Source organism: Halichoerus grypus, chromosome X (genome assembly GCF_964656455.1).
Source record: "Halichoerus grypus chromosome X, mHalGry1.hap1.1, whole genome shotgun sequence".
Classification (NCBI taxonomy): domain Eukaryota; kingdom Metazoa; phylum Chordata; class Mammalia; order Carnivora; family Phocidae; genus Halichoerus; species Halichoerus grypus.
Window position 1 is genome coordinate 45,472,184 of NC_135727.1, and position 72,089 is coordinate 45,544,272.

General features: G+C 39.0%; 2 protein-coding genes and 1 pseudogene across 3 annotated transcripts; 1 reads left to right on the forward strand and 2 right to left on the reverse strand.

The window, feature by feature from the left end:
• Window positions 1–20,239: 20,239 nt before the first annotated feature.
• BEX4 (brain expressed X-linked 4) lies at window positions 20,240–21,854 on the reverse strand. 2 transcript variants are annotated; one of them, XM_036079268.2, is made up of 3 exons: window positions 21,699–21,854; window positions 21,196–21,274; window positions 20,240–20,834 (listed from the first exon to the last, which is right to left on the reverse strand). In XM_036079268.2, the coding sequence occupies exon 3, from the start codon at window positions 20,827–20,829 to the stop codon at window positions 20,467–20,469; it is 363 nt and encodes a 120-aa protein (XP_035935161.1). In that variant the 5' UTR covers window positions 20,830–20,834; window positions 21,196–21,274; window positions 21,699–21,854; the 3' UTR covers window positions 20,240–20,466. The 2 variants fall into 2 exon arrangements, with proteins under 2 accessions (XP_035935161.1, XP_035935162.1); XM_036079269.2 differs by lacking the exon at window positions 21,196–21,274 and having other exon boundaries at window positions 21,699–21,849.
• Window positions 21,855–41,310: 19,456 nt separating this feature from the next.
• On the forward strand, window positions 41,311–41,664 carry LOC118527458 (cytochrome c oxidase subunit NDUFA4 pseudogene; annotated as a pseudogene).
• A 4,679-nt stretch (window positions 41,665–46,343) lies between these two features.
• LOC118527459 (large ribosomal subunit protein eL39-like) lies at window positions 46,344–46,499 on the reverse strand. Its single transcript, XM_036079267.2, has one exon. The coding sequence runs from the start codon at window positions 46,497–46,499 to the stop codon at window positions 46,344–46,346; it is 156 nt and encodes a 51-aa protein (XP_035935160.2).
• Window positions 46,500–72,089: the final 25,590 nt, after the last annotated feature.

The window sequence follows — 72,089 nt, forward strand, 5'->3', positions numbered from 1 at the left end:
AGAAACAAATATACCAACTAAAGTACAATTCATTTTGACTTTAGCTTTGCAGTAGCCAGCCCCAACATTTTCCAGAATTACTTAGGTCAAACCACCAAATTTATATGTTGAAATCCTAATGCCCAATATGATATTAGGAGGTAGGGCATTTAAGAGGTGCTTAGATCATGAGGGTGGAATCCTCATGAATGGGATTAGTGTTCTTATAAAAGAGACTCCAGAGAGCTCCCTAGTCCCTTCCACCATGAGAAGACACAGTGAGAAATCAGCAGTCTGCAAACCAGGAAAGGGCCTTCATCAGAACCTGACCATGCTAGCACCCTGACTATGGACTTCAAACCTCCAGAACTGGGAGAAATAAATTTCTGTCATTTATAAGCTACCCAGTCTGTAGTATTTCATAGAAGCTCAAATGGATTAAGTCACAATTTTAATAGTTAGATGTATTTGTTACAGTCTATTCCATCCTGGATTCTCCTGACATTCTGGTTGATTTTTAAAAATTTTCCGTGTATCAGGATTTCTCAGCCTTGGCATTATTGACATTTTGGGCTGGATCATTCTTTCTCGGGATGGCTGTCCTGTGCATTGTTGGGTGTTTATCAGTATTCCTGGTCTCTAGCCACCAGATGCCAGTAGCACCCACCTCCATAGAGTGAGAACAAAAAATGTCTGCAGACATTGCTAAATATCCCATAGTGGGAAAAAAAATTGAGAACCACTGGCATAGGGAAAGAGTCACCCTTGGTGGTGGTGTATAGTTCTATGGGTTTTAACATGTACATAGCCACCACAGTAACATATAGAAGAGTTCCACCACCTTAAAAATTTCCTTGTGCAGACCCTTTGTTGTCAGTCACATTCATCATCCCCAATCCCTGGGAGCCACTGATCTGATTCTGATTCTATAGTTTTGCCTTTTCCAGATCATCATGTATCTGTAATCATACTATATGTAGCCTTTAAGATCTGATTTTATTCGCTAAGCATAATGCTTCAAATTTATTCATAAAAAAAGAGTTTGTTTCTTTTTATTGTTGAGTAGCATTCCATTTTATGGATGTGCCAAGGTTTATTAATATATTCACCTGTTGAAGGACATCTGGATTGTTTCCAGATTTTGGTGACTATGAATAATGCTACTATGAACATTTGTGTACAGGTTTTTGTGCGAATATACAATTGAAATTCACTTGGACAAATACATACAAGTGGGATTCTTGGGTCATATGGTAAGTGTACATATGATTAACTTTATATTAAACTGTGAGTATGTTTTCCAAAGTAGCTGTATCATTTGCATTTCCACAAGCAATGCATGGGAATTCCTGTTGTTCCACATCCTCACCAGCATTTGCAATTGTGGAGGTTTTTTTTTTTTTATCCATTCAGATAGGTGTACACTGGTATCTTGTGTTTTTTTTAAAAATATGTATTTATTTATTTATTTGAGAGAGAGAGAACGCATGAGCAAGAGGGGCAGAGGGAGAGGGAGAGAGAATCTCAATCAGACTCCTCACTGAGCGCTGAGCCCCACACTGGGCTCAATCACATGACCCTGAGATCACGACCTCAGTAGAAACCAAGAGTCGGATTCTCAACTGACAGTGCACTCAGGTGCTCCATCATTGTGGTTTTAATACACATTTCTCTAATGACTAACAATATCAAACATATTTTCCTATGTGTTTATGTACCATCTGGATATCTTCTTTGGTTAAGTGACTGTTCAGATATTTTGACAATTTCTTAATTGAGGTTTTTTCTTTTAGTGAGTTTTAATGGTTCTTTAAATATTCAAGATATGTCTTTTATAAGATATGTGATCTGCAAATATTTTCTCCCAGTGTGGCTTGTCTTTTCACTCTCTTAACAGTGTCTTTTATAGAACAAAGATTGTCATTTTGTTAAAGTTCAGTTTATCATTTTTTTCTTATATGGACGTCATACCTAAAAACTTTTCTTTTGTTGTCATACCTGAAACCTCATTGCCGAAGTCAAGATCACACAAATATTCTGTTATATTTTCTTCTAGAATTTATATATTTTTGTTTTACATTTACATTTAATACATTAACATATATTTAAATGTAAGTTTACATTTTGAGTTAATTTTTCTGTAAGTTGTGAAGTAGGTATTGAAGTTCATATTTTTCGTTATGCATTTCTAGTTGTTTTGGTTTTATTTCTTCCTTTCCAGTATATGTTTCTTGGGATTTTCTTTTTTTTAAAAGATTTATTTTATTTGAGAGAGAGAGAGAGCACATGCGGGCGGGCACACGTCTGCGCGAGTGAGCAAGTGGGGGGAAGGGCAGAGAGAGAGAATCTTCAAGCAGACTCCCCACTGAGCAGGGAGCCAGATGTGGGAGCCTGATGCAGGGAGCCGGACCCATGAGATCATGACCTGAGGTGAAACCAAGAGTCAGACGCTCAACCGATTGAGCCACCCAGGTGCCCTGGGATTTTCTACATAGACAATAATGTCATCCACAAATAGGGAACATTTTATTTAATTATTTATTTACTATTGAAGTATAGTTGACACACAATGTTTCATGGGAAAATTTTATTTTTACTTTCTAATCTGTATGCTTTTTATTTCTTTTTTTGCCTTGTTGCACTGGATAAGACTTCCATTATGATGTTAAAGGAGACTGCTGAGAGTGGATATACTTGCCTTGTTCCCAGTCTTGAGAGAAAATATTCAGTCCCTCACCATTAAACGTGTTGTCTGAGTGTTTTTGTAGAAGCCCTTTATCAGGTTGTGGAAGTTGACTTTTATTCATAGTTAATTGAGAGTTTTTATCATTAATAGATGTATTTTGTCAAAAGACTTCCTGCGTCTTTGGCGATGCTCATGTAGTTTTTTTTTTTCTTTAGCTACTTTGTAAATTTTTTAAAAAGATTTTATTTATTATTTATTTGAGAGAGAGAGTGTGAGAGAGCATGAAAGCAGGGTGAGGGGCAGAGGGAGAAGCAGATTCCCCCATGAGCTGGGAGCCCGATGTGGGACTCCATCCCTGAACTCCGGTATCATGACCTGAGCTGAAGGCAGACACTTAACCCACTGAACCACCCAGGCACACTTTTCTTTAGATTCTTAATGTGGTGGATTGCATTGATTGATTTTCAAATATTGAATTAGCCTTTCATTCTTGGAATAAACCCCACTTGGTTGTGTGAGAGAGAGAGAGAAAATTAATCTTGTAATATGAGGGATACTGGTCTTAGTTTTCTTTATTTGTACTGTATTTCTCTGGTTTGGTTATTGTAAAATGAGTTGGGACATATTTCCTCCTCTTCTGTATTAGTTTTCTATTGCTGCCATAAAATATCACCACAAACTTAGTATATTATTTTAAATATAAAACTTTTTTATTATCTCACAATTATCTAGGTCAGTCTGACATAGATCTCATTTGCCAAGAATCAAGATGTTGGCAGAGCTGTATTCCTTTCTGGAGGCTCTAGGGGAACATCTCTTTCTTTGCTCATAAAGAATTAAATTCTTTTTTATATCTTCTATTTCTTTGCTCATAATTTCAGTTTTAATTAGGTTTTTAAGAGTGATGACTCTTTTGAGCATTTTTTATAACAGCCATTTTAAAGTCTATCAAATATTTACAGCATCTGTCATCTCATCATTGGTGTCTGTTGATTGCCTTTTTCTATGCTTTTGAGAATTTCATGATTTCCTACATGCTGAGTAATTTTGGTTTGTATACTAGACATTAAATATTATTTTTATTATGTTATGGAAACCTCAAATAGCTGTACCATACATTCTGTGTGTTTTTCACATCTGTGTTTAGTACTAGAGAGAGTTAGAATGTATATATTCCATCTTACTTGGAACCAGAACTACACTGTATAAATTTTTATGTTTACTTTTAATTTTTCATTTTTAAAGAAAAAACACAAAATTATGGAAAAATTGTGAAGACAGTGTAAAGAATTTTTTCCCTGAATTATTTGAGAGTAAGTTACTAGTTTAATGGCCCATCTACCCTATGGTAGGCAGAATTTTAAGATGGCCCCTACAACGTTCACCTCCTGGTGTTAGTCCTACCATTATGTTACATTATATGGCAAAAAGGAGATCACCCAGGTGGACCTAATCTAATCACACAAGCCCTAAAAGGAGAAAGCTTTATATGGCTGTTGACAGAAGTTAAAGTTAGAGAAATTCAAAGCATGATAATGCTTGGACGCATTACCATTGTTGGCTTTGAAGATGGTAAGGCCAAGTGCAAGGAGCTGAGAGCAATGTCCTGTCAAAAGTCAGCAAAGAAATGGGTATATCAACCCTACCACTGCAAGGAATTGAGGTCTGCCAACAACCTGAGTGAAGTTGGAAGGGGATTCTTCCCGGTCCTCCAGATAAGAGCCCAGGACAGTCAACACCTTCATTTCAGCATCATCAGACCCTAAACAGGAAACTAGCCAAGACTACTGATCTACAGAACTGTGAGCTAATAAAGGGGTGTTGCTTTAAGCTGCTGAATCTGTTAATCTGTTACACAGAAGTAGAAAATGAATATAACCCCAAACATCTTTTGTGCACATTTCCCACAAACACAGACATTTTCCTACATAACCACAATTATCAAAATCAGAAAATTAACATTAATATATTACTACCATCTAAACTCAGCCCCCAATAAATTTTTACCAGTTATTCAACGTCTTTATAGAAAAAGGAGATTCCAGTTCAGGATCACATACTGCATTTTGCTGTCAGGTCTCTTTATTATCCCTCAGTATAGAATATGCCCTCAGTTTTTCCTTGACTTTAATGAAGTTATAGTCCAGTTATTTTTTACAGTGTCCTTCAATTTGGTTTTGCCTGATATTTCTTCTTGAATAGATTCAGGTTATGCATCTTTGGCAGGAATATCACAGAAGTATTGCTTTGATCTTCTCTTTTTATCCTATCAGGTGATACAATCTCAATTTGTCCCATTACTTACAATGTTCTCTTTGTCTTTTTTTTTTAAAGATTTTATTTATTTATTTATTTGAGAGAGAATGAGATAGAGACCATGAGAGGGGGGAGGGTCAGAGAGAGAAGCAGACTCCCCTCTGAGCAGGGAGCCCGATGCGGGACTCGATTCCGGGACTCCAGGATCATGACCTGAGCCGAAGGCAGTCGCTTAACCAACTGAGCCACCCAGGCGCCCCTACAATGTTCTCTTTGACCATTTGTTTAAGGTGGTGCCTTCTAGGACATTCCAGTGTCTTTTTCCTTTGTACCTATTAAGTATTTTATGGGTAGGTATTTTGAAACTATGTAAATGTTTATTTGTGTATTTATTTATTTAGATAATGAATCATATTTTCTTTCTTTAATTCAATGCATTACACTATGTTCTATCATTTATTTTGATACTCATATTGTCCTCTATGTAATTTGTAGGAGCCTCTTCAGATTGGCTTCTGTGTCCTTTTGGTGTGCCATCATTTTTTGAGCACTGTGCTTTCTGGCACATCAAGATGTTCCAGGCCCATTTTGTTCTTTGCCTGCCACATCCATGTAATCAACCATTTCTCAAAGGAGTTCTTGTTCTTTTCATTCAACAATAGTATTTAGAAGACAGGCTGTAGACACTAGGTATGTTTCTTGCTATTGGGATACTAAGTTCCCAGGCTCTCTCAGTGGAAAGAATTAGGTAATATTTGTGTATATACATTTGTGTATATATGTGTATACACACACACATACATAGGAACTCACATGTATATACATTTACACACTTACAAGTATATTTCTATATATATCAATTGAAAGCCATATAGGTGCCCTCTTCAGATTGTTGGCAACCTTCTGCATAGACATGTTTCTCACCCTGTTCAGATTCTAAAATTCTGTTCCAGTCTGCCACACACTGCCTCACAAAGACACTCCCTTCAACCAAATAGAAAGAACCCAATACTCCTCACCTGGCTAGTCTCCTACCCAGGAATCCCACTTTACAATTCTTAGACAATAACTCTCTACAATGAGCCACTCTCCCAAGATGGATACCTTCTTCACCCTGCTCAGGCCAACAAAACTCTGTTCTCTCCTACCATGCTTTTCCCCATCTAATGGTGTTATGACTGAATTGTCCAGGAACAGAAGGGCTGAGGAAAACGAAAACAAATAGCTTAAAAAAAAGTCATCAAAAATTTTTTTTTGTCATGACAAGTGTACTCTTTAAACCCCATTACCTACCTACCTTAATTGTAGGTCATCCCTCCATCCACCTCCCCTCTGGTAATCATCAGTTCTCTATATTTAAGAGTCTGTTTCTTGGTTTGCCTCTCTCTCTCTTTTTCCCTTTGATTGTTTTTTTTTAAATTCCACATATCAGTGAGATCATATGGTATGTGTCTTTCTTTGACTGATTTATTTCGCTTAGCATTATACTCTCTAGCTCCATCCATGTCATTGCAAATGTTAAGATTTTTTTATGACTGAATAATATTCAATGATATATATATATCATAGTGTATATATATATGAATAATTTTCAATGATATATATCTCATTGTGTATATTCTTTATTCATTTCTTCTTTATTCATTCATCAGTCAATGCACACTTGGGCTGCTTCCATAATTTGGCTATTATAAATAATGCAGCTATAAACATAGGAGTGCACGTATCCCTTTGAATTAGTGTTTTTGTATTTTTTGGGTAAATACCCAGTAGTGTGATTACTGGATCATAGGGTAGTTCTACTTTTAACTTTTTGAGGAACCTCCATACTGTTTTCCAGAGTGGCTGCACCAGTTTGCATTCCCACCAACAGTGTAAGAGGTTTCCCCTTTCTCCGCATCCTCCCCAACATCCTCTAGGATTTTGATAGTTTCTTGTTTCACATTTAGGTCTTTCATCCATTTTAAATTTATTCTTGTGTATGGTGTAAGAAAGTGGTCCAGTTTCATTCTTCTGCATGCTGCTGTCCAGTTTTCCCAACACTATTGTCTGTCTTTTTACTATTGGATGATTTTTTCCTGCTTTGTCAGATTAGTTGACCATATAGTTGTGGGTCCATTTCTGGGTTTTCTTTTCTGTTCCATTGATCTATGTATTTTTGTGCCAGTACCATACAGTCTTGATCACTAAAGCTTTGTAATATAACTTGAAGTCCAGAATTGTAATGCCTCCAGCTTTGCTTTTCTTTTTCAAGGTTGCTTTTGCTATTTGGGGTCTTTTGTTCCATACAAATTTTAGGATTGTTTGTTCTAGTTCTGTGAAAAATACTGTTGGTATTTTGATAAGGATTGCATTAAATGTGTAGATTGATTTGGGCAGTATGGACATTTTAACAATATTTTTTCTTCCAATTCATGAGCATGGAATGTCTTTCCATTTCTTTGTGTCATCTTGAATTTCATTCATCAGCATTTTATAGTTTTCAGAATAGAACACTTTCACCTCTTTGGTTAAGTTTATTCCTAGATATTTTGTTTTTGGTGTAATTATAAATGGGATTGTTTTCTTAATTTCACTTTCTGCTCCATTATTAGTGTATAGGAATGTAACACATTTCATACATTGATTTTATATGCTGCAACTTTACTGAATTCATTTATTAGTTCTAGTAGTTTTTTGGTGGAATCTTTAGGGTTTTCTATATAGAGTATCATGTCATCTGCGAATAGTGAAAGTTTTACTTCTTCTTCACCAATTTGGATACCTTTTATTTCTTTATGTTGTCTCATTGCTGTGGTTAGAACTTCCAGTACTATGTTGAATAAAAGTGGTGAGAGTGGACATCCTTGTCTTGTTCCTGACCTTAGAGGAAAAGCTCTCAGTTTTTCCCCATTCAGTATGATGTTCACTTTGTCTTACTGATGTGACATATCATGTTGATTGTTTCACAAATACTGAACCACCCTTTTAATTCTTTTTTATGACTGAATTGTGTGAATATATTACCAAGCTAAAAAATATAAAATACGTTGTGTTTAAGTTAAATTCAAATGTAAATAGAACTTATGTGTTGTGAAGTTGCTCAGGAAACAGCACCTGATCACAAACTGATCACCATCTTCATAACCAGGTAAGGATATCCTCTGTCAAAAACTCCATTATAATAAGGTTAAGGTTACTTCTGACTATATGTAAGCAGAATAAGCAGGAGTCAACTAAATTTCTGCTCCTGGGGCGCCTGGGTGGCTCAGTCGGTTAAGCGTCTGCCTTCAGCTCAGGTCCTGATCCTGGGGTCCTGGGATCCAGCCTCCGTGTCTGGCTCCCTGCTCAGTGGGGAGTCTGCTTCTTCCTCTCCCTCTGCCCCTCCCCCTGCTTGTGCACACGTGTACTCTCTCTCTCTCAAATAAATACATAAAATCTTTAAGAAAATTTCTGCTCCCAACTTTGGGCAGAAAGAAGGTATTTTTTTTTTTTTAAGATTTTATTTATTTATTTGACAGACAGAGAGAGAGAGAACACAAGTGGGGGGAATGAGCAGGGAGTCTGATGTGGGGCTTGATCCCAGGACCCTGGGATCATGACCTGAGCCGAAGGCAGACGCTTAACAGACTGAGCCACCCAGGTGCCTCCAGAAGGTGTATTTGTAAGCCAATAAACAAATGGTTTCTTTTGAGCTTCCAAGATTTCTGGAGATGCACAATTAAACATTAACAGAAGTCACTGCGGCAGAATGAGGGTGGGCACCTGCTTGCTACCCTAGCACCTAACTTTCTGAGAAAGTAGCCTTTCCCTTCCACACACACATTAGAAAGAGGAAAGGGACAAACCATCCTTTGTTAAGGAACATAAGAGTGGTCGAAGCCCCATGTGCCTCAATGACCATCAGAGACAGAGATGGGAGAGTTCACTTCCAGCTCACATGGTCTCAGATGCTGTGTGGTCAGAGCTGGGCCTCAAGGAATGAGCAGTACAAGGATCTAGGAGGAAGAGGAGGCCAAAAGAAGGCCACTTTCATCCCCTACTAGGTCTTCCTTACCAAATTAGTTCCTCTTCTCCTTTATGGGTGAGGATGTTCCTGCCTTATTTGAAAACCTGTAACAACCTGCCTAAAGACACCTTGCAAGGGAGATCAATTGTCTTCATTCTCTCCCCCATTGTGCTGCAGACACACTCATTATCTCTAAATCTATAACTAGAATCAAATCCCAGTATGCCAGGTGGGAGGAAGGACACTGAAATTATAAAATCAAATAGACAGTTCATACACCAGATGAATTGCAGGCTTTTAAATATATATATATATATATATATATATATATATATATATATATATACATATATATATATAGTTATAACAGGAAATTAAAAATTACCTATTTCAGTCTCCTTTTTGGTTGAGGTCCCAAGACAATAGGTTTCAATCACTGCCGAATTCTGAATTGTAATGCAAGGTGATGAAAGCAGGTCATACTTGGATGAGTACTGAGTTGGTTACCCTTAGATAATTACACATTTTCAGCCTACAAAAGGCATTTGAGAGGCCAAAAAGATTGTTGGAGATTAGAAGAGGATTTCTAATGAGAAATGCTGGCATTTCATGAGTGCTTCCATTATAGAGAAAGAGTAGGTGTTTTCTGTCACCTCATACCAAAGGCAAAAACCTTCAATGGGTCTATTCAAAGTCCCTGGAACTTGTTAACGCTGCAAGTATCTAAATATAAAAGGTAAGACCAGCTAGCTACTTTGACATAAAACTGAAGAACATTTGGGGAGAGACTGGACTCCTTGAATTTGGGAGTTAAATTGTACAAATGATGTGTGAGTGGTTCCCATAGACATTACATGGGCCATACAGGAGACAGAACTAGTTTGTGGTTATTGATCTAGGTCATGATAGTCTTCTGGGGGATCAAGGAAACTTTAGCAGAAACAACCTGGATATACTGCTAGAAGTTTAAAGGCTAATGAAGGAGGGACGCCTGGGTGGCTCAGTTGGTGAAGCGTCTGCCTTTGACTCAGGTCATGCTCCCAGGGTCCTGGGATCGAGTCCCACATCAGGCTCCTTGCTCAGTGGGGAGCCTGCTTCTCCCTCTGCCTGGTGCTCCCCCTGCTTGTGCTTGAGGTCTCTCTCTCTCTGACAAATAAATAAAATCTTAAAAAAATAAAGGCTAATGAAGGAGTCAAAAGTGACTAGCTCAAGGATATGTATTTGCCCATTTCAAGAGAAGAGCAGGTAAGAGATTCTCAACAATGGGGGACTCCCTATAGAACCCATAAAGGAACCACACAAAGGAAGGAATTAACTTTAAATACCTTCACAGCCTAGAAAGTGCCAGTACTAGATGGCCATAACAGTACCAGTTATATAAGATTTTAATTTCTTATTTTCTTTCTGCCTTCATCAAATGGAAACTTTTGTTTGTTTGTTTTTAAAGGTTGTTATTTATTTATTTATTTATTTATTTTAAAGGAGATAGAAGTTTATTGAATACACTGCAAGGGAGTGGTGGACAGGACAGCAAAGGAGAGGCTGTCTGTCTAAAGTTTATTTATTTCTCAACACTCAACATGGGGCTCGAGCTCACGTCCCCGAGATCAAGAGCTGCATACTCCAACTTAGCCAGCCAGGCACCTCGAATGGAAACTCTTTTGTGACTTGAACTGACAGGAGGATATTTTTTTACCTATAGGGCAAGCAGGAAAGTCATGGGACATACCCTAGGTTTCACTCAAGGGACAAACCAAAGGGCAGGTTTGCATGGGTAGCAGGTAGAAAAAAATGTTTTATTATTGTCTCCTACAAATCCTACTTGTTCAATGTATTTGCTACACTGGCAAAAATCTTGAGAATATGTGTGAGAATAGGTCCTAAGAATATTAGATAAAGGTGGGAAGGGACATAATTTTAGCTACTTTTGTCAGGCATACTTTCAAATCAGCTCCATTGCATTTGCTATTCCCTCTGCTTGGAAAACTTCACCCTCAAATATCTGCCTAGATCACTCCCTTATCTCCTTCAGATGTTTCCTCCTGACCTTTCTCTTGTTTTTCTAACAAGAATGCAAGTTCCATGAAGACATATATATATATATTTTTTTGCTGTTGTATGTAGTGCTGTGATTCCTTGACTCTTAGAACAGCACCAGGTATATAGTACATGCCAAATAATTTGTAATAAATTCAGCTGAATTTATCAATATTTGTGCACATAGTAGACACTTTAAATTCAACGTGCTATCTCATTCAGCTGGACTCTAATTGTTTGCTCAGTTGGTTGAACTATGGCCTCCTGCTGGATCACACTAAAAAAAGTTGGTATATCAGAAATTGCTTATGGGGTGCCTGGGTGGCTCAGTCTGTTAAGCATCTGCCTTCAGCTCAGGTCATGATCTCAGGGTCCTGGGATCCAGCCCCATGTCATGCTTCCTGCTCAGCGGGGGGTCTGCTTCTCTCTCTCCCTCTGCTCCTATCCACCCCCCACCCCCACCCCCACCCCCGGCCGTGCTCTCTTTCTCTCTCCAATAAAAAATAAAGTCTTTTTAAAAAAGGAAATTGCTTAGTATGATGTAAATAATCTAGAGAGTTATGGAAAAGGAAATGTTGGAATGTGCTTATCATGTATTACATACTCATGTACTCCCTAACCATGTCTAAAGAGAGGGCTAGAAGATGTTATCTTTAACAGGAAATTGAGCAATAAATAAGCAAGCATATTTTGAAAATCTTATAATGGTTATTATCATTAGGCTGAGGATGCTGGGAGTGGTTCTTAAACTTGATACAGCCTCTTGGTTTCAGTAGTGATGCCAGGATCTCAGGGTAGGATAAACTACGAAGCTGCATTTAACCACCAAAGACAAGGAAGGCTTAGTTATCTTTACATGAATCAAGAATGTCATGGTAGACAGATTAGTTTGAATTAGGAATTTTTGTCAGTAGCTAACTGATCTTATGAAACTATGGCAGAGAGAGTATACATGTTTAACAAATTCTGTTGCATTTCGTCCTAGGTTCATACTTACGGATTGCCTTTCTCAGACAGCCAAACAGTTGACTGATTTGTGGCCATTGGAATGTGAGCAAAAAACTCCAGCATAATCTGCCATGAGCCTTCTCTCTCCTTCCATCTTCCAGCTGGATGTGAGCACCCAAGGCAATTTTGAAAGTCACACGTTGAAGATGGTGGAGGTCCCTGCCAGGTTCCTGCCACCTTGCTCCCTGAATGACTGCATGGAACAGATCCCACTCCCTCCCATCTGTATTGCACTGCTAGCTGAGTGAGAAATTTTCAGTTTGCTAAGCCTCTGAGATTTGGGAAATGTTTTTAGAAGTACTTAGCCTATAATAAAAAAATAAAAATAACAATAAAAGTACTTAGCCTATGTGATGAGGATTGAGTAATGTATAGTATTGTTGGATCACTATATTCTAAACCTGAAACTAATAAAACACTGTACATTAGTTATACTGGAATTAAAAAGATTAAAAAAAAAAACTAAGAAGGAGGGAAGAAAGAAAGAAAGAAAGAACCTCCAGAACAATAAACTCTAGCTACTTATGTAAAAAAAAGTACTTAGCCTATCTTGACGTATAAGTATTACTAGGAGAACATGGATAGGTGACCCACTAAATTCCTACTTGATTTGATTTACCTTAAAACCCTAAGTATGGCAAACAGAGAACTGATATGAGCCACTAGATAGTCTGGATTCTCTCTTCATTACCAGACCTGAAAGTTGAAATATTATTCCCAGAACCCCTTGAGTCAGGCAGGACCTTGCAATAACATCACAAGTAGGTATATGAATATAGGTACTATGAACATTCTTCTTCCCCAAAGGTCTTGCAGCCACAGTTGAATGTCATTGATCCTAACTGATAGATGAGAAAGCTGAGACTCAGAAAAGTTTTCCAAATCACATACCTAGTAAATAGCAGACCTGGGATTCTAGCTTGTATTCCTTATTCTTAGTCACAAGACTGGTTGTTACAAACTTTTGTCATATGATACCCATACCTTGTCATGCATAGGTGGAAATTCATTCAGCAACACCTCTTAATAGGGAGGGATGTTGGAGATAAAATGCTTCCCCTTGGGGCTGAGAGGCCTAGTTCTGGAAGTCACATTAATTTGCTGATTTCCAAGTTAGCATAACATAAATAAATGAGAAAAAATATTGAATGACACAGTTCTTCTTTTCAGATTTGACATATCAACTTTATCATATATTAAAAGACTTTTTATATCTAAATATGTCCATGTTACTGTTTATATATTTTTCTATTATTGGGAGATGACCAAACTATTTTATTTATTTATAGTAAATTGTTCCATCTGGCTATTGATGTTTTCCTTTTTAATACCCCAGAAAGAAACTCTATACCCCTTAGTAGTCACTCGTCATTCCCATCTCCTCCCAGCTACTAGCCCTATTCTACTTTTTGTCTCAAGTGATTTGTCTATTCTGAATATTTCATATAAATGGAATCATACAATATGTGGCCTTTTGTGTTTGGCTTTCATTTAGAATAATGTTTTCAAGGTTTATCCATGTTGTAGCATTTACCAGGACTTCATTCTTTTTTATGTGTATTGAATATTCTATTGTATGAATATACCACATTTTGTTTATTGGTTTGTCAGTTGATGGACATTTGGGTTGTTGGCACTTTTTCACTATTATGAACATTTGTGTACAAGTTTTGTGAACATAGGTTTTCAATTATCTTGAGTATATTCCTACAAGGGAATTGCTAGATCACATGGTAACTCTATGTATAACTTTTGGAAGAAGTGCCAAATTGTTTTCCATGGCAACTGCATGGTTATATATTCCCACCAGCAATGCATGAACATTACAATTCTCCACATCTTCATCAACACTTGTTATATATATATATATATATATATATATATATATATATATATAATAGCCTTGCTAGTGGATGCAAAGTGCCTAAGGGACACATCCCCAGTGGTTCTGCTCTTGTCTAACCTTTCTGCAGAAATTGGTCCTCTTCACTGGTTTACTACTGGCCCAGATTCTGCCATTCACTTGGAAATATTTAGCCTAATGGTCAGAAGCCACTTACATTTTACATTGTTCTCTACACACATCCTGCTGCTTTCCAAAAGCAATTCCTGGGCCCTGGCGTCCTTCTCAGATATCCTTATCAGAAAGGATCTGAATAGGTCATTTACATGAAGCTATACTTGACTAATTGTGATGAGTGTGAGAAACTTCCAAAAATGAGAAAAAGAGAGAAGACACCCTATGTGAAAGACTCACAGAGTTTCTAGCTTCTTTCAGTTTATGGAGACCCCAGGGGCTTTGTCCTTGAGTACTGTAACAAGACAGCTGTTTTTGTATTTTTCCTTACAATAAACACTGTCCCTATTTGCAACTATTAATATAGCTATTCTCACCAAATTGATCTACAGATTCAAGCCAATACCAATAAGAATTCTTGCAGGCTTAAAAAAAATAATCAGCTGATTCTAAAGTTTATATGAAAATTCAAGGGACCTAGAATATTCAAAGCAATTTTAATAGAGAACAAAGTTGCAGGAATTTCCCTACCTAGTTTCAAGACTTACTATAAGGCTACAGCAATCAAGATAGTTTGATATTGATGAAAAGACAGACATATAGATCAATAGGGCAGAATAGAAAGTACAAAAATATACCCACATATGAGTACTTGATTTTTGACAAAGGTGCAAATGTTATAGGAAGAAGAAAGGAAAGTCTTCTCAACAAATGGTGCTGTATTAGTTGAATATCAGTATGGAACGAAATGAACACCAGAGTTTACTTCATACCTTACACAAAAATTAACATGAGATGGTTCATAAAACAAAATGAAAAGCCTAAAACTATAAAACTATTAGAGTAAAATATAAGAGAAAGTCTTCACAACCTTGGATTAGGCAGCACATTATTTAAATAGAACACAATTATAAAAGGAAAAGTGGATTAAATGGGTTTCATGTAAATTTAAAACTTCTGGCCTTTGAAAGAAACCATTAAGTAAATGAAAAGGCAAACCAAGACTGAGAGAAAAATTTACAACATACATATCAAAGAAAATTGAATATAGAATTTATAAAGAAATCTTGCAACTCAGTAGTAAGAAGATGAACAATGAAATTTTCAAAAATTAGCAAAATATTGGGCACCTGGGTGGCTCAGTTGGTTAAGTATCTGCCTTCAGCTCAGGTCATGATCCCAGGGACCTGGGATTGAGCCCCAAGTTGGGCTCCCTGCTCAGTGGGGAGTCTGTTTCTCCCCCTCCCTTTGCACCCCCCACTCATGCTCATGCTCTCTCTCTCAAATAAATAGAAATCTTTAAAAATATTAGCAAAATATTTGAACAAATTATTTCACAAAAGAAGATATATGAATGACTAATGAGTACATGAAAAGATGCTGAACATCATTAGTCGCCAGAGAAATAAAAATTAAAGCTACAAGATAGTACACACCTTTTAGGATGGTTAAAATTTCCAAAAGACACATGAAAAGATGCTCAACATCACTTGTCATCAGGGAAATACAAATCAAAACTACAATGAGATATCACCTCACACTTGTCAGAGTGGCTATAATCAACAACACAAGAAACAACAGGTGTTGGTGAGGATGCGGAGAAAGGGGAACACTCTTACGTTGTTGGTGGGAATTCAAACTGGAGCAGGCACTGTGGAAAACAGTATGGAGGTTCCTCAAAAAGTTGAAAATAGAACTACCTTATAATCCAGCAATTGCACTGCTAGGTATTTACCCAAAGAATACAAAAACACTATTCAAGGGATACATGCACCCCAATGTTTATAGCAGCATTATCTACAATAGCCAAACTATGGGAAGAGCCCAAGTGTGCATTGATTGATGAATATTTGTCAATGCACAAATATTATGAAACACACTTTATGGCTTTATTTGTAATAGTCAAAAATTGGAAAGTATCTAAGTGTCCATCAAGAGATGAATGGATAAACATTCACCATATCATGGACTACCACTCACCAGTAGAAAGGAATATGCTATTATTACATGCAAAATCATTATGTTGAATGAATGAAGCCAGACAAAAATAAAGGAGAGTACGTGCTCTGTGGTTCACTCTATATAAAAAATATTGCATAAAGCAAAATATAGTGACAGAAAGCAGACCAGAGGTTGCTTGAGGATGGGGATGGAAGGAGGGATGGATTACAAATGGGAAGAAAGAGACTTTTGGAGATAATGGAAGTGTTTGCTATTTTCATTGTGGTCATGATTTCATAGGCTTAAATCTATGTAAAACAGATATATGTAAAATGAATTGCATGGTTTATGTACTTTTTAAATTTTAATTTATACCTTAATGAAGCTAAATAATTACTCACGTGTAGACACAGACTGAAAGGACTGGAAGTGATAATGTGTTTTGGTATTTTCTTCTCATGATATTTGGTTTGTTTTACTTTCTTCATTATAAGTTCATTTTTTTTCCCTTGGTGGCCTCTTTAAAGACTCCCTCAGTGATATCTTCATTTTTTGTTACTTGAGGGTGAAAACATATGCTTCTGAAAGGCTCTTCTCAGAGATCTCCTCTTTCTCTTTTTAATTACTAGGCTTCTATCCCAAGCCTTGCTTCAAAAATCTATGAAAACATACACATTTTCCTTGAGAAACTAAACAAACATGAACACATAAATGACTGATAGGGATGAATGCATTAGTCCTTTTTGTTGTTCCTGGTTGATTCACTTTTCTTTTGTTTTCATATTTCTCTAGTTTTCTTGCCAGTCTCTTTAGAGACTTCCAAATAATAGATCTCCATCGTCACCTTAAAAAGTCAGAATGTACTGCCCACCTAGACTAACCCTCACATGGGATGTGTAAGTTAATGGAAGTGTTCACTAAAGTAACTCAGTTCTTCGGATGCCTGGGTGGATCAGTTGGTTAAGTATTTGCCTTTGGCTCAGGTCATGATCTCACAGTCCTAGGATAGAGTCCCGCATCGGGCTCCTTGCTCAGCGGGGATCCTGCTTCTTCCTCTGCCTGCCACTCCTCCCTGCTTGCTCTCTCTTTCTCTGATAAATAAAGTCTAAAAAAAAAAGTAACTCAGTTCTCCTTCAATCACCTTCTGACTCGGTGACTTTTACTTTTTCCCCTGGCTATTACTTTTTCCAGAAAGTTCTGTTCTCACTCCTCCACCCCTGCTGAAACATCCAGGTAAGGGTGCTTTCTTGTCTTCAATCATGTTCTGATCATGGTCCCTGAAATTTACTGCTTCTAGAAAGTTCTGTACTCATACCCCACCATCAGAGAAACTTCCAGGAGAGGGGTCTTAATTTGGTTCTCCTTCAACCAATCACACTGTGACCTTGTTCCCTGAATTTTACCACTTCCAGAAAGTTCTGACTTCATCATCCCACTCCCTCAGAAACACCAAGGAGAGAGAATTTATTTCAGTTCTTCAAAAAATCTTATTCTGAACCCCAACGTTGGCCTTTACTTCTTTTGGAAAGTCTGTCCTCATCTACCACCACTCCCAAAGAACGCTGATAAGGAGGCTTCCTTCAGTTCTCCTTCCACCAGTCAAGTTCTGATCTCACCTCCCACCCACAGATTTTTTAAAATTGAGGCTATCTTGAGAAATCTGGGATTGGTGTATGGAAAGGTATAGCATTGATTTTCAGAAGGACCAAAAGGCCTTTCATGAACATCACTCAATCAGCTAGCCTTTATGAAGTGCCTATGAGTTCACCACCTTGCATTTCCAGATCAGACTCTCCAACATTCCCTTCCTCTAGACAGAAGCTGAAAGATCATTCCAGCTCCAAAATGTTATAAGGGGCACAGAGCTCTCCTTAAATGTTTGCCAATTAAACATGCAGGGATTCTGATGACTGAGGTGTGAACAACAAATAAACAGTGATTTTGTATAAGTTGTACATGTTTGTAAATGTACACCACTGGTAACCAGCACACACATATTTCCAAATCATGCCTTGTGGAGGCACTGTGGTAAGGAGAGAAGCACCCTGAACTGGGAACTGTGGTCCCAGCTCTACCACTAACTGGCTATGTGACCTTGGGGAAACCATTTCCCTACCTAGTTTCCTCATCTGTGAAATGAAGTTTGAAGAAGTGACTTTTTAAATTTGTTCTTAGTTTTTAAAAATTTATTTAAATTCAATTTAATTAACATATACTGTATTGTTAGTTTCAGAGGTAAAATTCAGTGATTCATCACTTGCATACAACACCCAGTGCTCATTACATCAAGTGCCCTCCTTAATGCCCATCACCCAGTTACCCCATCCCCCCACCCACCTCCCCTCCAGCAACCCTGTTTGTTCTCTAGAGTTAGTCTCTTATGGTTTGCCTCCCTCTCTGTTTTCGTCTTATTTTATTTTTCCTTCCCTTCCCCTATGTTCACATTTTGTTTCTTAAATTTCACATGAGTGAAATCATATGGTATTTGTCTTTTTCTGACTTATTTTACTTAGCATAATACCCTGTAGTTCCATCCACGTCATTGCAAATGGCAAGATTTCATTCTTTTCTTTTTTAAAAACATTTTATTAGAGAGAGCACAAGCAGGGGAAAGGGAGAAGCAGGCTCTCTGCTGAGTGGGGAGCCCAATGTGGGGTTTGATCCCAGGAGCCTGGGATCATGACCTGAGCTGAAGGCAGACGCCCAACCAACTGAGCCACCCAGGTGCTCATTTCATTTTTTTTGATGGCTGAGTAATATTCCATTATACACACACATGGGGTGCATATATACAAACACATATATGTACATATAGATGCACCCCACATTTTCTTTATCCATTCATCTGTCAATGGACATCTGGGCTCTTTCCCTATTTATTTATTTATTTTTTACTTAATCATTTCTTTTTTATTTTTATTTTTTATTATTATGTTAATCACCATACATTACTTAATTAGTTTTTGGCTCTTTCCCTATTTTGGCTATTGTGGACATTGCTGCTATAAACATTGGGGTGCATGTGCCCCTTTGAATCACTATGTTTGTATCTTTGGATAAATACCTAGTAGTACTATTGTTGGGTCATAGGGTAGGTCTGTTTTGAGCTTTCTGAGGAACCTCCATATTGTTTTCCATGGTGGCTGCACCAGTTCCAATTCTTTTACCCTGCAACCTAAATTTAGAAATACATTTTGTAAGGCTACAGTATCTCCTACATGTCTCCTACTAAAACAAGTTCCTCAAAATAATTTATTAAAAAGATTTTATTTATTTAGAGTGAGCTGGGGGCGGGTAAAGGGGCGGAGGAAGAGAATCTTGAGCAGGCTCCCCACTGAGCAGAGACTGCTCTTGTGACCCATGAGATCATGACCTGAGCCAAAACAAAGCGTCAGACGCTCAACCAACTGAGCCACCCAAGCACCCCTCAAAATAATCCTTAATGCTACTCATGGGCAATGGACTATGATGTTGTTTAAAATTGCTTGTTGTGACCCGCAAAACTAATTTCAAGAGCCATAATGGGTGGCTATTGTCACTTTGAAGAATACTGGATTATCAGGTTAAGATTTCTTTCTGCTCTTTCCTAAAAAGTTGAAGTGTCTGCATTGAAAATATACAAAAAAAATTTAAAAACAGCCTCAATCTTTATCTTAGACCTTCCTCAACCTGTTACCAGTTACAAAAGTCAAATATTCTGTTATCTCCAGATGACAGAGTCTTAGAGAAAATGGCCCAGGCCAGATATATAGTAGGGGGTAGCTTGGTACTTATCATCTCTGAACTCCAGTACCCTCATCTACCACTATCCTTACCACTCTTCCAATCAGTCTATTTTAAGGCCTTGTACTTTTCCTTTTTAATGTTTTTGTCCATCAAACTCAGGTAAGCATTCATCCGGTTATTTTACTTTATCATTCACATTTAATATGACAACACACACGTATGTACATATAGATACATACATACATATAACAGTGGCCTCAGATTACAGGTGTACCTTAGATTTACCTGGAAAGCTTGTTAAAAATGGCAATTCTGGAGTGCCCATTTGTGGGTCTGGAGGATAGAAGCCAGATGTTTTATATTCTCAAAAAGCTCCCCTCCCAAGATGTTCTTATGTAGGTGGTGGACTCACACTCCTTGAAAAACAGGACATACATTCTTAAAATTATATCAGATGTTGAGTTATGAGTATGATCCTTCCTTGCTCATTGGATGGGAACAACAACAATAAAAAACAGTCAAAGACTAGAGATCTTGAGTCCAGGTAGCTAGGAGAGGAAAGGTAGTATTAAAAAATAAAGACTAGGGTGAAAATGGAAGATTGCTTTTTAAACTGCTTTATTAATTTCATATTATGAAAGGAATAGTTTTTCCTAAAATTGAGTGAAATTGTCCTACTGGACAGAAAATTTTACACTGAGACAAAACAATATTTAATTACAAACTGTTAAGTGGAAACACCAAAAGGTTTACAGAAAAAGTAAATCACAAAACTACAAGCTTGTAGAGCAGAGGTCACATTATTGACCTCGGAGAAAACCTTAGGATTCAAGGTATAAGGCAAAAGTCATAATGATTATCAGGTTCAGGAGTTTGGAAGCGCTTATGATGCCTCATTTGCTGCTCTTTAGTCTTTCTCCTGACTTCCATCATCTGCCCTACAAACTTTTCCTCATCATCTCCCACTTCATTGTGATCAATATGCCTGCTGGGTATGGCCCACCGAAAATTAGGGACAAGTCGTCTCATTCGCCCCAGCCTGACATTTCTTCCATGCTTCTGGCCTTCACCCGCTCTCGAATTGCGTGACTCCTCTTCATTCTGCACGGGGCCCTGTTCTTCTCCTTCCTTTTCCTGCTGGGCATTTTCCATGTTGACATTTTTCACCGCTTGCTTCTGTTTGGACGCCATTGCTCCTAGAGGTAAGAGACCAGAACAAGGGCTATTTTCTTGGTGGGACGATCAGCACCGAGGACAGAGGCCCTACTACGCACCTTTCAAAATTCAGAGCCCTGGATTTCAAATGCTTTTTAAAATTTCACTCTCCCACTGGAGAGGCTCCCTACGCTTTTCAGGGGGCTCCCCGTCCGAGCCCTCTCCACCCCCCCCCCGCCCCGCCCAAAGCCCACCATTTTCCCTGCCTATCCCTGCCCAGGCCTCTGCAGGCACCAAGATGGAGGACGGGCTGGCGGGTGGGGGCGGGGGTGGCGGGAGGGAATTTGGGGTCTCAGGGCTTTCTATACGTTCCCTTCGGCCCCCACTGTCCCCCGCACCGACCTGGGCCTATCCTTGCAGTCTCCTCCTCCTCTCGATTCTCGCCGAAGAGTGCGCCGCCGCGACACTTAGACCTGCACACCTGCAGAGGGCCGGGGTGGGGGCAGCGGGGGCTGCTGCAGCCGAGCGCTCCCCGCCGACCCGACGCTACCCAGCCCCTCCCGGACCCCCCACGGCCGCCTCGCCCCCACACCCAGCCGCCCCATCCCCCGTGCTGACCACCATTTTCTACACCAAGAAGGACGGGGGCGGGGCGGGGCGGGGCGGGGCGGGGCGGGGCGGGGGGCGCAAGAGGCAGGTGTTTCCGAAGGGTCATCGCCTCGCCGCGGTCCAGCCCTCCGCCTAGCATTTTCTGCGGCCAAACGCGGGCTGCGGTGGGGCGTGAGGGCTGCGGTCCTTGCGCCGCTTCGCCGCGGGACAGCCGGTCCCCCAGCAGGGCTCCGCGGGCCGCGTGGGCTCTCCCACACCGAGCCCAGGGAACGCTCCCCCTCCTCTCGGTCCCCTACCTGCTTCCCCTCCGCCTCCGACTCTTTGGGGCCGCCTCTGGCCCGCACGCCCTCAAGTCCACCGGGAGCAGGCACCGAGAAGCAAGTGAGTGAAGGCCGGCTCTGACGCTGGAGCGAGGGCGCGAGTCCGCGTTGGCGGGTCACGTGAGGCCTTCGTCACGGCGAGCGGCACCGCCCCCATCCCGTGCCGGCTTCAGCCCGCGCGAGGGCGCACAGCAGGCTGGCCAGCACAGGTCCTCTCTGCTGCCGTGTCTTTAACAGCACCAGCCTGGGCTCCGTGGCTCTCCCTTCTTTGTATATTCCTGGGCCTTTCTCTGCGGCTGGGGAAGGGCAGTATCTTCTCAGGGACCTGTTGGCCGTTCCGTTCTTCTCTGGGGCCTTGCCTCTTCCTCTCCTTTGCTCCCGGGATACATCCCTACCCCCTCCATGACGCCGGCGCAAAATTTAAGGGGGTGCGGAAAAACCTCAGTAGTGAAGATAATCGTATTTTAATGCAATATTTAAAAAAAACAAAATTAATGCAAAAACATCTATGAGCAAGATGTCACAAACACCCTGCTCCCAACCTGTGGTCCTCCTGGCTACCAATGTTCACCATTTTCTTTACCAAAATGTGTATGTGGGGTGGGGGGGCAAGAAAGGAGATAGAATTTTTTCGAATTCTTAATACCTTTTTGTTTTGTTCCTTTTTCAATTAGAATTGTGTTCTCTTTGTAGTTTACATTAACTTTATTTTAACTTTTGTTATGGAAAATTTCAAACATATGCAAAAATAAAATAGTATAATGAAAACCACTGTACTCATCACCTAGCTCCAACATTTAACTCATTGCGTCTTATTTCATGTATATTCTTACCCACTTCCTACTCTTAGAAATTATTTTTGAAGCAAATCCCAGTCGTAATACAATTTTGTGCGTAAGTATTTCAAGGTACATGTCTATAAGGACTGTCATATATTTATATAATTTATATATATATGTATATTTATATCACAATAACATTTTCACACCTAACAATTAATAATTCCTTAATACTGTTTTATGTCCAACCCGTGTTCAAATTCTCAATTCTGTCATAGTTTTTTTTTTTTTTAATAGTTTGTTTGGATCAGGTTCTAAATAAAACCTAACATGTATTGCTGCTTTCAGGATACTCTTTTTGTCTTTGGCTTTGACAATTCGACTATGATGTGTCTTGGTGAGTGTATTCTGCAAGTTCATATCTGATGTTGAACTTTTCTATTGAATTTTTAATTTCAGCTACTGTACTTTTTAGCTCCAGAATTTTGTTAGTTCCTTTTAATAATTTCTTCCTGTTTATTCATTTTCCATATTTGGTGAGACATTATTCTCCTGGTTTATTTTACTTCTTTGTCCATGGTTTCCTTTAACTCTTTGAGCATATTAAAGACAGTTGACTTAAAATCTTTTCCCTAGTAAGTTCAGCTTCCTCAGGGACAGTTTCTACTAATTTCGTTTTTGCTGTGAATAGGCCATACTTTCTTTGCATGTTTTATAATTTTTTGCTGTTGAAACTGGACCTTTTGAATATTATAATGTGGCACCTCTAGGAATCCTATTCTTCCCTCTCCTCAGGATTTTTTGCTGGTTGTTGTAGGCTGCTGTTTGTTTGTTTAGTGACCTTTTGTGAAGTCTGTATTCTTTTATCATGTGTACCACTAAAGTCTGTTGCCTTAGCTTAGTGATCAGCTGGTGTTTTGACCGTTACTTTAAATACCTGGAGCCAGTAAAAGAAAAAAAAGAAGAAACACTCTCAGTCTTTGCAAATTGGTCTGTGCTGGGGAACTCATTCACTGCTTATCCAGACCGTTTTCAACTCTGCATTAGTTTTCACTTCCTACTTGCACAGAGTCTGAACGCCAGCCAGAGGTGAAAGGCCTCCTCAGGCCTTGGAAGCACTTGCATCCCATCCTGGGCATATGTGTGGTCTTCTCAATCTCCCTGTATATTGGGGAGCTTTTAAAATCTCTTATTCTCCCATGTATCTCCTTTTCCAGCCTCTTCCTCCCAGCTTTCTCATTCTATTTATTGTTTGTCCTCAGTACTGTCCTTTGCCCCAACCTGCTAGGTCTAATACCCAGGCCTTTAAATGCTTTTGGCAAAAGCCGCTCCACTCCTGGGAAGGCTCTGAGGCAAAATATAGAGAAACCTTGTGCTCTCCGTGAGAAGGACCTGACAGATGGTAGAGACCCATAGACACAGTTCTTTGAGAATAAGGTCCATAATGTTTCTTCTGGTACTAGCAACCTTCATTAACCGATCTAGAGTGTTGGGGATGGTGGGCTTGCAATTTAAAATGCCATGGCACTCTCTTACTGCAATTCAGGAGCTTTTCTCTTCAACTAGTTTTCCTCTCGTTGTTGTAAGTTTTTATTAGATTCCAGAGTCCTGCAAAAGTTGATTCTGACCATTTTTGGCATGGAAACTTTGAGTTCCCTACTCTGCCATTTTTCGTGATGTCATCTCTCTCTTTATATTTTTCAATTCTTTACAATGTAATGGCAGTATACAATTACTTTAAAAAATTATCCCCTTTAAGGGGCACCTGGGTGGCTCAGTTGGTTAAATGTCCAACTCTTGGTTTCAGCTCAGGTCATTATCTCATTGGTTGTGGGATCAAGCCCCGTGTCTGGCTCTGTGCTCAGTGGGGAGTCTGCTTGAAGATTCTGTCCCTTTGCCCCTCCCCCCACTCATGCACTTACTGAAGACTCTTATGTTGGGAGCTCCTTGGTTCTCATTTTTGGCCGCCTTCCCCTTTCATGCCATGATCTCTGCTTAAGCAGCCATCTCATCTATACCTATATCTTCAATCTCCATCCACCCATATGATTCTTGCATTTCCCTCTCTAGTTCAGTCTCTGATCTAAATATCTTGCTACATTCTTAACATCCCCATGGGGTACACAAAGATATAGAGAAATCAAGATGGTCCATTATGTTCCCTCCAAAAAAGATCCATTATGTGTTGCCCATTCCAGCTAACATTACTACCTATCACATAGATGATCAGGCGAGTCATCTGAGAATCCCACTGACACTTCCCTTTTATACTCCCGCTGCCCAATTTTCATATCTTTCATGAATTCATCTCTTTGTTCATTCATGAATATGTTCACTTATCTGGTAGAGAGAGGAATATTGCTGTGTCAGGGGAGAAGGGGAATAATGACACAATCACAGTCCTAGAGTGGGTGATCATTGCAGTGAAAAGGGGCCACCTCAGTAAGATTTGTCACATGAGAGAAAGTAAGGACCATAGTTTCTGATGTGGGTAATTTGGTAGGTTTGGTGGTGGGAACATATAGGCAATCTCTTCTGTGATAGCATCTACTTTTCCAAAGAAACAAGAAGCCTAAAGAGCAGTTGAGAATGTTGAGGTGTGAGACAGTGTTGAAGGTTTGTGCAGGTGTTGTGTCATGGTGGTCTCAGATATTGAGAAAGTATATTGACTATGAAAATATGTTAAGATTACTAGCCAAGTCTGAGTACTGCTCCCTATCCTGCATTCTCTTCGCTTCAACCTTAACTCTCACAGCTCTCCTACGTTTTCCACCAGGCTCCAGCCACACTGGCTTTTTTTCTTCCTTTTTGGGAACAAGTCATGCTCACTTCCACTTCAGAGTCTGCTGTTCCCTAGTCTAACGTCAAAAGATTTTTACACACACACATCTCTTTCTTGTCATCCAGTTCTCAGATGAAAAGTCACGTGCATAGCATGGCCTTCTCGTGATAAAGCATGGCACAACTCCAGGGATCATCATGCATATTGTAATCTAAGTACATGATGGTCTTTGAAATTGTTAAACTGGATGGCCTTGGACATCCTTCACTGCCCTCTCCATAAATGTAATTTTCCATCCCATTTCCCTTTTTTATTTTCTTCGTGGCACTCTTCACCCACTGAAATTACATTGGTTATTGTTAACTTTATGCGTATCCAAAAGAGAATGTAAGCCCCCTAATGGGAAGGGCCTTTCCTCTCTTGTTGCCTAGCAGCCAGCCTGGTAGGCAAAGAGTAAATACTCAATAAACAAGTGCTGCATGTATGGATCGTTATCTACCAAATACACCAAATCAGAAATAGGTACTTAAAGTCGAATGGCAAAACCATTGATGTTGGAATCAGGGATCACAATATGCAAAATATTTAAAGAAACCTTGAATGTGATCTATTCAGCAGTTTTTAAACTATAGTGAACATCAGAATCTACCAGGGAAATTGTTCAAAGTACAGATTCCTGATTCTCAAACCCCAGGGAAAGGATTCAGTAAGTCTGGGGTAAGGTCTCAGAAGTTGCAATTTTAACAAGATCCAGGTGACTCTAATAAAGGTGGCCTGCAGCTCATGCTTAGACCAACACATATCTTTAAAAATGGTGTTTTCCTAGGGAAAATTGCTTCTATACCATTAATCTGTTACCTATCATGCAGAGTTCTGATCTCTTCAATTTGACTGCTGGAGTATTTAGTGGGAAACCAATCATCTAGGACCTCAGATTGCTTTTCCAGATGGGATCTCATTTAACTTTTGATAAACAATCAGGGTCCATTGGATCCAATTTTTGTTTTTGAACTTTTCAAACTATTTGTAAGGATTGCTATTTAATGATTTCTACTCTTTCTTAGAAGTATTCCAAAGAACAAGGAGAAAATTTATCTCTTATTTTTAAATAGAATAAGCCCATATTATCTTGCACATACCACATGGGAGAATTGGGCCCTTTTATAAAATTGACATGTGAGATCTCATTGATTTTATTTTTCCCATATCTTAAAATACTTTGCTATTCATCATCCTAAAAATTATTTCATTATTAGTTAATTATTCCTAGTTCTACTAAAAAGATTAAAAAAATAAGAGAAAAAAGCAAGAATGATGGGATAGTTTACATCAGGAATGAAGCTATACTAAAATAAATAATACCACATCACCATTTAGTTTTTTACTGCACTGTCCAAAGTATTACACCATCTTTCAAAAAGATATAGAAGAAATGAAGAGACTCCATCTTTGCATTTACTTAATCCAGCTTTCACTGAACACCAATGAGAATTTTTTTTTTCATTTTTCTTCCCACACTGGCAAAGAAAAGTAAATTGACAGAGGAATTCATTTTACAATTATTAGATCAGAAGACAGAAGTACAGTGACAACAATACTCTAGATGCCGTTATTGATAGTGAAATTGATATCTCAAACTATGAGTATTCAAATGATGATATCTTAAATGAATTTTTTCAAACCCCCAAATCAAGTAGTGAATAGCATACTTCTAAGGACCAAAATGATAAATGATGTTCTCAGTTCGTCACTTGTCATACAATATGTTACAACAAGAAGTAAGAACATCCCAATTTGCTCAAAGGACATTGGACAATTTTCTGTCATCTTTTATGATATTGTATATTTAATATATGTCAAGTATTGAAGCAATAAGTTTTCTAAGTGAACAAATGCTGAATTCAGGTAAGAAGAAGGAAATAGATCATGTAGAAATGAAAAAAAAGTCATTGGACTGGTCATTCTAATCGGTGTTTATCAATCTAAAAATGAAAATATCTTGCAATTATGGAGCAAAGAAGATGGCTATCCTCCCTTCAACAAAATTATGAGCTGTCAATGTTTTGAAAAGTTTTCTGTTTTGATGATATAAGTACAAGAAGAACTAGAAATAAGAAAAGGCAGAACTTATTGGGGATACAAGTGAGCAAGAAGAGAGAAATCAATACCTACAGATGGATATATTACAGGTTCAGGCATGAGAATTGATAAGGAGTGAGCAGTATTCAAAGGAATGATGCCCTTTTTGAGTATACATACTTTCAAAGCTAGGAAAATGAGGAATACAATTTTGGTTTGATATATTTAAATTCTTGTTAAATTTTCTGATTTAGTTGTCCTTCATTATCTATTTTTACTTCTGTGAATTATTCATAAAGTCACTTAATAAAAACAGCAAATGGGTATTTTGTACACAGAAGGTGATGATGATTTGGTTCTGGTATTCTAAGGGTTAACATCCTAAATACTCCTGAGTGGTTGGGAGAACTTAGTATTTTTATCTTGTTTAATGGATGAGGCTGGTATAAGGGAAGTTGTGGAGTTATTCTTAGAAAATATATTGTAAGCCCTAAGGAGTAATTGTGGAAGCAGCTGAAACGTCAGCAGCGTTCCTGTTCTCGGGCTGTTGAATGCAATGGTCCGATAAGAGTAGGATCCCACGATCCCCAGGGGCAGGGCATAAGTTAGGAGCTATGAAAGAATGTAACCCTCAGTCCCCCCTTTCTACACCTAGCAACTGCTAGCCCAAATATCCCGCTCTTCCCTTATCCCATGACTGACTCCCTGTGTGCCTACGTGCAGGGGAGAATGCAAGCCTGCTTCAAGATATTTGCCATCCCTTTGTACTCCTTTCCCACGCTTTGCGGCATCTGTCCTTGCTTTTCTGATAAAGAAAAAATAAATAAAAACTATGTGCAGGATTCAGCTGCTGCTGCTCTCCCTTGCAGAGGCAGCCCTGCAGGGCCGCTCAGATTGGTGTCTGAGAACTTCATTTCCATGCGTGGCGACAGAAGTGACCTCTCCAAAGTGCCTTCATGATAGGACCTCCTGACTCTCATTTCAATGTTCTGTTTAGCCAAGTCAATATCACACCTTGTGCTTCCTTATTACCTTCTGTGTCTCGAGACTGAAGTTCGCAAACTTTTCTCATGTTACTCTAGAAGTCAAAATAAGATAACTGAAAAGCTTATGAAATAGAAGAGTAGGTGAAGATTTTCTTCCCCTGAGACTAAACAGGAGGATGATTCAACTAAATGGAAATGATGTAATGACGCTCTTTCTTCAGCGGTCTCTCAGGCAGCCAATCCTATCATAATAAATTGGCACAGAAACTCATGTGGGCATGTAATGACTTTGTGTGTTTATCCCGTTATGCTGTTACATTTTCAAGTATTCCTTCTGGTGGTCAAACTTTTCATTTCATGTCCAGGATACCTCTTTTTTTTTTTTTTTTTAAGATTTTTATTTATTTATTTGACAGAGAGATAGAGAGCACAAGTAGGCAGAGGAGCAGACAGAGGGAAAGGGAGAAGCAGGCTTTCCACTGAGCAGGGAGCCAGACATGGGACTCGATCCCAGGACCCTGGGATCATGACGTGAGCATGACGCTTAACCAACTGAGCCACCCAGGCGCCCCCAGGATACCTCTTTTAAAGAATGGAATAGGCACCGTGGGATGGGAATGGGCAACTCCTGAAGTTTTTCACCAGGTTCCTAACACTGGTGCTTTAAAAATGTGGAAGGCTGAGAGTCAGAGCAGTTAAATATCATTCCCAGGGTTCACAGTTAGTAGAAGGCTGAGGAGATCTCACCAAGAGTTGTCTAACACCAGGGACCATAATCACACCACTCTCCCACTGGGACCTCCTTTTTAGATGGTGGTCTTGCAAGGATGAGGGATGAATGAGTTTATACTTTCTGGGTGGGGGGGGTTCATGTTGGGTGATACAGTTTAATAGGGGATTTGTACTAATATTTATCTTCCTCTAACTGAAGATTTCTGATAGATACTCAGGATTGGAGCTCCCTTGAGAAGTCTGAGACGAAGATATAGATTGGAGTTTGCATCCCTCAATCCCATTAGGTGCATAAAAGATGCATGGTGGCCACACAGTACTTTGCTTTTTCTGGGCCTCATTACCTGATGTGCAAACTGAAGTTGCTGGGGGGTAGGTAACTGTGAAAGTCCCTTTCTGCTCTGTTCTCATGAAGGCTAAAGATGGCCACTTAGATTTGGGATCCTGCAAAGTGAGTCAGAATTCCTCATCAGTCACCCCCATCACTCCATGCAGGCTGCATTCCAGCCATATCAGACTGTCTCCTGACTGTGTACCTCAAGCACACTGGGTACATTTTCATTTCCATGCCTTTGTACAGTCAGGAATGTCCACATATACATTCCATTTCCTTTCACAAGCCTACTCCTTCTGTAAGAATTAGCTGAAATTCCACTTCCTCTGATGATTTTGACTGGCATTGCCTGACACAGAATATTTGCTCAAGAAGGGCATGCCAAAATAAACAAACAAACAAACAAACAAATAAATAAATAAATAAAGCCATTTACCAATGAAGGTTTAATATCTTGAATGCATAAAGAGCAGTAAATCTCAGGAAAGATGGTTAATTATAACAATAATTAGGGAAATGGAGTTGAAAACAACAAAGAGTAGTATTTCACAGCCATCAGCTAGCAAGACTTATCTTAGAATTCTCTAAATACCAAACAAAGTTCTGGGTTTTTTTTGTTGTTGTTGTTATGAGTATGATGTATAAATGAGAATTTTCATCTACCACTGGTGGTAATTTAAAAAGGTAGAAACAGAAAAGTTTAGGGGCACAATTTTATAATTTCAAGTAGAACTTCTTCATATCCTAAGACTCAGACATTTCATGATTAGACACATAACACTTGGAAATGTGTGTGTGTGTGTGTGTGTGTGTGTGTGTGTATACAGAGAGAGAGAGAGATCTAAAATTTCCATCAAGAAGAAATAAGATAGGGACGCCTGGTGGCTCAGTCGGTTGGGCTTCTGCCTTTGGCTCAGATCATGATCTCTGGGTCCTGGAATGGAGCCCCGAGTCGGTCCCTGCTCAGTGGAGAATCTGCTTCTCCCTTCCCTCTGCCTTGCTCCCATCCCCTGCTTGGGCTCTCTCTGTGTCTCTATCTCAAATAAATAAATAAAACCTTCAAAAAGAGAACAAATAAGATAAAAGTAGAGTATACACTCATACAAGTGATACTATACTCTGGACAGCAATATGCAAAAGAATGAAAGTGGACTTCCCCACTCCACATATGTAAATGAAAAACAAGACAAATCTTCTTCGGTAATTGGCTCCTTTATCATCATGTAATACCTCTTTTTATCCCTGATAATTTTCCTTACTCTGAAGTCCTCTTTGTTTGAAGTTAATATGGCTATTTTAGCTTTCTTTTGATTATTGTTGGCATGATATATCTTTCTCTAACCCATCACTTTTTTGGGGGGGAGAGGGGCAGAAGGAGAGGGAGAGAAAGAATCTCTTCATTTCTGTTACAGTTTTTCTTTCTTATTTCTATCATTTTCTTTTTGAAGAGTTTTTATTTAAATTTCAGTTAGTTAGCATACAGTGTAATATTAGTTTCAGGTGTACGATATAGTGATTCAACAATTCCATACGATACTCAGTGTTCATCACAACAAGTACTCTCCTTAATTCCCATCACCTATTTAACCCACCCCCCACCCACCTCCCCTCTGGTAACCATCTGTTTGTTCTCTATAATTAAGAGTCTATTTCTTGGTTTGCGCCCCCTTTCCCCTTTGCTCATTTGTTTTGCTTCTTAAATTCCACATATGAGTGAAATCATATGGTATTTGTCTTTCTCTGACTGACTTATTTCGCTTAGCAGAATACTCTCTAGCTCCATCCACGTCATTGCAAATAGCAAGATTTCATTCTTTTTGATGGCTGAGTAATATACCATTGTATATATATACCACATCTTCTTTATCCATTCATCAGTCGATGCATACTTGGGCTCTTTCCATAGCTTGACTATTGTAGATAATACTGCTATAAACATCGAGGTGCATGTATCCCTTTGAATTAGTATTTTTGTATTCTTTGGGTAAATACCTAGTAGTGCAATTGCTGGATCACAGGGTAGTTCTATTTCTAACTTTTTGAGGGACCTCCATACTGTCTTCCAGAGGGGCTGCACCAGTTTGCATTCCCACCAACAGTGTAAGAGGGTTCCCCTTTCTCCACATCCTCACCAACACTTGTTATTTCCTGTGTTGTTGATTCTGGTCATTCTGAGAGGTGTGAGGTGATATCTCGTTGGAGTTTTGATTTGTATTTCCCTGATGTTGAGTGATGTTGAGTACCTTTTCATGTGTCTGTTGGTCATCTGGATATCTTCTTTGGAAAATGTCTATTCATGTCTCCTGTCCATTTTTTCATCAGATTATTTGTTTTTTGGGTATTGAGTTGTATAAGTTCTTTATATCTTTTGGATACCAACCCTGTATCAGATATATCATTTACAAATATCTTCTCTCATTCTGTAGGTTGCCTTTTAGTTTTGTTGATTATTTCCTTTGCCGTGCAGAAACTTTTTATTTTGATGAAGTTCCAATAGTTTATTTTTGCTTTTGTTTCACTTGCCTCAGGAGACATATCCAGAAAGAAGTTGTTATGGCCAGTGTCAAAGAGGTTACTGCCTGTCTTCTCCTCTAGGATTTTTATGGTTTCAGGTCTCACATTTAGGTCTTTAATCCATTTTGAATTTGTTTTTGTGTATGGTGTAAGAAAACGGTCCACTTTCATTCTTTTGCATATTGTTGTCCAGTTTTCCCAGTACCATTTGTTGAAGAGACTGTCTTTTTCCCATTGGATATTCTTTTTTTAAAAGATTTTATTTATTTATTTGAGAGAGAGAAAGAGAGAAAAAGAGAGGGCACGAGTGGGGGAAGGGGCAAAAGGAGAGGGAGAAGGAGGCTCCCTGCTGAGCAGGAGCCTGATACTTGGCTCCGTCCCAGGGCCCCAGGATCATGATCTGAGTAGAAGGCAGATGCTTAACTGACTGAGCCACCCAGATGCCCCTCCCATTGTATATTCTTTCCTGCTTTGTCAAAGATTAATTGACCTTATAGTTGTGGGTTCATTTCTGGATTTTCTACTCTGTTCCTTCCTATCATTTCTTTTTGATTCCTTCTTAGAGTTTTTAATCTCTCTGTTTACATTACCCATCTGTCTTGCATGTTGTCCACTTTTTCCATTAGATTCCTTAGCATATTAATCATACTTATTTTAAATTCCCAATATGATAATTCCAACATCCCTGCTATATCTGAGTCTGATTCTGAAGCCTGCTCAGTCTTTCCAAACTGTGTTTCTGTATTTTATTATGACTTGTACTTTGTTGAAAGCTAGACATGATGTTCTGGATAAATGGAGCTGTGGTAAATAAGCCTTTAGTGAGAGGTTTTATGTTTATCTGGATAGGCTTAGGCTGTGTTTATTGTTTGTTGTTCCTGTAGTTTTCAGAGGCTAAAATTGCCACAAACATCTTTGTTTTTGTCTCCCCTATTGTGTTTGGGTTTCCCTAGAGACTTCTCTTAAATAAAATCTAAGACGTGCAATTCTTTCAGTTGTATTCCCCTATAATCATACAAGAGCCTTATTGATGTAGTGGTAAGAGGTAGGGTGAAGCTAAGCATTCTTTAGTTCTCTGATTTGGTCAGAGTTTAGTGAAGCTGTGATCCTGGGCTGTGACCTTCACAAGTGCTTCTCAGTTTTTCCCTGTTAAGTGAGATGGGAAGGCCAGAGGTGGCTAGAGTTTAGTATTTTCCTTCCTTCACATGAAAGACTAGAGGGTATTTCCGTGCCTGCATATCAAATACTAAGGGCGGCTGGAGCTCGGTATTTCCTTTCCCTCAGGTCAGTTAAGTTCCAGTAAAACCATAACAGGCTCTGGTAAAATAGTTTCCCTTGAGGGCAGGATTTGTTAAGAAGAATACAGTGCTCTGAATACATTTCAAAATGGCTGCTTTTTCTCTTTCCCTGCCAGAAGTGTGAGGAGACTTTTCTCTAATCTTCACTGTGAGAACTTGGTAGAGCACCTGTAGGTAAAACTCATGAAAGTTTTGGGGGCCCTTCCTAAGATTGGGCACTCCTTGAGTTGTTCATTCTCAGACTTGCCCACACTGAGCTTTCATCAATTTGTCAATTAAAGTTTATGCTTTCCTTTGTCCATACTGGTTCTAGCAGTGGTTTTGCTCCTGGGTTCTGCTCTGGTGAGCTCTAATCCTCTATATCTGTCTGTATGTTTCTCCAAACTTTGTGGACAGTAGTTTGTCTTGTGACCTCAATTGTCTGATTGATCTAAGAAGAGTTGTTGATTTTCAGTTTGTTCAGCTCTTTTCTTGTTGTGAGAACTGAACTGACAACTTTCAAACTCTTTATGTGCCAGACTGGAACTCAAAGAATATACATTTTGGCTTATGCTAATAAGCCAAAAGGAGAGATCTTGACGGTTTTTAGAGTTTTAGAACAGATGCAAATGCAACCTTTGCAGGTAGGATGCCTTATTATAGTACCTGAATGCTGGGCCAACGTATGTGGGTGAGGAGGTCTCCAATAAGAACCAATTGTACAAACATAGTTCAGTTGTGATGTCAGTCAAATGCTACTAATCAGATCTCTGCTTCATCCACTAAGAAGACAATTAAAATATTGTGGGGACATGATACAGGGTATCCCCACCTCCCAGAACCCCATATATTATATAAGGTGGACTGGTCCAAGCATGCTGTGTGGTTGTTACACACTTCACTCAAAGCAAACTTGGGGTCTCTTTTCCAAAATGGCTCCTGCAATGAGTTATTCAGTTTTCCTGGGTCTCTCTCATGTATACAGGAGTTATACATGCTATTAAACTTCTGTTTGTTTTTCTCCTGTTAATCTGTCTTAAAAGAAAAGAAACAAAATGGGTCCTGAAACAAAGTGAGTCATAGTCAGAGAAGGTAATTGAGTGGATACTTTTGCAAGTTCTGTGTCTTTGACCCAAGTGAGCTCTACTAAAGTTCAGAGAGGAGAGGTATACTTTTCAAGGCTCCACAGCTTGGGAACAGGCATTACAGGGACTGTGGTACTGATTTTTCTTACCCTCTGCTACCACATTGCCTTCCCTGCAGACAGTCGCCTTCCAGGGCTCAGAGTACAGTGTGTGTCAACTTATTTGATGTGGAAACAGTGGTAGAATCTTGGTTTAAGAGGACAGGTACACCAAGGAGGCAGTTGAATGGATAATTTGGGGGCTGAACACAGAGGTGTGAAAATGGAGTATTGATGCAGGTTGCCAGTGCCTGGCACGTAAAGGGTGCTCATAAATAAGTAGTGGAGGGATAAATGAATGAAATGTTGATTCTGGAATGATCTGTCTCTGACATTGATCATACATCTTTCCAACCTTTTCCTAAGTGTATGAGATGGAGGCTCATTTCATACTGCCTGTTTTAGAAACTGCTTTGTAAAAGTTATTTTTTTTTAATTTTTTTTTGCTTTGACAATGTAAACTATGGACTTTGGGTGATAATGGGTGTATCAGTGTAGGTTCATTGATTGTAACAAATGTAGCCCTCTGAGGCAGAATGTTGATAGTGGGGGGATTGTGGGAGTATGGGAACAAGGGGGATATGGGAACTCTCTGTACTTTCTGCTCAATTTTACTTGAACCTGAAACTGTTCTACAAAATAAAGTCTACTTAAACAAACAAAAGTGTTTATTGCTTCGATTTTCTCTCCTTGCTAAAAAGATATGCTGGAGAAAACTTAGAAAGTAGAGGTCTTTCACCATCTAGCGACAAGCACTGGAACCTCACAGTTGACAACAGATTAGGAAGGGATGAGGGAGGACCATGGGTTTCTCAAATCCACCAGATAGACCCTTCTAGATGTGAAGTGTGGCACAAGACCCTGAGCCTCGTGACAGCTGTCTGATCAGCAACATCTGGGATGATGCTACACGTGGTTTCTAATCAGCCTTTTTCCACCCCAATTCACAATTAGTTGTAGAGATATTTTCAGATAAGTCTCTCTACAGCAATTCTGCAAATACATTTAAGAGCAGATTCCCAACTCCCATTTTAAAATACTATTTTTCTTATAATTACACAAGTGGTAAATCCTGGTTGTAAGGCAAATTCAAACAACATGGGAAAATGTAACTTCTATTCTTCCCCACAGCCCTGGTGATATCCATTTCTGTAGTTGGGTATATGTTTGACCAAATATATTTAGGTGAATATTATATCAATGTCAATATACCATGAATTATTAACATAATATCGCTTTATTAATATATAAACATCAATATTGATATAATTTATATTAATATATTAATACTAGTACTAATATTTAAATTATACATTTGATGAGACTTATTTTTATTTATTTATTTTTAAAGATTATTTATTTGAGAGAGAGAAAGAGACAGAAAGAGAGAGAGTGAGCGCATGCGTGTGTGCATGCACACACAAGTAGGGGGAGAGACAGACGGAGAGGAAGAGAATCTCAAGCAGACTCCCCGCTGAGTGAGGAGCCAGACACGGGGCTTGATTTTGTGACCCATGAGATCATGACCTGAGCTGAAATCAAGAGTCAGAGGCTCAACAGACTGAGCACCCAGGCTCCCCTATGTGAAGAGATTTAAAGCAAGATCTTTTGTAGGAGAGCATCCTTCACGCCCAGCTCTTTGAAAATACTGAATGGAGTGTTTGCTCATTGTCCTGGCAATGCGGAAGAGTCAGAAAAACTAAAGGCTGAACGTTCCTCAACTTCATCTGAACTGCTAGGCCTTGAATTCTCTATTTTCATTACTAGGCCATCCCTTTGCATCATTATATTAACTGGCTTATGTCTCTCCTAATAAGTAGACAAACATACCAAATATCCCCTACAAATCAGCTCTCCTAAGCTCCACCCTCTCATCTTTTTTCTAATTTTCACAAACAACAAATAAAGGAGGGAATATATTGACTCTACTTTCCAATCTCCCTATCATTCCTCAACCCACCCTTGTTTACTGGGTCTCCATTCTGCTGAATCTGCTCTCAAGGAGGTTACCAATGGCAACATTGTTATAAAACCAAAAGGGGTTCCTTTCAGCCTTTATCTATAGTGTAAGCCCATATTTATTTTTATTGTTTCTGATGAAAACAATAAATGCTCTTTGTTTCTGTTGTTGCTGAAAAAAATTGCACACTTGCAGAAAAGTCATTGGTATAAAACAAGGAATCCCACCCCCCAGCCTGGACCATATGAGAATAAGTTGCCAACGTTATGCCCCATAGCTCCTAAATACTTCAGTGTGTATGTCTTACAGATAAGAATATTCTCCTAAAGAACCATCAAAATCAGGAAATTGTCATTAATAATATTTACCACAAGCTAGTCTTCAGACCCTGTCTAGGTTTTGCCAATTGTCCTAATAATGTCCTTCGTAGCAAAAGGATCCAGGACAGAATCTTGTACTGTATACAGTTGTCATGTCTCTTTGGTTCTCTAGAGTCTAAAAAAATTCCTCAGTTTTTCCTTGACTTTAATGACCTTGGCATTTTTGAAGACTATTGGCCAGTTATTTTGTAACCTGCATCTTGATTTGGGTATGTCTGATGTTTGCTAATGATTTTATGTAGTGATATTATAGAAATGATGCTGTGTTTTGCTCATTGCATCCCAGCAGACAGTGTGTAATTTGGATTTTTCAATGTTAGATATTGTACTTTGATCACTTGATTAGTGTTGTCTCCCAACTTTTCTCACTGTAAAAATACTCCCTCTGCAATCAATAAGAATCTGATGCTACACAAATATCTTGTTCCTCATCAAGCTTTAAATTTATTTAAATTATTTATTTAAATTTATTTATTAAATATATTTATATCATGGACTCATATCTTCCTGTGTAATTGAATTGGCTATAATATATCCTATCATTATGTGTTTTGATGCTCAAAAGTGTTCCTCTTCAGGCTGTTTTTTTGTGTCCTTTGGATATACTCTCAGTCTTCTTTGAGCACTTCCTTACTATCCGGCACAAGATATCCCAGAGTCATTTTGTATTTTCCCCGTCTCAGACCTGGAATTAAACATTTCTTTTTTCTTTTTCTTTTTTTTAAGATTTTATTTATTTATTTGACGGAGAAACACAGCAAAAGAGAGAGCACAAGCAGGGGGAGTGGGAGAGGGAGAAGCAAGCCTCCCGCTTAGCAGGGAGCCCAATGCAGGGCTCCATACCAGGACCCTGGGATCATGACCTGAGTCGAAGGCAGACGCTTAACAACTGAGCCACCCTGGAATTAAACATTTCTTCAAGAAGCCCTGGTTCATTTTAGTGAGCAAAAGTATTTAGAGCAAGATAAGCACTAGGTGGGCCCAACTACTATTGAAATGTTGCTGCTTCCAGGTTCTCTCAGTGGAGAGAGTTAGGGGACACACATACACTCATACACACATTTTTCACATGTACATTTTTTCCAAGTCTCTTTAAACACCTTGGAAATTATTGGTTCTCACTCATAATTCCAACTTCAACACTACTGGGTCACTCCAATTTTCCCCATTTTCATAATTATAACTCCCTTCCCCAACAATAGGGAACCTGGATCCCATTTTCCTTAATACCTTTACTTGCTTGACCAATCCTTCTTTATGCAATCACAAGCAACTGGAAGTAGATAATTTCTCATTGTAGACACCATCCCCTCACCTATACTGAAGGCCTCCTCACCTGAATCACGCACTTATACCCTGAATAGATCACTGCTGTTACCTCCCACACCATGAAGTCACCCTCTTCAAATTTCCTGGGCTCTGACAATCTAGGTCAGCCTGCTGCCTTGCATGGAGGCCCTCCTCTTTTCTCCTCTTGGGCTCTGAGCAATGGTGACTGACCATTGCAGTTTTCCTGAAAATTATCTGTGTTAGTGCTGAAATCCTTACATTCTGGGAAATCCCTCCTCAGAATGTGAAAAGTTATGTTTTTGGCAATGTGTGCAGAAGACAGAGGTACAAAATCTTTAAGGTGGCAAAAAAAATTAGGGAATGAAAGGAACATTGTTTTTAGTGTCAAATGGATGAGGCATAGATCATCCATTTTCCATAGACCCTGTAGCTAGTTTTTCTCCACTGCTGATGTTGGAAATTGTATTTTGTGGTTCATGATAATGGATCATCCACTGTTGCAGCACACCAAGTGCTTCTTAAATGTGCATTTTAATAGTGAGCAATAACATTGGTCTTTCACTTGGTTGGTAGATTAACTATTGTGCTTTTAATCAAAATAGTACTATTTAATTGTTAACATTGTTAATATGGTGACTTTGTTTTCTAAGAATTCAGATAATGAAAATGGGAACAATCAAAATACCAATGGCAGCATGACCCAGACATTACCAAAAAAGAAGACTAAATGACTGCTATTTTAATGACAGATGGAAGAACGTATAAAACTGGTCTAAGAAGTTAAACACGAAAACAGAACATCCTGCAAAATATGCAGAAAAGAATTTGGAATATAGCATGATGGAGAAGGTGATATGAAAGTACATACAGAGACTGAATCTCATAATTACAGAATGAGACAGTCAAGGTTTTCTAAATCAGTCTTTTTTTGCATTCCATTAAAAGACACCATACTCAGAAACAATGACAGCCGAATTAGCGTGGATATACTGAGCAAATGGACTTGCATTACCTTACAGTTCTCTCAATAGCTCTGTGAAAGCAAGTAAATTATATTTTATGATCTAGAGGCTATAACTAAAATGTCCTGTGGATGAACAAAAGGGGAAATTTTGATAAATTTGATAACAAGTGTGAAGGGCTCTTACAGTGTAGAACCAATTCTGTTAGATCTTACAATCATGCTGTCTACAGTTATTAAGTGATGCCTCAAATCCTGACCAAAAACAAACAAAATCTTACTATAGTAAGATCTGATGGTAACCAGAGTGGAGGGGGGTGGGAAATGGGTAAAATACGTGATGGGGGATTAAGGAGGGCACTTGTGGTGATGAGCACTGGGTGATGTATGGAAATGTTGAATCTCTATATTGTACACCTAAAACTATTATAACACTGTAGGTTAACTGTACTGGAATTTAAAATTAAATTAAAAAATAGGCAGAAGACATGAACAGACATTTCTCCAAAGAAGACATCCAGATGGCCAACAGACACATGAAAAGATGCTTATCATCACTTATCATCAGGGAAATGCAAATGAAAACTATGATGAGACATCACCTCACAGCTGTCAGATGGCTAAAATCAACAACACAAGAAATAACAGGGGTTGAGAATGTGGAGAAAAAGGAACACTTGTGCACTGTTGGTGGGAATGCAAACTGGTGCAGACACTGTGGAAAACAGTATGGAGTTTTCTCAAAAAGCTAAAAATAGAACTACCTTGTGATCCAGCAATTGCTCTACTGGGTATTTACCCAAAGAATACAAGAACACTAATTCAAAGTGATACATGCACCCCTATGTTTATAACAACATTATTTACAATTTACAATTATTTACAATAGCCAAGATATGGAAGCAGTACAAGTGTCCATCAATAGATGAATGGATAAAGAAGAAGTGATTATAGATAATGGAGGCTTACCAGAGGGGAGGAGAGTGGGGGCATTGGTTAAATAGGTAATGGGGTTTAAGGAGTGTACTTGTCCTATTGAGCACAGGGTGATGTATGGAAGTGTTGAATTACTATATTGTACACCTGAAACTAATATAATACTATGTTAAAAAAATAAAAATAAATATTTAAAAACAGCAAATTCCCTTAGTTCTTAGGTATTTTGGTTTGAAAAATGGAGATTCAACTAGCCTTTCTTATTTCTATGAAGATTTAAATGCAACCACAGAAAAGATAAAGCAAAGAATTTTTTATATCTTCTCTAAATTCAAACTAGATTTCATTCACCTATGTGCACTTTTGGAAGATAATACAAATGTAAATTTTGGTAAATTGCACTCAGTCCATAAACTTCTTACCAAATAAAAAGATCTTACCTGTTAAATACGGTGTACTAGTTGCACACAACAGTGGTACAAAGAGGTGTGATTTACTTACCTGTGACATTGAGACTTTCGTAATGAAAGTTCTGATCACTTTTCAGTTTCCTCAAAGCAAGCAGTAGCTCTCAATGAGATTTTTGACTGTATGAAAATAGGAGATAGCTTCCTTAGGCATATGCCTATGAGATGGCCATCACTGTTGCGGGCCATAGAAAATACATTTAAATGTCGGCCAGACATAAAATCCTATTTTCAAAGTGTAATAAAAGAAGAATGTCTTGGTGCGTCTGGATGGCTCAGTTGGTTAAGCATCTGCCTTCTACCCAGGTCATTAACCCAGGGTCCTGGGATTGAGTCTCGCATTGGCCTCCTTGCTCAGCAGGGAGCCTGCTTCTCCCTCTCCCTCTGCCTGTCCCTCCCCGTGCTTGTGCTCTGTGTGTGTGTGTGTGTGTGTGTGAGAAATGAATAAATAAAAATCTTTAAATTAAAAAAAGAAGAATGTCTTTCTGTAATTTGGAGATACATTGAAAATATGAATGGAGAAAAGGATTAGACTAAAATAGAAATTCGTATGCTGTTTCTCCTAAATCGTTCTGATGATCTTGGAAGAGGCCACAAGGAGCGGAGAAAAGGATAAACTGACCGCACCTGAGTTGTTCAATGTTATGTGTGACTTGTGACAATTCACACAGAAGAAAAAAAATTTTTCTTTTGGAAATAAGACTTTCAGAACCACCCCCAACACTGTTACCAGAAAAGGTCAGTCAAGTTAAACAGAACTTTCTCAGTTTTGTTACTAAAACTATTTATTTGGAATCCAGTTTAAGTTCCGCAAGATAATCAGATAATCCCTGTGCTTTAAAACCATTTTCCTGGTAGGGATTACTTAGTGCTGGGCCTTGTAGATTTGATTTATTCTTCTCCTGGACTGGAGGTCTCTGCCGTAACCATGTTACATCAGATCCTCGGTCAGACCAAGAAGCATCAGAGCTTGATCCCCCTCTTTGTAATAATAATTACGACAGCCGTTGCTCTACTGGGTATTTACTGGGCAGGAGTTACTGGAGCACCACTGTATGTCTTGTGCCTGGCATTGTTCAATCCAGATGTCAGTTGGGATAGGAAGAATAACCCAGAACCCTGGAACAAACTGGGTCCCAATGATCAATACAAGTTCTACTCAGTGAATGTAGATTACAGCAAAGTGAAGAAAGAAGGTCCAGACTTCTAAATGAAATGTTTCACTATAAAGCTGCTTGGAATGAAGGTCTTCCAGAAGACATCCACACAATTTTCCACTTATCCAGGAAATTTCCCCTTTAAATGTACGAAATCATGTTGGTGTATTGTGTTGGGGTTTACGCTGATTAATAAGTATCTGAAACTTGAAAAAAAATAAAGCCATTTTCCCTGAGAAAGAGAGATTTAACTTATGATGACAGTGAATGTGATTTGCAGTGTTTAAAAATAATGGATATTTTAGAAATAGCCTATATGAGTAATTTATAGATGAAAAGGACCTTATTGACAAACAGCTGGTCTACCAAAACAATTCTGTGATATAAAACGGACGGACATTTTTAGAGAGCTGGAAATAAATTCCTACATTTCTAAAAACCCTCTGTTGCTAGTAAGTAAAATCCCCAAAATTAAATGATCAAATGATTTTTCAGGGAGAACATTTAGCTTGATGTTATAACATTGTACTGACATGAGGAGTTAGTCTAATGTGGCTTGATAAGAACAGAGCTGCAAGGCAAAGTGGATTTTATGTTTGATTTGTATTTAGCTTTTAAAAAAAGTTTTATTGAAATATAATTCTACATACCAAAATATTCTTTTTGTGTGTGTTAACTTTATTAAAGTATAAACATCAGAGTGTTTTTCAGAATATTCAGAGTCATGCAACCATCACAACTATCTAATTTTAGAACATTTTCATCACCTTATGTAGAAACCCTTTAACCATCCCTATTCCCCTCCTTCCCCCAGCCCTTGGAAACCACTAACCCAATGTCTTTAGAGAGTTGCCTATTCTGGACATTTCATATAAATGGAATCATGAAATATGTGATCTTTTATGACAGGATTAATTCACTTAGCATGATGTTTACAAGTTTCATCCTTGTTGTAGCATGTATCAGTACTTTAATCCTTTTTATTGCCAATTAATACTCCATTGTATGGCTATATTACATTTTGTTTATCCATTCACTAGTTGATGGAAATTTGGGTAGTTTCTACATTTTGGCCATTATTAGTAATGCTATTTTAAATAAGTTTTCAATATTTAGTACACTTGGTATTAGCCAAAAAGCTGAGAAGCGATTAAATATTTATTTTAAATATCCTGCTTAAGTATCTTATTTTGTGTCAACAAATGTTTCCATTTCTCTTAGGAGTAGAATTGCTGCACATATGGTAATTCTATGCTTAAGATTTTGAGGAATTGCCAAACTGTTTTCCGAAGAGGCTGGACTATTTTATGTTCCCAACAGCAGTGCATGATCATGGATCTAATTTCTCCACACCCTCTTCAACACTTGTAATTGTCTGCCTTTTTGATTATAAACATGCCGGTGGAAATAAAGTGGTATCTCATTGTGGTTTTGTTTGCATTTTTGTCATGACTAACAATGTTGAGTATTATTTCATGTGCTTATTGGTAATTTGTATATCTTCCTTGGGGGAAATGTCGATTCAAATCCTTTGACCATTTTTGAATTAGATTATTTGTCTTTTTATTGTTGAGTGGCAAAAGGTCCTGGATATAAGTCCCTTATAAGATATGTGGTTTGCAAATATTTTATCCCATTCTGGGGGTTGGGTTTTCATTTTCTTGATGCCTTTTGCAACACAGAAGTTTTTAATTTTGATGAAGTCCTCTTTAGCTCTTTTTCTTTTGTCATTGTACTTTTGGTGTCATATTAAGAAAACATTGCCTAAAAGCAAGGACACAAAGATTTATCTTATGTTTTCTTTTAAGAGTTTATATTTTTAGCTTTTAAATTTAGGTCTATATTCAATTTTGAATAAATTTTTGCCTATGGCTTCAGGTAGGAGTCCAACTTCATTCTTTTGCATATGGAGATCCAGTTATTCCAACATTATTTGTTGAAGAGACTTTCTTTTCCCCACTGTGTGGTCTTTAATAGTCTCCTAAGTTGATTGTATTCAGTTTTTCCACTACATAATATAAAAGAAGTGTGTCCTAAAGACTTCAGGTAGTTCAGACAAGTATTATGGAAAAGGAACAGAAAGTACAAAAATATCTAATTGTGTCATGGAACAGAAAGAACATGTGATTGTTACTTTTTGATTAAATATTGGTAATATCTGTTTAATTCATCCTATTAAATGTATGTTCCTATTTTCAAAAGTCTTACATTTATGTATTTTAATAATACACAATAGAGAAGAACTTCTGGTAAGAAACACTATTAGGGTAAGGACCTTTGAAAATCTACTCCTTTATACAAACTATGAGAATGCTGACTGAAAAACTTGTAAAAATCAATAGTTTCAGAACTTTGGAAATTAACAAAAGGCTGTAACAATTCAAGGAGCCAAAAAAATCAGTCAAATCTAAGTAAGAACTGTGAACTTTGTGGCATTTTTATCTTGCCCTAGTCTTATCCTCATCTCCCTAGATCTACTGGATTCTTTAAAATTAGGGGACTGGTAAGCACAGTAGATGTGAAAACTAGCAGCTTATCAGTTACTGAAGGTGGCAAAACAAACTTGGTGCTCCCCCAAAAGCCCTATCCCCAGAGAGCTATTACTATTTGACCTGTCTGGTAGTTTCCTGAAAATCAAGCTGCATTCAGAATGCTTGTCTTTATTGGACATGACTTAGCTTGCTCCGTGAGAAAAACCTTATCCCCAGAGCATCTGTCAAATACAATCCATGGTAATAGTGCAGTATCACAGCTTTCCAAGGAGGTGGTGCCTTTTAGGACAAACAGGAGTCTCCTTTAAAAAAACTTGAGAGGAAAATCATGTATTGTGGCATTTGTAGGGGGCTTTGGCAAGCTCACACATATTCTAAGGAACTAGAATGCAACATATAGGTATAGGGCTGTGTACATGCCCAAGACAGATCTGAGAAAGTTGTATTTTATTACCTCTGGCTGATCATGAGGCTTTGTGTAAACAGGAAGTGAAGGATAGGATAGTGTTGCAAACTGCCTTCTGGAGGAGTGAAGGCATGCTTCAGCACACACACACACAGAGCTCCTTGGCAAAGACTGGGAGGTTTATAGGTGTAAGCCATTTAAGGCAATCTGTCTAATCATTAGAAGTCCATTAAGCTTACCTATCAGAGACTTTAGTGGTCACACATGACAAAGAATGCACAGACATTAGAGAATTAGTTTGGAAAATCACTCAATAAACAAACTATAAGAATAACAGTAGCAACAATAAACAACTATAACAACAACAAGAAAACTCTGGGGAGTGGAGCAAATGTGATTTCCCGAGTTGCCACATTGTTTAAAACATTCAGTTTTCAAAACAAAATTATGCAACACGAGAAGAAACAGTTAAGTATGACTTACACAGGGAAAAAAAGCAATCAATAGAAACTGTCCCAAATAAGGGTGGCTCAGTTGGTTAGGTGACTGCCTTCGGCTCAGGTCATGATCCTGGAGTCCTGGGATTGAGTCCCGCATCAGGCTCCCTGCTCAGCGGGGAGTCTGCTTCTCACTCTGACCCTCCCCCCTCTCATGCTCTCTCTCTCTATCTCATTCTCTCTCTCAAATAAATAAATAAAATCTTAAAAAAAAAAAGAAAAGAAACTGTCCCAAATTAAACCCAGACATTGGACTTACTAGGAAAAGACTTTAAATCAGCTATTATAAATGTGTTCAAAGAACTGAAGGAAAACATGTCTACAGAACTAAAGGGAAATATGAAAACAATATCTCATAAGATATAGAATATAAATAGACAGACATTTAAAAAAAACAACCAAATAGAAATTTCGAAGTTGAAAAACACAGTAACTAAAAGGAAAAATATGTTAGAGGAGTTCAACTGCAGAAACGAGCTGGCAGAAAAAAGAATCTGTGGACTTAAAGATAGGTTAATTGGGATTCTCCAGTGTGAGGAACATGAAGAAAAAAAGAACGATGAAAAAATCAACAGAGCCTCAAGAGACTTGTGGGACACCGTCAATTGTACCAACAGATACATAATGAGAGTCCCAGAAGGAGAGAAGAGAAAGGGGCAGAAAAAATAGTTAAGGGAATAATGGCTCCAAACTTCCTAAATTAGATGGAAACCGTTAATATGAACATCCAAGAAGTTCATAAAATTCCAAGTAGGGTAAACCAAAAGAGATCCACACCTAGATACATCATAGACACTTTCAAAAGCCAAAAACAAAGAGAGAATCTTGAAAGCATCAAGAAGAAAGTGATGCATCATATAAGGAGATCCTTAATAAGAATAATTGTTGACTTCTTATCAGAAACCATGTAAGTCAGAAGGCAGTGGGATGACGTATTCAAAATGCTGAAAGACTATGAACCAAGAATTTGATATCCAGGAAAAATAAAGAAGAAATCAAGGTGTCCTTAGGTAAATACAAAATGAGAGAATTCATTGCTAACAGACCTGCCTTATGAGAAAATAAAGGAATTCCTTTGGGGTGAAATAAAAGAATACTACACAGTAACTAAAATCCACACACATGCACAATAAAGAGAACCAGTAAAGGTAACTGCATAGATAAATATAAAAGACAATATAAATGTATTTTTATTTATAACTCTTTTACTCTCCTTTTTTTTTTAAACAAAAGGTCTCACATATTTATTACTCAACCAACCTACTGGTACAGAAGTATAGTAACAGAAAAACCATTTCTCTGATAATACATGTCATTGTTCAAGTAGTAGTGATGTTACAAAGTGATAGGATATGAGCATATGACCCTTCATACAGCATAAATATATGTGCCATCTCATGTGTGATCTCTTATAGACCCAGCATAGTTCTTCTCCAATGCCTCCTCTTGGAGTAGTACCTGATTTTATGACCATTTTTCATCTGAATCCCCTGGGGAATGGGACAATTCTGCTTTTGTTTCTTGGCTAGGAACCGCTTGATCCTGAAAGTCTTGTGAGAAGACATGGCAGGAGCAGTCAACCACATACACCACAATGGTGGAGAAAAGGAGAGAGCCTCTCCTGTTTGGTTTAAAACTTTATATAGAATATATACCCCTAACCTGGCATTTAAGTAATTAGCATAGTAACTGCAATATATATTTTATAAATTTCACTCATACCTTACAGTAGCATTCTTTTTTCCAGACTGATATAGCTAAAATTAATCTATCAATCCACAGGAATGTTACTAGTTTTCTATAAAAATACATAATAAAGAAAAATATACTGTGTGATTAAGTAAATAAAAATGGTAATTTTATTTAATATAAGAAAAAATCTAAAATTAGAAAAAGAAAAGAGAAAAGGAGGTTGGGGATCTGGGGAGGTATTGTTTAAGGGTACAAACTTGGAACTAGTAGATAAATAATTCCCAGAGAGGTAATGCACAGCATTGTGATTATAACCAACAATACTGTACTATAAACTTCAAAGTTGCTAAGAGACTAGTCTTACTTGTTCTCACCACAAAAAAGAAATGATAATTATGCAGTGCGACTGAGGTGTTAGCTAATGCTATGGTGGGAATCATGTTGCAATATATAAATGCATCCAATCAACATGTTATACACCTTAAGCTTACACAATGTCAATTATATTTCAATTTTAAAAAGAAAGGAGAAAAGTTCTAAAGTCAATAATCTAGGTTCCAAACTTAAGAAACTAGAAAAAGGAAAAGTAAAATAAACCCAAAGTAAGTATAAGGGGGAGAGTAATAAAGATAAGAGTAGTAATTGATCAAATTGAAAGCAAGAAAACCCTAGAAAAATTCAAGTAAACAGAAGTTGGTTCTTCCAAAAATCAATAAAATTGATAAACTTCTAGCAAGACAGACAAAGATAACACACAAATCACCAATCAGAAATGAAGTGGGATATCACTACAGATATCCCCTATTTATTGCAGCCAGTATAAGGATAAAAAAGGAAATACTACAAATAACTTTATACAAAAAAATATGACAATTTAGGTGACACAGACTGATTCCTCAAAAAACACCAACTGTCATAACACAACCAAGATGAAATAGGCAATCTGAATAATTCTATAAGCATGTAAGAAAATGAATTAATAATTTAAAAGCTTTCAAAATAGAAATCTTCAGATCTGGATGGTTTCCTCGTATAATTCTACCCAAACACTTGAAGAATTAACACCAACTTTACATAATCTTTCCTAGAAAATAGAAAAGGAGGGCACACTTCCTAACTCATTTTATGAGACCAGTGTTAATCTAATTTAAAAAAAAAAAACAGAAAAAGACACAGTGAAATTAAAGAAACTTTCAGCTCAATATCTCTCATAAACCTAGATGCAAACATCCTTAACAAGATATTAGTAAACCTAATCCAAAATGTATTAAGAATTATATATCATGGTGAAGTGAGCTTCATTCTGGGTATGCAAAGCTTGTTCAACATTTCAAAAATCAATCACTATTAATCCACCGTATCAGCAGGCTAAAGAATAAAATCATATGATTATATCAATTCATGTACAAAAAGTAGTTGTCAATATCAAACACCCATTCATAACAATAAACCTCTAAAAAATTGAAATAGAGGGAAACTCCCTCAAGGGATAAAGGGTATTTATAAAAAACAAACAAACTACAATTAACATCATATTCAATGGTGGAAGGCTGAATGCTTTTCTTCTTAAATCAGGAACAAGACAAGGATGCCCATTCTCATCTCTCTAATGCAATACAGTCCTGGAGTCTAGTCAATGCAATAAGGCAAGAGAAAGAAAAAAAAAATAGTGACACCTATGCTGGCAAGGATGTAGAGAAACTCAACCATTCATATACTGCTGGTGCGGAAGTGTGGAAGTGCTACACTGGAAAACAGTTTAGCAGTTTTTTATAAAACGAAACAGGTAATTGCAATGCATTACCATACCACCCAGCAATTTTGCTCTTGGGCATGTATCTCAGAGAAAAGGAAAAATGTTCACACAAAAAATTGTATACTAACGTTCATAGAAGCTTTATTTGTCTTAGCCAAAATGTGGAATTAGCCCAGATGTTCTTAAACAGGTGAATAAACAATCTGTAGAGAATATACATTACAGAATACTACTGAGTAATAAAAGGGTATGAACTATTTTTAAAAAGATTTTATTTATTCATTTGAGACTCAGAGATACAGAGAGAGAGAGAGAGAGCATGAGCAGGGGGAGAGGCAGAGGGAGAGGGAGAAGCAGGCTCCCCGCTGAGCCAGGAGCCCGATGTGGGCCTTGATCCCAGGACCTGGGATCATGACCTGAGCTGAAGGCAGATGCTTAATGACTGAGCCACCCAGGCGCCCCAAGGGTATGAACTATTAATGCATGCAACAATTTGGACGATGTCCAGGTAATTATACTGAGTGAAAAAAAGACAATCCCCAAAAAGTTACATACTATATGATACCACTCATATAACATTTTGAAATGACAAAATTTTAGAAATGAAGGATATCTCAGTGGTTGCCAGTTGTTAGTGATAGGGGTGTGGGGGTGGGAGGAAGGTGGGTGGGGTTAAAGGGCAACAAGAGGGATCACTGTGGTTTTGGAGCTATTTACTACCTTGCATATAGTGGTGGATACATGAATGTACACAGATGATAAAATTGTATAGAAGTTAATACACACACATACACATAAATAAGTACAAGTAATGTTGGAAAATATGAATAATATAGGTGGATTAATGTTCATATTTGGGTCAAGATATTATACTATTATACTATAGTTTTGCAAAATGTTACCATTGGGGGAGTATGGGAAAAATGTAAATGGAATGTCTCTGTTTTATTTTGCTCCAACTGCATGGGAATCTATAATTACTTTAATTGAAAAGTCAATTAAAAAATTAGAGCTAGATAGCCTACTGAATGGGAGAAGGTATTTGCAATTGACATATCCAACAAGGGGCTAATATCCAAAATATATAAAGAACTTATACAACTCAATACCAAAAAACAATTTGATTAAAAAAGTAGGCAGAGGATCTGAATAAATATTTTCTTCAAAGAGGACATCCAGATGGCCAACAGACACATGAAAAGATGCTCAAAATCACTAATCATCAGGAAAGGGCAAATTAAAACCACAATGAGATATCACTTTATATCTATCAGAATGACTAAAATAAAAAACACAAGAAATGACAAGTGTCAGTGAGGATGTGGAGAAAAAGGAACACTTGTGTACTAGTAGTGGGAATGCAAATTGGTGCAGCCACTGTGGAAAATAGTAATGACATTCCTCAAAAAATTAAGAATAGAATTACCATATGATACAGTAATGTACTGCTGGGTATATACCTTAAGAAAACAAAAACACTTATTTGAAAAGATATATGCACCCCTATGTTTATTGCAGCATTATTTACAATAGCCAAGATATGGAAGCAACCCAAGTATCCATCTACAGATAAATGGATAAAGAAAAAGTGGTGTATATATCCCATGGAATATTACTCAGCCATAAAAAAGAATGAACTCTTGCCTTTTGCAACAGCATGGATGGACCTAGAGGGTATAATGCTAAGTGAAGTGAGTCAGTCAGGGAAAGGCAAATAACATATGATTTCACTCATATGTGGAATTTGAGGGAAAAAATGAGCAAAGGAAAAAAAAGAAAGAAACAAACCAAGAAACAAACTCTTAACTATAGACAACAAACTGATAGTTACCAGAGGGGAGGTGGGGAGAGGGGTGAAATACATAAAGGGAATTAAGAGTACACTTATTGTGATGAGCACTGAAAAATGTATAGAATTGTTGAATTTTTACATTGTATACCTGAGTTGTATAAGTTCTTTATATATTTTGGGTATTAGTCCCTTGTTGCATATGTCATTTGCAAATATAACACTGTATGTTAATTATACTTCAAATTAGGTATAACAAATTAAAAACAAATTAGAGCTGCTGGCTTCCACTTAGGATAGAAAGTTGGAAAGAATGTACCTCTCACCCTTACAACAAAAGACAATCTGCAACTTCACAAGTTTTTTGAACCCATAGGGAACTAAGATCACAAGGCAAACATCAACCTAAAATCAGAAATAAGTCAGTCAGAAAAAGACAAATATATGATTTCACTCAGTGTGGAATTTAAGAAACAAGACAGATGAACATAGGGGAAGGGAAGGAAAAATAAGATAAAAACAGAGAGGGAGGCAAACCATAAGAGACTCTTAACCGTAGAGAACAAACTGAGGATTGCTGGAGGGGAGGTCGATGGGATAAATGGGTGATGAGCATTAAGGAGGGCACTTGTAGGGATGAGCAATGTGTTTTGTATGTGAGTGATGAAACTGATTTCGCTCCCGAAACCAGTGCCGCACTGTATGTTAACTGACTTGAAATTAAATGAAACAAATTCCATGTATCTCTGGGTGGTGCCATGGAGCCAAGATCCAAACTTCCATCTGTCCCTTCCCTTGCTGAGCCCCCAGGTCTGAGACTCTCAGAGCTAACATCCCAAATCTGCCTACCTGGTGGCATCCATCTCCACTTTTTCTTTTTAGGAAAAGGAGTATGTTTTGCAAAAGATAACAAATGTCTAGGAATGGTTTGTTTAATATGATAACAGTTCTGTTTGGAAAACTCATTATGTATTTAAAAGTAGTTCTATTTGCTGTTGACCCCAGATCTTCATCCTCCTTGTTCATTGATTTCTCTCTTCCCTCATCAGTGTAGGTTGACCTGACTGGAGTTTCCCTCCTAGGGGACAAGGCATTCACCCTCCATTACCCCACCGCTCTCCGGGCTGTCCAGTCCTTCTCCCACCCCCTGGCTGTCATCCCCTGTCTATGACACAGGGCACAGCTGCCCAGACCCTGCTCTGACCACCCCAGTCTCTCTGTCACCTGTCTGCCCTGCGTTGCCCGTTGCCAGCCTTAGCTGACTGCCAAGGCATACTACCACCACCTGGGGTTTCATCAGATTTAGACCCCCGCATAAATGCTTTTCGTCTTCTTGTAGACCTATCAGTTTTTTCAGACAGAATTAGAATCATTCTGTACATAGGTTCATAAGCTGAAATTTCAGAAACGGTATTGTATTTTATTTTGGGGGGGGGGGTTCTTTGAATACTTTCTTGTAGAGAAATTTGAATGAAGCGGTACATTGGTGCCACCTCCTGACAGAAGCCTGAGCTGCAGCTTGGACATCAGGGAGCCGGAAGGTGAGAGCGAGGGGCTTGTGGCCCAATTTCACAAGGCAGAGCTTGCTGGAAGTCTGGGTGGAAAAGCAGTGTACCCGAGGTGCAGGGATACTGACTAACTCCCTCTATGCTCAAGAGAAAGCTGTATGTGGGAAGAAGGAAAAGATTATTTTCATTTTTATCTTTTGAGACCTCTAGATAAATAGCTAGAGACCCATATTAGCAAAAAAGGGATCCGTTCCACTTACCATCTTTATAACCCACCTTTGCTCTTATTATGATCATCTTTCCATGTAAATGCATTTCTAAGATGACATTTTAAATTACTTTACAACAAAATTTTTTTATCTTTATTTATTTATTTTACATCCTCTGGGTGTTTCATCTTATGGAAGGCACAAAATTTAATTCACCAGTATCTTAGTGAAAAAAATTTTGTTTTCATCTTTACCATTTTTTCTATTATAAACAATACTATACTTAGAAACTTTGCTCATATATGTGTAAGTATCTTTGTAAGCATCTCTTTATTAAGTTCCTGAAATTATTCTTTCTAAACTATGAAATCTAGAAAATTGTCTATTAACACAATATATTCAGAATACTATTACTAATGCACGTTCCTAACAATATGGTATATGAAAGTTTCCATTTCTCCACGCTTTGGAAATAACATGAATCATCGCTAATCTGATAGGCAATAAATCGTCTCTCATCAGTGTTTTCATTACAATTATTTTTTGAATGTTTGACTAGGGTTCCATCCTATGGAAGTGACATAACCAATCGTCACAACCCATGTTTTTTGGAATTCGGAGTGTTTCTTATATCCCTTATCATCAACACTGTGTTGATGCATCTTTTCAGTCTGTGCTCTGCTAAAGGGCACAATTCAGGGTACAGTTCACGTGGATAGGTGCACTGGAGAGCTGAATGTGTCCTCTTTGAGCCCAGCACACTGTCGTGAGAGAACTCTAGTGTTGTAATAACAGAACCTGGTTGGTGAATGAGTGCGTGCGTGCATGTGCGTGTGTGTGTGCGCGTGCACGGGTACCTGCTGAAAATTACATTTCCCTCTGTTTCCTTCTACCCCTTCATGGTGTTGCTTCCCATTAGGTCGTCCTTCCTAAATCCAGGCCCAGAGCGAAACTAAGAAAATATCAGGAGGGCAATCCATATAACCAATACTTTACTGCCATCCTTAACTATGTCCTGAAGATAAACTTCTAACAGGGAAATTGTTGGTACAAAGGGTGTGCACCTATGTAGCCCTTTGAGAAGTCCTGCCACACTGACACCCGGAAAGATAGTTACAGTTTGTCCCCCCAGAGTGGAGTCACATGAGAAAGGGCACAGAGCAGAGAAGAAAGTAGTGATGCTGAGGTCATGTCACTCAGGCCAGGCCCTGGACTCTGTCCTGGACCAACTCTGCAGCCACCACCACAGTCGGAAGATGTGGAAGTGATAAATCACAATTTGCACACAAGAGCAACCTGAGGTGGCATGTGTGGGGGGAAGGTCATTGCTTGGAGGAACATAGGACATAGAGTCAGCAGGCCTGAGATACAGTGAAAGTTTTATATAGATTCATTTTTATACAAAACACATGCATCAAGACCTTTTTTATTTTATTTTTTAAAGATTTTTATTTATTTATTTGAGAGAGAGAGAGAGAGAAAGCACGAGCGGGGGCGGGGGGGGGGCAGAGGGTAAAACAGGCGCCCCACTGAGCAGGGAGTCCGATGCAGGGCTCGATGCCAGGACCCTGGGATCATGATCTGAGCCAAAGGCAGACGCTTAACTGACTGAGCCACCCAGGTGCCCCAAGACCTTTTTTATTAAAAGGCTGGTGTTCACTGTGGTACAACAGGAGACCAGGCCAACATCATATTTTAAACAACTTTATTGGAATATAGTTTAGACAATAAAGTTCACGCATTTTAAGGGTACAGTTTGGTGATTTTAATAAATGTATGGAGTTGTGCGGTCATCAGCATAAGTGAGCTTTAGGCATTTCCATCACCCCCAAAAGTCAATTATGCTTGAATTCCATTAAATCTTGCACCCACCCTCAACCCAAGGAACCAGAGATGTGTTTTCTGTCTCTATGGATTTGCCTATTCTGGACATTTCATTAAAATGGAATCATGCAAAATGTGGTCTTTTGCATATTTGGCTACTTCACATAATGTTCTTACGGTTCATGCATACTGTATCATGTGCCGGTAGTTCATTACTTTTTTTGAATGAATAATATTCTACTGCATGGATATACCACATTTCGTTTACCTATTCATCTTCTGATAGTCATTTGGGTTGTTTTCTACTTTTTTGGCTATTATGAATGATGATGATTTGTACATTTGTTTACAAGTTTTTATGTTGGCCTGTGTTTTTATTTCTCTTGGGTATGTACCTAGGAGTGGAATTTATTGGTCATATGGTAACTGTTTAACTCTGTGACGGACTGCCATACTATTTTCATGACCCTGATAGCCTTGAGGAATAAAAGCTTAGTCTTTTTTTTTTCTCTAATAATTAGATGAGGATTAGGGGTTTTCTGAAAGAATACCACAGAGTTGCAGAGCCCTTCTTGTCACAACCTACCTGGGAGGACATGATACCCACATAATGTCACTGGAGATGTTGATATTCATTGCTGGGTTAAGGTGGTGTTTGCTGAATTTCTCTATTTTCCATTTGCCTACCCTATTCTTTAGCAGTGAGGCATTAAGTTTGCCCTGCCCTATATATACATATAGGGAAAGAGAGAGGGAGGGAGAGAGGGAAGGAGAGAGGGGAGAGAGAGAGACAGAGAGAGATTGAGATTGATTGATTATGAGGAATTAGCTCATGCCATTATGGAGAATAAGAAGTCCCATGATTTGGTGTCTGTTAGCTTGAGACCCAGGAAAGTTGATGATGTAGTTCCAGTCCAAGTCCAAAGGCCTGAAAACCAAGCACAGATGGTGTGAGTCCCAGTCTGAGGGCAGGAGAAAACCAATGTCCTGCTCAATGAGTCAGGAAGAGAGAGCAAATCCTCCCTTCCTCCACCTTTTTGTTCTATTTAGGCCCTAAGTGGATTGGATGATGCCCACTCACATTGGGGAGGGTGATCTGGTTTATTCAATCTACCAATTCAAATGCTAATTGCATCCAGAAACACTCTCACAGAACACCCTGAAATAATGTATAACCAGATATCTGGGCATCTCATGGCCCAGTCAAGTTGACACATAAAATAAGACATACACCTCATGGAGGGAGCATATCCACATATACTATTTGAAATTATTAAATGAAGACACCTCTCACCCATCTCTTCATTAATTCAAACATTTATGTAATTAACATTGCTACATGTATATTTATTATATAGGCTGAGTTATTTTACTGAATGGACACATCCCAAAAGAAAGTCCGGCACTATGGTTTCTGTTGTGAAGTGTAAGTATTTTGGCTTAAGATTCCAGAACATGCAAAGGAGTTCCCTATTACCACCATTATGTTTCAGTACTGTCTCAGTCCATTCAGGCTGCTATAGCAAAAGCCACAGCCTGGGTGGCTTATAATGATAGAAATTATTCTCATAATTCTGGAAGCTAGAAGTCCAAGTTCACAGTGACAGCATGGTTGGGTTCTAGTGAAGGCTCTCTTCTGGGTTGCAGACTGCCAACTTCTTGCTGTGTCCTCACACGATAGAAAAGGCAAGCAAGCTCTCTGGGGCCTTTTAATAAGGGCTCTGCGCTCATGACCTGATCACTTTGCAAAGACCCCATTTCCTACTACCATCAGTTGGGGATTATAGTATATGCATTTGTCGGGGGACACAAACATCCAGATCATACCAAGCACTATTACATTGTGTAATTATGGTATATTAGAGAATGTTTTTAGATGAGATATCTAGCCATGACGTAGTATAAAACAATGTTATAATTTTAGATGATTTCATTGCATACTTGGAATCCCTTGAGAAAAAAAATAAAAACAAAAAAGATAAAGGTTATTAAAAGGACCATGAAAATTTATTGCTACCATTCAGTAAACCTATTAGCAAAATTCATTATGATGGAGCCAAAGTATGGGAGGTAGAGAAAAATGTTTCCTTTATTTGAAAGCCCATTGTCTATAGCACATGCTTCCCCATTATCTGACTCTGACTCTATGGAAGGTATTTTAAACTCTAGCTTTTAGGTAAATGATAGCATTGCAATATAATATTGGTCTAGACCCAAGCAAATGAATTCTGTCTTAGAGAGGGAAATCTTTGCCTTCATTTGAACCTTCATTTCAACATTCATGATCTGGAAATGTGAGAAAGGTGGTTGTTGACCTCGTTAAGGTTAATTTCAGTAGGAACATGGGGGGCGGGATACAGCCCTATTGGATGAGGGACAAAGGCTGAGGCAAATGTATAAGACTGTGTGTATTCTCAATGGGAGAGAGTACTGGACTAGACAAAGCCAGGTAGAGATGGAACCAATGAGGACAACCAGCCCGGTGACAAATGCCCTTGGTAGTTTTGCTCATCTGAGCCGAGTGCATGGTGAGCAAACTTGGGCACCACTGTGCTAGTAGGTAATGGAACCAGGGCTCAAACCCAGACCTGCTTCATTCCAATGCACATAGTCCTAACCACTGAGATTTGGTGCTTTCCTCCTTTATAGGTGAGGCCAGCACAAGGGAAGGGACTTCACAGATCCAGGGAAAGGGGCTTCTTGTGTGTGTGTAAGGAAGTGAGAAGAGAGGCAGATCCTAGATTGCCACAGCAAGGCAAGGCTGAGGCCCTGGTTGGAGTGAGTGAGGTGTGTGGCTGTCTGTGCTCATACAGTGCACTATCTCACATGCTTGGGATTTCTACAGGGGAATGTTCGCCACAAATCAAGCTTTCAATCTTTTTTCTATTCAAGCTTAGTTTAGTGCTCAGTGTGTTACAGAATGAGTACATCATACTTTTGTCAGTAGAAAGTTAATTTCCTTTCCTCTGTGGATACTCATCCCTGCACTTTTCCTAGCTCCAGAAAATGGACTGGCTCACCGACAGGATAGGGATTGCTTTGTATGCAGCCACATTTGCTGTGAGAAAGTAATGGGTGGTATTTAAACTGGGTCTTGGTAGATCAACAATTTAGGCACATTTAAGGCTTTCTTTCAAGATTCCTTATGAATATGTATGAAGGTCACTTAAATTTGGCTTAAATGTGTATAGTCTGGAATTTGCCCTATAAGCAAGCATGTCATTATATAGACTTTAACTGTAATTTGCTTTAAGGCAAAGTTCTTTGAGAAGCAAGGAATTATGTTCTCTGAATGTTTCTGTCAGGTTTTGCCTATCGTATTCTTGTAATAGTTCATTCATTTTCAAAGATAATACATAGCTTTCCTTCTTTGTTAGAAATAGTATTTGTGTGATACGGTTTAGAACAGTAGGAATGAAGACAAAAGAGTTGCCCCAAATAGCCACAGTAAATTTAGATTTTAAACAGTGTTCAAGTGTCAGGAAAGGAACCCCAAAAGTTAACTGGTTGTCAGTGGGTTGCGGAGTTGGTGGTTATTTATATTTTCCCCTCCATTCTTGAATGTATTTTCCACACTGTCTAAACTGAGCGGGGATTCCTATAATGGTCAGAAGCAAAGCCCATTAACAGTACACTCAATGGGAAGAGTAAGGGCTTTGGGGTCGGAAAGATGTGGGTTCCAGCCTAGGCTCTGCCAGTGATATACGGCAGGATGTGGCACTAAGCTTCCCAAGCCTCAGTCCCCCCACCCCGAATCCAGGGATTGAACAGAGGACCCTCCCTCACAGGGTCCTTGTGGGTGTTCGATGAAATCACAAAGGCAGCGTAGGTCACACAGGTGTTTTGGCCTCAGCCATGCCTGGGATGTGAGGCTCAGCTTTCTCATCTGTAAAGAGGGAAACACCATGTGGACCCTATAGTTATGCCAAGAGATTCAATATTATTATTTAGATTAAAATATAAGTCAGCGTCATATTATGCACACAGTTAATAAGAATACTGAGAATGATTATATGTCACCAGAGTTTATTAATAGAGAATTTTGCTTGCTTCTTTAATTTTCCCTCTTTTCCAAGTTCATTTATATATTTTGGAAATAGATTTTCAACAGTATTCCGCAAAGTAAATCATTTGAAACTTTCAGACCCGCAGTTGTACCCCTAGGAGATTCCTGTGGTCCTTGCCATGGAATACCGTGTCTGGTAAAAAGAAGATACTCGTTTAGGAGTTCTCATGGGACCTTTTAGAAGAGGGAACATCAATCCGCAGCCTCCACAGCTTCTCTACAGTACCCGCCCCAGTTGTTCTCCATGGAACAACTCTGCGGTTCCACTGCTCAACTGGCCCATGTCCTGGGCATCCCTCTCAAAAGTGCAAGAGGTTGGGACATCTGGGTGGCTCAGTCGGTTAAGCATCTGCCTTCGGCTCAGGTCATGATCCCAGGGTCCTGGTTTCGAGTCCCGCTTCAGGCTCCCTGCTCAGAAGGGACCCTGCTTCTCCCTCTGCCTGCTGCTCCTCCTGCTTGCGCTCAGCTTCTCTCTCTCTCTTTCTGACAAATAAATAAATAAAATCTTTAAAAAAAAGTGCAAGAGGTGAATCCTGGGGCGAAGCTTCAGATAGGACATTTGAAAGCTCTAGAGTCTTCAGTGCATTGTATGAAGCCACACAGCCCGTGAGACTTTTGGAACTCACTCTCATCGGACTCCTTGCAAATGAAAAAGTGTATCTGGAAATGGTGAGCTGGTGGAGTGACTAGATGATTAAGGATAATCAAACCATTATCTGTGTTTGAGGAAACTTCCCACAGGAAGTGAGGTTTAAACTGAGACCTGAGGGAGGCTAACCAGGGAAACTAACCAGGGAAAGAGGGGAGTGGAGAGCTAATCTGAGACCCCAACCAGGTATCATGGTCAGGGAATACTCTAGGACTTGGTTTGTCCCTGAGGAAATTCTGTGTGGAAATCCACTACCTGGCAACTGGGCATCTCTGGAAAACTGTATGTACCTTCACAGCACAATTGTAGAGTTACCTGAACCCCTTCTCTCTTTGCCCTGACCCCAGGCCTGTAGTATCCACCAGTGTTCTCAGCGAGTGGGATACTAGCCCGATGTTTTACATCTGTGGAAACCTAGAGAAGAAAACTGCTGAGTAAAGGGGTTTGGCTATGATTTTTGTTTTACATACACTTTCACCATTCGCAATGCAAAAGAACATTTGATAGATTTTTGTTTCATTTTCTCAAATAATTATGTTTTTTTGTTTGCTTTTTGTTTGTTTTGTTTTGTTTTTGTTTTTTGGAGAAAATTCAGAAATTGGTGGTCACTGCCATATAGTGGCCAGATCCAGAAGGGCTGCTTGGACCATCATTTAGCAGGAAACCTTGGGAGGAGGGAGAGAAGAGCCCCATCACAGGGAATTTTCTGGAAGTTTATGTGACAAAGCATTAAAGGGTGACTCAGACAGAGCCCGAGGACATTAAACCTCATGTCAGGAAGTTTTCTTCAGCCCCTCCACCAACAATTCTCAGAAATCTGCACATATGAGTCTGTGAAAGTGTGAAACATATAAACATGTATACACACATACACACATGTAGACATATACATACACACACGTATAGACATATATATATATACATACACATGTATATGTAGTTGAGATGCATTCAAACATCTTTTTAAAGATTTTATTTATTTATTTTGAGAGAGAGAGTGCATGCTCTTAAGCCAGGGGAGGGGCAAAGGGAGAGGGAGAGAGAATCTCAAGCAGACTCTGTGCTGAGTGCTGAGTCCTACACGGGGCTTGATCTCAAGATCCTGATATCATGACCTGAGCCGAAATCAAGAGTTGGATGCTCAACTGACTGAGCCACCCAGGCGCCCCAAACATTATTATCATTTTTTCATTTATTCTACAAATATTTATTGAGTCCATACTATATATATCAGACATATTTTAACTATGTTTTCTTTGTTTAAAAGTGACTTCATTTCCAAAAATCATCTCACAGGGTAACTATAGAAAATTGAAAAGAGCCAGTGACGTGCAAATGCACTTTTAATTGCATCGTTATTTATTCTGAAGTTGACTTGCAAATGTAACTGGTCACATGTGAATGTGAGACATTTTCTTTTGCTTATTTACTGATATTGAAATATTCAGTTTATTAGGGACACGTTTATCAACCGAAATAGATTGATAACCTATTTTAAAGAAATGTCAAGGGATAGTTGTTGAATATTGCGCAACAATTTATAAAAGAGGAAAAACTAGTATTTGCATGTTATAGCCAAAAAACCACAGTGTTCATAGAAATATGTCTTTGTGAAGCTATTTGAAGGAAAGAATAGGAAAGCAGATGAGAGCTAGCCACTAGAGATTGGGTTCCTGACTCCACTGTTGCCCCAATTTGACCACCCAAAATTATTTAGAATGTGTGTTGATGTTTACCTGCATTACTTTTGTAATGAAATTCCCAGCAAGGAATCTACTGCAATCTTATATAATTTTACCTCGTCATTTTTCTGATTTCAAAATTAATATATTTGTCCTGAAAACAAATGCGGTGCAGAATGAGTATTTATTAGGGAATTTTTTCCTGTATATCTCCTTCATCCTGATATACAGCAAGATGTTCATCGTTCATAATTAAATTTGTATTTGCCAGCCATATTTTTGCGTGTAGAGAATTTGTATTTTCCAGCTATACTTTTGTGTATAGAGTACTATAGAGGTAGAGTTGCATGAACATATATATTTCTTCAAAATTTGGATTACAATACATATACTGTTCTTCAATATGCTTTATACATACATACACAGACATATACAGATATAATTTGTTTTATACTTTATTATTTTTTTTAAAGTAAGCTCTATGCCCAACGTGGGGCTTGAACTCAAGACCCTGAGATCAAGAGTCATATGCTCTACCGACTGAGCCAGACAGGCGTCCCATGTTTTTATACTTTAATATTTATATATTTGACTGTGATGCATAGTTTAAATTACTTCACTGTGGATTTTGAACTACACTCTTCTAGGTAATCGGATTTATTTACATATGATAATAATAAACATTTTTTAATAAAATGTTCCAAATATTTTCCCAATAATTCACATTTCTTTACATTTAACGTTTTTGCTTGGGATAGACAAAGTCTTTCTATAACTTCCCTTTAATTTTTCTAATTACATTTGTAACGTGGTTAACGTGTTTCCAGGGTCGCATATCTAGTTTTAAATTTCTCTGGTGTGTATGTCATGCCCACTGGGTTCTCAAACAACCCGCCGTCCTGGTGGTGAAGGTGATCATGGAGATGCAGTGCCGGCCCTTCTACCTAGAGGCCTGCATGTAGGGCCCCATCGACTGGCCTGTCTGAAGCCAGGTGTGTGGCCCAGGCAGAAACACAGGAAAAATGACCTCCATGGCAGGAATGAAATCATCATTTACAGAATTACTTTAAGCCAGAGGCACTTTACATATCTCCTTGAAGCCAAACAAGTGTTCAAGTATCATCCCTATTTTTCACAAATGTAGAATTAGATATAAAGCTTTTTCCACTGTGTCCTGATGCCTTTAAGCATTTGAATGACTGAATCCCCAGGGTGCTGGTAATTGATGAAACCCTGTGTATTATTCACTTTTGCTATATTATTTTTAAAACAAAGTCAACAAAAATTTAAAACCAATTTGTGTACCGTCAAAATAAAAAATGAAAAGCTGGGAGTAAATATGCGCAAACATTATTACAGACCTTGTGCTAATATGCGTGAACATAAAGGACTGTTGCTAACCAGTTGATAGAGAAAAAGAGCCCAAAGATAGGAATAAATAATTCACTGAGAAAGCAAAATGCTTCTCTAAGAAACACTGGAGAGATGCCAAACCACATTAACTGAAGAAATGAAAATCTGGAGAAGTCAGAAGAAGTGAAAAAGCCAATTTGCATAAAACTACTTATGTGATTGATAATTTAAAAATAATACATGTACATATGGAATACTTGTGTTTTAAGGTAGGTATTCACCTTACCTAAAGAGAATACATCTGGAAAATGAGCACCAATCTATTTATAGTGGGTACCTGTGGGTCACAGAGAGGGGATCATTGAGCTGGAAGGTACAGAATAATTTCATTTTCTAAATGTATATTTGTAGGGTTTAATATTTTGACATCAGGTAAATTTGTTGAAAGAAACACTTAAAATATCTAATAACTAATGGACAAAAAAGTTCACATATATTTTTACCAATTTATAAAAGCGTTCACCTGTTTATAAAACTTTTTTATAAAATTTTTATAAAATTTAAGTAACTTCTGCTCTTGACTTGGACAGTTTATCTGTGTATGTGTGTGTGTCTTACACTTCCCTCACTCCAAATGTTCACACCCTCTCGTGTGCAGATTTCCTTTTAGCTCACTCGGGCTGGACTTGCCCTGTCAGGGCATAGAGACTCAGGAAAGAATTGCTGGCAGGGGGTGGGAAATTGCAGAGAGTTCTGGCTGAAGCCCCAGAGCCCAGGCCTTTTCCTCCTCCCTCCCTTTCTTTGACAGCGCCCCTCTGCCAAGACTTTCAGAGCTACAATTCTGGATCTGACCACCAGAGAGCATCTATCCACAGTGACTACATTTTTAAAAGGAAAAACCATGCTTCTTTTTCCTCCTCTTCTCATAGTGACCCACCAACTGTTTGCTGTTTCCCTTACACTTCCCAGCTGTTTTGTGTGTAACCTCTTTGGAATGTGCTGGAGTTATTTCCTGCCACGTGGCTATTTCCAAATGTTTCTGTTACTTTACCCTTATTTCAGACCTCATATACAGTTGTCCCTCAAACAACATGGGGGTTAGGGGTACCGACTTCCCCCAGCTGGGTCGAAAATCCATCTATAACTTTTGACTCTCCAAAAACTTAGCTGCTAATAGCTTACTGTTGACTGGAAGCCTTACCGATAACACAACCAGTCGATTAACACATATTTTGTATGTCATATGTATTATATACTGTATTCTTACAAGAAAGTAAGCTAGAGAAAAGAAAATGTTATGAAGAAAAGCATAAGGAAGAGAAAATACATTTACAGTCACATATTGTAAAAAAAAAAAAAAAAAATCTGCTTATAAATGGACCTGTGTGGTTCAAACCCTACTTTAGATGCCAGATGCCAGGCTCAAGGGTCAACTGTATTGCGGGAAGAGTTCATTACAGCTGTGCATAGCAGCGTCATCCTATCTCATGGAGCTCAGTTCCAGTCTCTATTTCTCTAAGTAGTATCTGAATGATCCCAGAGAAACTCCTGTATCTAAGACCCAGCAACCTCAGAGAAGGCAAGGAGCTGGTGACTATGTAGTCAGAGTCCCTTTTTGAGGAAAAATGAAGGAACACCATGTTATACAGTAGGCCGCAGAATCTCCTGGATTTGCAGCTACAAGTACCTGGGTCCCAGGCCTCCTGACTCTAGTCAGCCTCCTATGCAAGAGTGGTGCAGTTGGAAATGGCTCCTGGGGCATTAGGCTGGTCTCAAAACTCAGGGGGAAGTTACGTTTTGTTTTTTGTTTGTTTTTTTCTTTTTGTGTTTTGCCTTTTGCTTTTGTTTTTTTCCAGCTGCCAGGTCTCTGCTCTCTATGCCCTTGGGTTTTCCTATTAGGACTCCATCTTGTTTGTGTGGCCCTGACAAAGTGGTTTGAGGTCTGCTCTTGCCTTCCTCAGCAGCCCTCCTGGATCTTCTCCAAACCTCCAGCTACAGACCCCACAGATTCACCTCATGAGCACCCTGTGAGGACATTGGTGATGGGTCACTGCCTGCAGGTCACCCCATAGGTGGGTTGGTCAGTGCTGGTCCTCAGTCTCAGGACCCCCCCGGCCAGAAAGGCTCTGGGACCCCTCTCCAACCCATTCCAACAAGACACCCAGCAGGCCTCCTTTAGATGGGGGGGGGTGGCAAGTGCCCAGGCTGTTTTCCATTCTCCTGAGGACATGACCCCAATGGGCCATAACACACTTATCCTACTTCTACATGGAAAACCTCTCCTCCTGCGGCTATGGTCATGACTGAGGTGAAATCTTCCTCTCGGCATATTCATCATGTTTTCTATTAACTATATTTTATGATGCTTTGGCAAAATAGGGGCCTTGTGGACCTGGTGAAGGGACTGCCTCTCCTAAGCTGAGCTAATTCCTTGAGATAGCAATCAACGGTTTTGATATTTATAAAACCATCCCTGGGGTGCAGGTAAACCTCCTAACCTAGCGAAACTGGTAGATAATCTCTCCAAAGGTGGTCTCTGTGGGAGGGGTAGAGGTACCAACCAAGCAATCTGGGCGGCAGGCACAGTAAGGATATGGGAGGAATCTGGTTGCTGAGTGGCAGTGGGAGCAGGATTGTTGGGGGGAGTAGGGTTGTCCATCTGTCCAGCTGTCCCAGGGCTCAAGTTTCTCCAGTGTATGCATCGAGAATGACATGTTCTTGTGAGGGACACCAGCCCCAAGGAGACCCAGAGCACATTCTCTATCCCAGTTCACACACCCTCCTGTAGCTCCTTGCCCACCCTCTCCCAGGAGCAGCAGGAATGATGCAGGCATTCTCCACCCAGTCTGGGATGAACCTCCAGTGGTTTGAGAGGTGAGTGCTTGGGGTGTGTGAATATAGGAGGGAGCTTGGAGGAGTCGAGGAGGGAATAATGGGAACTTGCAGATAATTTGTTTTGCTTGTTTATCTCACTCATCATCACCCTGAACATTTCTGTTACCTAGTTACCCAGTTGTTTTGAACAAGTGTATATTACTTTTATGAATTCTTTGGGCCTCATTCTTTTATTGACAGGCATTTTGGTTTCAGGAGTTTTCCCAGTACACACTGTGCCACAGGGCTCATTCCACTGCCCACGTTGCCATAAATGTGGAACCATGTTTTCCTTGCATAGATTGGGAAATGGCACCGCGCAGTCAGACTGTCTCCACTTTGGTCCTAATGGATGTCATCTGTCCTTTCTCTATCCCAGGTGACTTCATGACAGCCACTGAGACTACACTGGTTCTCACTTGGCCCAAGGTGAGGTCCAGGAATTCAGGCCAAGTGAGCAGAGTCTGGGGGACCTGTGGATGAGCCTCAGGGCTCCTGGCTCTGCTGATCTCCCAACTACCCCCCTTCACTTCCTCCAGGCCGATCACAGGATCCCAGAGGAGGCCCTCACCCAGGCTGACCCAGGATCCTTAGAACACAGCCCTGAAAAGAAACCCTTGGGTGTGGTCATCTTCATCCTCATCATCTTTGTTGTGTTTTTCCTCTAGTCTGAGTATACCCTGTGACTGAGCAGGAGGTTGCTTGAGGCTGGGAAGCCAATGTTTAACTGACACTAATCCACCCAAAGGGCTGGTTGTTCTGTGTATTTGTCTCACTCAGAATCCCTGATTCTTTTCTTCTTAAGATTTTATTTTTAAGCAATCTCTAAACCCAGCATGGGGCTCGAAATCACAACCCCAAGACCAAGAGTCACGTGTTCTCTACCGACCAAGCTAGCCAGGTGCCCCCTGATTCTTTTGATAATAAAGAATGACATTGCATGTTGTGTCAAATCCCTGCAAAATCCATTTGAGGCAGGTAGTTTTGTACTACAGATGGAGACAGGTAAACTCAGAGAGGGTCAGAAACTCTTTGGGAACAGTGGAGTAGAGTCTCAAATCCTGGACCCCTTAAAGACCAGGCTGTGTGTGTGCTCCCCAGGGCCATGTGGCTGTCAAGGTGGGGAATGCTCTGTTACCCTGGTAAACCTGGAGATGGTGTTCTGTGCCCCTAGCCTGTTATTAAAATGTTTTTATACAGAGAACAGTATAATTGCTTAGTCATACAAATCTACTCAAATTTGAAAACAACCTTTTTGGGGAAAAATAGCATTAAAGAGCACATGAAAACCTGGGAAGTAAAAATTACCCACATATATGGATGACATAGGATAAATGTCCTTGATATATAAAGAAATCAGTAGAGAGATCAGAAACTGATATTAACCTAGAATTGTTATTAAAAGCAATAGGAATGCCCAACTAATCTATGAAAGGCTATCCAACCACAATAACTACAATAATGTAACGGCAAACACTGAGATGAGATACTAAATGAGAGAAGAAAGCTGAAGATTGTTATTTTCAGGAAAATACAGAGAGGGAGGGAGGGTGAGAGGGAGAGGAGAGAGAATTGTGTGTGTGTGTATGTCTATATTGATATATTGTGTATAGGAAATGTATAAAGTCATTACTTGTAAAAGTACAATATGTCAGGTAAAAACATGTGGAGATGATATACCTCTGAGAGGAAAGCATTTCTGTCTTTACCTCAGAGCCCCCTCCCCGCTTGCTGGTGTGCAGGGCAACTTTCAGAGACTGCAGGGGATAGAAGATCATTTGTATGAGGAAAGGCCTTCAAGGTCAGTTCTGGGAGGTTCCACAAGTAGACCTTTCCTGACACCCAGGAGCAAAGGGGAAGGAGATGGGTTTAGATGGAGGGCCAGAGCTGGTGGCCCTTGAAGGGGAGGGAGCTGATGAGGACATGGCCCTTCAGCCCCATAGCTCCAGGGCAGCCCCCAGGTTGCTGCTGTCTGCAGTTGAAAACCAAGAGTGCTCTTGGGCCAGAACCTTCCCAGGGTCATGAGAAGATGGGCACAGGGACTGGTACCCAGAGAGAGCCCAGTACTTCTCTGCCTACTTCCCCTTTTTTCTCTGTTTTCACTTTCTGTATTCCCCACCCTCAGCTGGGTTCATTTGTTACTTTGTACTATCTGGCAGTTAATCCCCACTTCCATCATTCACACTTTGGCTGGGTGGCAGGAATAATTAATAATAGTAATAAAACTGAAAACAGCAACACTAACAACAACAATAATAAAAGATACCAACAATTATAGCACACATAGTAGATAAATTACTTGGTCAGGATCATGCAAGTACTGGTTCCCAACATCAAATCCAGGTCCTTCTGACCCCAAAGCCCCTGCCCCAACCCCCATGTACACATTGAGTGTTCTTCTGTGTTAGGCTGGAGGCCAGCAGAGAGGAGGGGACTCACCCAAGGTCCTGTGGTCAGTGATGGGTCTGGCAACTGGGACCCATGTTTGATGACTTCCATCTTCTATTTAGCTGACCTGTTACTATGATTTGTTCTTCTATACTGTTTCTTCTTCCTGGGGCTCAGTAAAAATAACAACAACAACAACAAAAACCAAAACTGCTTCATCCATGTCAAAGTAGAAGGAAAATAAGGAGACAGGAAAACATGAGGGAAAAAGGAAATGATGAAATGAGACCAAAGTTCACTTCTTGCTGCTACACTTCCAGATGATGTTTCAAATCTTCTACTTTATGGGCAGAGGAGGCAGGGTGGGCCAGGAGTAATATACCTCAAGTCCTACTACAGGCCACACATTCTTTGAGGTTTTCTCCTTTTCTTCTTACAAGTCTGGAGGTAGTCCCATTTTACAGATGACCAACCTTAGACTCACAAAGTTGTATAAATTTTCCAGAGTCAAACATCTACCCCTTGCCATCTGCACAGGCCAAGCAGCAGCCTCCCCTTCGGATGATGGATTTCCAGGGCTTAAGGACTGATAGTGGGAAACTCTCCTGATATGGAAATGGGGTGGTGTCGTGTCCTCATTTGGCATGAAGATGATGGTGGGGATGAAATCCTGCCCCATGAGCCATGAGCCAAGAGGCCTAGGTATGGGGGCCACATAGACTGGCTGATTCCTGGGGTGTTGAAGTGGACCGAGGAAGCAGCACAAACTCTTGCCCTTTGAAAAGGGAACCTGAATGGTAGGATATCAACATGGGCAACTACTATATGAAAGGTGTTTTACAGTTCAGCTCATTAAATTCCAAGTACTCTATGCAAGACCAATACTTACCAATGATCAGAGAACAGAAGTTAAAGGTTAAGTAACAAAATCCAGGAAACAACCTTCTAAATTACTGCTCCAGGAGTTACACAAAAGATTAAGCTGTTCCCTGTTTGTCCTATGAGCTGTCATTCCATATCTCTGAAGACATTATTCTTATTCATTTGTTCTTTTTCTTTTATTTATTTATTTATTTTATTTTTATTTTATTATTTTATGTTAGTCACCATACAATACATCATTAGTTTTTGATGTAGTGATCCACGATTCATTGTTTTCATATAACACCCGGTGCTCCATGCAGTACGTGCCCTCCTTAATACCCATCACCGGGCTAACCCATCCCCCCACCCCCCTCCCCTCTAAAACCTTCAGTTTGTTTCTCAGAGTCCATAGTCTCTCATGGTTCATCTCTCCCTCCGATTTCCCCCTCTTCATTTTTCCCTTCCTTCTCCTAATGTCCACCATGCTATTCCTTATATTACACAAATAAGTGAAACCATGTGAAAATTGCCTTTCTCTGCTTGACTTATTTCACGTAGCATAATCTCCTCCAGTCCCATCCATGTTGATGTAAAATTTGGGTATTCATCCTTTCTGATAAATACCTTTCTGATGGCTGAGTCATCTCCCATTGTATATATGGACCACCTCTTCTTGATCCATTCATCTGTTGAAGGGCATCACAACTCTTTCCACAGTTTGGCTATTGTGGACATTGCTGCTATGAACATTGGGGTGCATATGGCCCTTCTTTTCACTACATCTGTGTCTTTGGGGTAAATACTCTGTAGTGAAATTGCTGGGTCATAAGGTAGCTCTATTTTTAATTTTTTGAGGAACCTCCACACTGTTTTCCAAAGTGGCTGTACCAACTTGCATTCCCACCAACAGTGTGAGAGGATTTCCCTTTCTACACAACCCCTCCAACATTTGTTTTATCTTGCCTTGTCAATTTTTGCCATTCTAACTTGTATAAGGTAGTATCTTAATGTAGTTTTGATTTGAATTTCCCTGATGGCTAATGATGAACATTTTTTTCATGTGTCTGTTAGCCATTTGTATGTCTTCTTTGGAGAAGTGTCTGTTTATGTCTTCTGCCTATTTTTTGACTTGATTATTTGTGTTTTGGGTGTTGAGTTTGAGAAGTTCTTATAGATATTGGATACCAGCCCTTTATCTGTAGTGTCATTTGCAAATATCTTCTCCCATTCTGTGGGTTGCCTCTTTGTTTTGTTGACTGTTTCCTTTGCTGTGCAGGAGCTTTTTATCTTGATGAAGTCCCAAAAGTTCATTTTTGCTTTTGTTTCACCAGCCTTTGGAGATGTATCTTGAAAGAAGTTGCTGTGGCCAATGTCAAAGAGATTACTGCCTATGTTCTCCTCTAGGATTTTGATGGATTCCTGTCTCACATTGAGATCTTTCATCCATTTTGAGTTTATCTTTGTGTATGGTGTTAGAGAATGGTCAAGTTTCATTCTTCTGTATATAGCTGTCCAATTTTCCCAGCACCATTTATTGAAGAGACTGTCTTTTGTCCATTGCATATCTTTTCCTGTTTTGTCGAAGATTATTTGACCATAGAGTTGAGGGTCCATATCTGGGCTCTCTATTCTGTTCCATTGCTCTACACGTCTGTTTTTGTGCCAGTACCATGCTGTCTTGGTGATCACTGCTTTGTAATATAGCTTAAAATCAGGCAACGTGATGCCCCCAGCTTTGTTTTTCTTTTTCAACATTTCCTTGGCGATTCGGGGTCTTTTCTGATTCCATACAAATTTTAGGATTGTTTGTTCCAGCACTTTGAAAAATGTCATTGGAATTTTGATCAGGATAGCATTGAAGGTATAGATTGCTCTGGGTAGCATAGACATTTTAACAATGTTTATTCTTCTGATCCATGAGCATGGAATGTTTCTCCATCTTTTTGTGTCTTCTTCAATTTCTTTCATGACTGTTCTGTAGTTCCTAGAGTATAGATCCTTTACCTCTTTGGTTAGGTTTATAATGAGGTATCTTATGGTTTTTGGTGCTATTGTAAATGGAATCGTTTCTCTAATTTCTCTTTCTATGGTTGCATTGTTAGTGTATAAGAAAGCAACTGATTTCTGTGCATTGATTTTGTATCCTGCCACATTACTGAATTGTTGTATGAGTTCTAGTAATTTGGGGGGGGAGTCTTTTGGATTTTCCACATAAAGTATCATGTCATCTGCGAAGAGAGAGAGTTTGACTTCTTCTTTGCCAATTTGAATACCTTTTATTTCTTTTTGTTGTCTGATTGCTGTTGCTAGGACTTCTAGTACTATGTTGAACAATAGTGGCGAGAGTGGGCATCCTTGACGTGTTCCTGATCTTAAGGGAAAGGCTCTCAGCTTTTCCCCATTGAGGATGATATTGGCTGTGGGTTTTTCATAGATGGATTTTATGAACTTGAGGAATGTTCCCTCTATCCCTATACTCTGAAGAGTTTTAATCAGGAAAGGATGCTGTAGTTTGTCAAATGCTTTTTCTGCATCAATTGAGAGGACCATATGGTTCTTCTCACTCCTCTTATTAATGTGTTCTATCACATTGATTGATTTGTGAATGTTGAACCACACTTGCATCCCGGGGATAAATCCCACTTGGTCGTGGTGGATGATCCCTTTAATGTATTGTTGGATCCTATTAGCTAGGATTTTTTTGAGGATTCTGGAATCCATATTCATCAGGGATATCAGTCTGAAATTCTCCTTTTTGATGGGGTCTTTGCCTGGTTTGGGGATTAAGGTAATGCTGGCCTCATAGAATGAGTCTGGAAGCTTTCTTCCTGTTTCTATTTTTTGAAACAGCTTCAGGAGAATAGGTATTATATCTTCTTTGAATGTTTGGTAGAATTCCCCAGGGAATCCATCAGGCCCTGGACTCTTGTTTTTTGGGAGGTTTTTGATCACTGCTTCAATCTCGTTACTGGTTATTGGCCTATTCCAGTTGTCAATTTCTTCCTGTTTCAGTCTTGGCAGCTTATAGGTTTCCAGGAAGGCATTCATTTCATCCTGGTTGCTCAGTTTATTGGCATATAGTTGTTGATAATAATTTCTAATAATTGTTTCTATTTCCTTGGTGTTAGTTGTGATCTCCCCCCTTTCATTCATAATTTTATTAACTTGGTTCCTTTCTCCTTTCTTTTGGATAAGTCTGGCCAGTGGTTTATTGATCTTATTAATTCTTTCAAAGAACAAACTTCTAGTTTCGTTGATCTGATCTACTGTGTTTCTGGTTTCTAATTCATTGATCTCTGCTCTAATCTTAATTATTTCTCTTCTAATGCATGGCTTAGGCATAGTTTGTTGCTTTTTCTCTAGTTCTTTAAGGTGTAGAGTTAGTTGGTGAATTCGGGATTTTTCTATTTTTTTGAGTGAGGCTTGGATGACTATGTATTTCCCCCTTAGGACCACCTTTGCAGTATCCCATAGGTTTTGGACTGATGTGTTTTCGTTCTCATTGGTTTCCATGAATTGTTTAAGTTCTTCTTTGATTTCCTGGTTGACCCAAACATTCTTGAGCTGAGTGGTCTTTAGCTTCCAAGTGTTTGAATTTCTGCCAAATTTTTTCTTGCGATTGAGTTCCAGTTTTAAAGCATTATGGTCTGAGAATGTGCAGGGAATAATCTCAGTCTTTTGGTATCAGTTGAGAACTGATTTGTGACCCAGTATGTGGTCTATTCTGGAGAAAGATCCATGTGTGCTCGAGAAGAATGAGTATTCTGTTGTTTTAAAGGTGGAATGTTCTGTATATATCTATGAGATCCATCTGGTCCAGTGTGTCCTTCAAAGCTCTTGTTTCTTTGTTGAGTTTCTCCTTAGATGATCTGTCTGTTGCTGAGAGTGGAGTATTCAGGTTTCCTACAATTAAAGTATTGTTATCAATATGACTATTTTAGTTAACAGTTGGCTTATGTAGATGGCTGCTCCCATGTTGGGGGCATAGATATTTACAATTGTTAGATCTTCTTGTTGGATAGACCCTTTAAGAATGATATAGTGTCCTTTTGTGTCTCTAACTACAGTCTTTAGTTTAAAATCTAATTTGTCTGATATAAGAATTGCTACCCCAGCTTTCTTTTGAGGTGCGTTGGCATGGAAAATGGATCTCCATCCCTTCACTTTCAGTCTGGATGTATCTTTAGGTTCAAAATGAGTCTCTTATAGAGAACATATGGACGGGTCCTGTCTTTTTACCCAATCTGCAACCCTGTGCCATTTTATGGCAGCATTTAGGCTGTTCACATTGAGTGTGATTATTGAAAGATATGAATTTATTGTCATCCTGTTGCCTGTGAAGACCCTGTTTTCATAGATTGTCCCTGTAAATTTCTGTTCTATATCACTCTTGGGGTCTTTTTCCTTTTATAGAAGCCCCCTTAATATTTCTTGCAGGGCCGGCTTAGTGGTTACATATTCTTTCAGTTTCTACTGGTCTTGGAAGCTCTGCATCTTTCCA

Bases quoted from the DNA above. Each gene is read 5' to 3' on its own strand.
- BEX4 (XM_036079268.2), bottom strand. From the start codon at position 20,829: ATGGCGTCCAAACAGAAGCAAGCGGTGAAAAATGTCAACATGGAAAAT.
- LOC118527459 (XM_036079267.2), bottom strand. From the start codon at position 46,499: ATGTCTTCTCACAAGACTTTCAGGATCAAGCGGTTCCTAGCCAAGAAA.